The sequence below is a fragment of the Symphalangus syndactylus genome, chromosome 21 (assembly GCF_028878055.3).
Source record: "Symphalangus syndactylus isolate Jambi chromosome 21, NHGRI_mSymSyn1-v2.1_pri, whole genome shotgun sequence".
In the NCBI taxonomy this organism is placed as follows: Eukaryota; Metazoa; Chordata; class Mammalia; order Primates; family Hylobatidae; genus Symphalangus; species Symphalangus syndactylus.
Genome location: NC_072443.2, coordinates 50,754,042 through 50,826,130, shown reverse-complemented (window position 1 = coordinate 50,826,130; position 72,089 = coordinate 50,754,042). Strand labels below are relative to the sequence as shown.

At 45.5% G+C, this 72,089-nt stretch overlaps 1 protein-coding gene, 1 non-coding gene and 1 pseudogene across 2 annotated transcripts in view; all 3 read left to right on the top strand.

Annotated features, from left to right (window-relative positions):
- The window catches only part of PRR20G (proline rich 20G), a 4,335-nt gene extending 968 nt beyond the window's left edge, over positions 1 to 3,367 (top strand). The window contains exon 3 of the mRNA XM_055260002.2: positions 2,511 to 3,367. Coding sequence (XP_055115977.2) covers positions 2,511 to 3,091 — 581 coding nt within the window. The 3' untranslated portion in view covers positions 3,092 to 3,367. The remainder of the gene's footprint in view (positions 1 to 2,510) is intronic.
- Positions 3,368 to 43,871: 40,504 nt separating this feature from the next.
- On the top strand, positions 43,872 to 43,973 carry LOC129471816 (U6 spliceosomal RNA). Its single transcript, XR_008653763.1, has one exon. It is a non-coding gene; the product is annotated as a U6 spliceosomal RNA (small nuclear RNA).
- Positions 43,974 to 61,145: 17,172 nt separating this feature from the next.
- On the top strand, positions 61,146 to 63,686 carry LOC129471213 (proline-rich protein 23E-like; annotated as a pseudogene).
- The last annotated feature ends 8,403 nt before the right edge of the window (positions 63,687 to 72,089 follow it).

Genomic DNA, 72,089 nt, shown 5'->3' with positions numbered 1-72,089 from the left:
CTGGGTAGCCATTGCTTCTAGCATTTCCTCTCATTGTTTAAATAACATGCGTACCCTACTGCTCTTTCTTTTTCCGCTTAGACTTTATTTACCGTCTTCCCGCTAGAGTAGTGGAGTATTTAGCTGTAGTTCACAGATTCCCACCACCACCACCACTCACCCAGCCACACCCATCTCAGGGCACACACCCTCTGCCCCTCCCCAACCGCCCAGGAGCCAGTAGGACACTAGGATTACTTTGCACCCCTTGCATAACTTGAGTTTTCCAGGACTTGATACTTCTCCTGGGTTATTACGTGTTTACTTATCACGAGTCTATCCCTCAATTCTTCCCCAATTGCTTAAATTCAAACTCAATCAAGCGTTCTCTCAGTTTCACTTTCTCATAGCCTGCTTCAACCGGGACTGGCTGCTCTGAGTCAGCTCCCAGCTTCCACTCCAGGATCTCCCTTCCACATCATCTGGGAAATTCCTTTTCCTCTTTTGAATTTTATCCCATTTCCTTTATCTGGTGTCTTTTTCTTTCTCATTTTACTTTTTCTCTTTGGAAGAGTGAGTCCTTACACTATGTCTCGATCTACGTATGATAAACCAGTACTCTCACCTTGTTCTTTTCTGGAGGTATTGGAATTTGATGGGCATTGCCAAATTATTCTTGAAAACATTTCCCTTTATACACTGTCCTAAATCTTTTAATCTTGTCTAGTTTGATAGGCACATTACAATAAAGCATGCCTTGAAGGGAAATTATTTAAGATCTTGCTTGTCTGCAAACATCTTCATTCTAATTCCTAAGGGATACTTTGGTTGGATATTAAATTTTGGGTGGGAAATCCATTTCCCTCGAAATTTTGAAGACATTTTCTATAATCTTCTAGATTTAATTGCTGCTTTTGAGGTGTCTGATTTTTGAGACATGTTGAATCCTGACCCTTTCCATATGGCCTTTCTTCCCTTTCTCTTTCTCCCTCTCTGGAAGATTTTAGGATCTTTCATTGTCACCAGCACTCTGGAACTTTATGGGGATGTGTCTCAGTAACAATACACTTCTAATTTTCTTATATTTTATCTTCCTTCCTTTCCATCATTTTGGATTTTTGCTCTCTTTTCTGGGAGATCTTCTCAACTTTATCCTCCAAAATTTCCATGGAGATTTTCATTTCTGCTCTCATAATTTTAATTTCAAAAAGCTGTGGTTTTTCTGAATATTCCTTTTCAAAATACCCTATAATTGATTCATGGGCATAATTCCTTCTATCTGTCTGGGGATATTAATTATAGATGTTTTTGGAAAGTCTCATCTGTGGCATAAACTGTTTCCTCCAAGTTGGCTTTTCTTGTGTTATTGTTCTGTCTCTTGTGTTAGAACCTTTCCTCTGATGTTTGGTGATCTCTGATTGCTGCTTATAGTTTAAAAATGGGACCCAGAAGAAGCTGTTGCGAGCTCCAAGCTCGTGGATGGGGCTTGTTGATTGGGTTCCACAGAATAGATATGGTTGGGCTATGAAATTGGGCAACCTTAGATGTCAGTTTCTTGGGACTTTTTCTTAGGCTACACAGGTTTCCCAGGGAAGAATCTTCAGATGATCTTCAATGCCTACTCTGTCATTGATAACATTTCTGTAGACGTTTGTCTAGTTTTGGACTTCCTGTTCTGTTCCATTGCTCAATCATGTATCTGTGTGAACGCCTCCCCTCCCTGCCAAACTAGCCTATAGCTACCCCAGGCTTTTTTCCTCCTGGAAGCCATGCAACTACCCCCGGCCCCCCTGTCACCTGGAATCCTCTCCCTCCCTGCTATCTCTACTAATCCTCTCCCGCCTTTGCCTTGCTAAATCCCACCCATCCTTGATATCCCTGGCTTAGGTTAAATTCTCCAATAAGACTTTCTGATCATCTCCTTCCCAATACATGTTAAGATGCTTACTTGCATCTGATAGTAATCTAAACATTTCTCTTGTAGTAACTCAGTTCTTGTAAGGACCCAGGGGTTGGCATGTTATTATACCAATTTATGAAAATGGCCACTGATGCCCAGATAAGTGAAGCTGCCTGGGAATACAACGCCAGCATTCTGGATCCGGAGCCACCTCCCTTATGATACCCTTCACCTCCCAGCTGGTCACTCATTAGCATCATTCATTTTTAGGTGTTCTGTTTGTCTCTCCTACTGAGGTTTAAGCACAGTGAGGGCAGGCAGTGTGTCATTTTTATTCAAACTCATCCTCTGTAGGGAACTGTAGACTCATTTACTTATTAGTAAAATGGCGATCATAATATCTGACTGACAAGGTCATTGCAAGGACTTGAGAGGCTCATGGAAAGTGCTGAGCCCAGGCTAGGCCCTTGGGCAGAGTGCTCCTGAGGGCTCACCCTGCAGGCATCTCCTGACCCTCACTCTGTTTGCCCGGTTTCTCCTGGGCCCTCCCTGAACCCCTCTCCTGGCCTCCCTTCCTGAAGCTTCCTGGGCAGCCCCTACTCCATCTCCTTATACTCTGCTTCTCTTTTAGCTTCAGGTGGGCCTCCTACAGAGCCAGGCTGCTCTGGTGTGGACTGTGAAGACCCTGTAGACCCAGTCCAACCGGCAAAACCCACTGCTTATGTGAAACCCATGAGATGGGAGCCCCCAGCTCACGCAGAGCCAGCTCGTCCTGCAGGAAGAAGCTGGCGCAGGGGAAGAAGCTGGCGGGCAGGTCGAGGCCGCGGCAGTGGGGCTGGGCTTCTCAGGGTCCTGGGCCAGAGAGTGGCGCCAGGCATATACCTCCTGAATTACCATGGAGAGCCAGGCCACCAGGGGGGACCAGAAGCCGGGCATACCCCAGCCTTCTCTTTTACTGAAGCAGCTCGTATGCCTGGAATTGTGCAGGAAGGCCCTGGCCCCTATGCAGCCCAGCCTGAGGTGGGGTTTCAGGAGCCACTTCCTGCTCCTGGGCCTGTGGCTGTGGCCAGGCAGCCCATGTTGGCCCTCTATCCCTGCCTCGGGTTCAGGCCCCTGGGTGGCTCATTTATTTTGCACATCGTGCAGACCTCTAGTGGCACCTCCGTGCACAGGGTGCCAGTGTTCCTTGCCCACTTTGACTTTGCACACTAACCTCTGTCACACATATTGCTGCCAGCCTCCTTTTCTTCCACCTGGTCTTTCCCCCTATCCTCAAACTCTAGCCCCATTTCTGCTCCACTCCTCCCTGCCCATCCCAGTCAGAGCCCTTACTTTGTGTTTTCATAGCCTCCAAGTCCTCCTCCCAGGATCCTGACAGTCGTCCATCTGCTTCCAATGCCCCTCTTGCCTCCGCTTTGTATGTTCTGTCAAAGATACACATGCATGGAGTTCCTCAATGCTTATTCAAATAAACCAGCAGCTCTCTGAGTCCTTTTAATGTGCTTATATTAAAATCCAATTAAAGATACTTGGGATGAAAAACAAGGTTGTTGGAATCCAAAGTTATGTTGATGGTTTGAATCACAGAATAGTTAGGACTGAGGAATAAAAACTACATATTTGGGCAAGAGAGAGATGGACAGTGTGACAGAGCAGTCATCCATGGAGCTCATGGGATCCATTGTCCTGAGGATCCACAGATGATCTAACGTGGAGCTCCCCAGGGATCCATCATCCTGTGGATCAGATGTCATGTAACATGGAATTCTTCCGGGATCCATTGTCCTGAGGATCCACAGGTCACGTAAGGTGGAGTTCTTCTGGGATCCATTGTCCTGAGGATCCACAGGCCATGTAATGTGGATCTGTTACAGGATCCATTGTCCTGAGGATCCACAGGTCATCTAACATGGAGCTCTCCCAGGATCCATCATCCTGAGGATTCTCAGGCCATCTGACATAGAGCTCTCCCAGGATCCATCATCCTGAGGATCCACAGGTCATCAAAAATGGAGCTCTCCTGCAATCCATCATCCTGAGGATCCACAGGTCATCTAACATGAAGCTCCCCCGGGATCCATCATACAGAGGTTACTCAGGTCATTTAACATGGAGCTCCCCCAGGATCCATTGTCCTGAGGATCCACAGGCTTCTAACGTGGAGCTCTCCCAAGATCTGTTGTCCTGAGGATCCACAGGTCACCTAACATGGAGTTCCCCCCAGGATCCATCATCCTGAGGATGAGAAGTCATCTAATGTGGAATTCCCTGGGAACCGTCATCCTGAGTATCCAGAGGTCATCTATCATGGAGCTCCCCTGAGATCCGTTATCTGCGGATCCACACATCATGTGACGTGGAGCTACCTCACGATCTGTCGTCCTGAGGATCAGAGGTCATCTAACATGGAGCTCCCTTGGGATCCATCATCATGAGTATCCAGAGGTCATCTAATGTGGAATTCTGCTGGGATTCGTCATCCTGAGGATCCACATGTCATGTGACGTAGAGCTCCCTCACAATCCATCGTCCTGAGGATCCAGAGGTCATCCAATGTGGAGCTCCCCCAGGATCCATCATCCTGAGGACCCACAGGATCCATCATCCACAGGATCCAGAGGTCATCTAACATGGAGAGCCTGAACATTTGGATGACAGCAAAATACGAGGAAATTATGGCTATATGAATTCTCCCGATGAAAGAAAGATGTGAATCCTGAGCAGGCTACAAGAATAACACCCTTTGGGAGTATGAAGTATGGTAGAGAGAACATTCCAAAAGCTGCCTGAGAGCTGACACCTGCATGGAAAGCAGAATTAGGCTTACAGTAGATTTTGCATGGCTGTATCAATGACTGTGGAAAGCAATGGTGCAACATCCTTAGAGCTTCGAGAGGGAAGTAACTCTGAATCTAGAATTCTATGATCAATCAAATGTTTGGGAGTGGAGGAGGGAAGAAGTGTTAAGTTAAATTAGACCCCAGTGTATGTTGTTCCCCTCTATGTATCCATGTGTTCTCATCATTTAGCTCCCACTTATCAGTGAGAATATGTGGTATTTGGTATTCTGTTCCTGTGTTAGTTTGCCAAGGATAATGGCCTCCAGCTTCATCTGTGTCCCTCCAGAGGACATGATTGTCAGGCCCCTGAGCCCAAGCCAAGCCGTCGCATCCCCTGTGACTTGCACGTATACATCCAGATGGCCTGAAGTAACTGAAGATCCACAAAAGAAGTAAAGATAGCCTTAACTGATTACATTCCACCATTGTGATTTGTTCCTGCCCCACCCTAACTGATCAATGTACTTTGTAATCTCCCCCACCCTTAAGAAGGTACTCTGTAATCTCCCCCACCCTTAAGAAGGTACTTTGTAATCTCTCCCACCCTTAAGAAGGTTCTTTGTAATTCTCCCTACCCTTGAGAATGTACTTTGAGAGATCCACCCCTGCCCCCAAAACATTGCTCCTAACTCCACCGCCTATCCCAAAACCTGTAAGAACTAATGATAATCCACCACCCTTTGCTGACTCTCTTTTCAGACTCAGCCCGCCTGCACCCAGGTGATTAAAAGCTTTATTGCTCACACAAAGCCTGTTTGGTGGTCTCTTTACACGGATGCACATGAAAATGATCTCATTTTTTTGTCATGGCTTCATAGTATTCCATGGTGTCTACCACATTTCCTTCATCCAGTCTATCATTTATGGGCATTTAAGTTGATTCCATGTCCTTGCAATTGTGAATAGTGCTGTAATGAACATATGCATGCATGTATCTTTATAATAGAATGACTTATATCCCTTTGGGTATATACCAGTAATGGGATTGCTGGGTTGAGCCATATTTTATTTTTATAGATACTAAGAAATTGTATTCAAGTTAGGTGGCATCAATGCCAATTCCAACCTGCAGTGATAAGGGCACCTCTTCCTCACACTATCTCCCCAGCAATAAATGTTGGGACTCTATAATTTTTGCCAATCTCTTAGATAAAAGTATATTATCTCATTATCATTCTAATTTGAATTTTCTTGGCTACTAATAAGGTTTAGTATCTTTGTATGCATTTATTGCCACTTTTGTATCTTTTTCTGTTAGTTGCTAATATATCTTTTTTACACAATTTTTTTGTTGGGTTTTATATCTTTTGTGTATCAATTAGTAGGAACTCATGTTAGAAATGCATAAGTGCTGCAGGTGTTTTTCCCATTCCAACCTTCCTCTTTTGGCAGGGCTTGGGCTGTCTTTGGCCTGCCTGTGTGCCAAGCCACAGCTCATAGCAGACCTCTTCCTTTGGCCCCGTTCCCTAGGTTGGTTTTCTGGCTCCTGGCCTGGGCTCTGCTCCTGCCACCTGAGGGCCAGAGGGCCCCATCTGCCACACAGGTGTCCACCTTGCAGTGACAGCAGTGTGGGAAATGATTTTCTAATCATCAATATCACTCTCAGTTGTTTCAGGATTTGATCACAGTTCATGATAAACTTGGCCAATTCACGGGTCACTGCTAGCTCAGTGCTCCCCCACTCCTCTTTCTTTGTGGGGTCACCTACATTCTTGGAGGGACTTGCCAAGATGCAGGCATCAGGAGGCTCTTCTAGTCCTAGGGAGACATCAGCATTCTAGATCCACTGCTGAGAGGTCTTTCTACTTCTATTCATGGCACTCTGGGTCCTCTGATCTTCTTCCAGATGACTCGAGTCTGCCCAGGAGAACTTGGATGACCCCCTGCCCTCAGGTGGGTAGAGACCCCACTGTCTGCCTCAGGGTCCTTTGCCAAGATGCCCCCCAAAACCCATTTACCTCCACTCTTTACTCAAAGATGGCAGGATTCTAGCTCATGACCCATTGTCCTGCTTTTCTTTGCTCTGTCATTTCCCTCCCACTTCTATCCACTTCTGGCCAGAGGGCAAGTCCCAGGCCCCCCTCCTGCACCGATCACTCCCACTTTCTCCCCGACTGTCTCCCTCCCTCCAGCTCACAGGAGCTCATCTTGTCCTGCAGAGTGGGTAGAGTGCAGCCCAGATAGCCAAAGATCCTTTTATGCCTCTTCTCTGTAGCAAAACCTTCTCCCCAGAATGTGCTTTGAGGCTTTGGATTTGGGTAAGCAAAAACTAGGATTTCAAGACTCATTTTTTTTAACTATAGATTTCAATAGTATATTTTGCAAGTTAAAAAAAGCACATATCTCAGCAGCACAGAATCACAAAATCATATAAATCACTTTTGAATTTAAAATCGTGTCATAATCTTGCACCACTTGTAGGATGCTATTAATGGGTCTAGGAAGTTGGGAGAATGACTGGGGTAACAAGTGGAATCACATTTAGTGGCTCATAACCGAAAACAAAGATAACACTGGCTGAAACAAAACCTAAGCTTATTTCTCTCTCACATGGAAGAAGCTTGCTGGTTTGAAGTCCAGGTTTTATATGGCAGCTTTGGGGGCTTTCGTCTTGGTGCTCCATTCTACGGTGTGTCTTCTAGTCTCACAGTCACCTCATGGTCCAAAATGGCTGCTAGAGTTCCAGACATCATGTCCTACCTCCAAGAAGCAGGAAGTAGAGGGAAAAAAACCCCAAAACTGAAAAAAAGCAACCTCTGAGTCATCTTTCTTAGAGCAGCCTTCCTGAAAGTCTAGCAGTAGTACTCTTTCCCTTCTGGCTCAGCAGCCCAAACTGTTACATGGCTGCAAGGGAGGAAAAGAAACAAAATTTTTGAACTCATTGCTGTTCCAAGTAATGTCAGGGTCTGTCTTAAGGAAGAAGTGGAGAATGGATGCGATGTAGCAAATAGCAGTCCCCAACATAACAGAGTAAAATAAATTGCAAAGAAAATAAACATCTGTTAATGCTTTAAAAATATTCCACCACAAACCATTTTTGTCAGGTATCCAAAACTTAGTAATATTTTGAATAGAAGTGGGTTTGTTGAACATTTAATTTAAGTAAAAAATTTTTACAATATTGAGTCTTTTTATCCAAAGCTAAGGTATCCAAAATGCATGTCTCTGTTTACTCACTTGTGGAGAAAGGAGGGGCTGAATATTTTGGGGAGAGGGTTAGCTCCTCAACAACCTTCTCAGTTTTATTGGAATTGGGCACATTGCTATGAGTCTGTTTGGCTTTCTGTTTATTTCTGAGTCAAGTGTGTCCCCAACACAGCTTCCAGGCTGCTACCCCTCCACCATCTTGTTGAGTGGCTCTCAATTCTGCATATCCATGGGAATCAGCTGGGGAGCCTCATGAGAGGTGGATAATGGCCAAACCATTTCAAACCACCTCAGAGGGGTGGATTTCACCATCTTAGGGTGTGGCCTAGGCAACAGGGTATTCAAAACCTCTCTAGGTGACTTGTACGGGTGGGCAACTTTTGCTATTCCCTAGTTCCCTGGGATTGTCCTTTGCAGTCTATCCTGAGATGGCTGCTAGGAGGGCTGAATCAATCCTACAATGTTGGCAAAGGTCCGGACTACCTTGCAAGGCAAAGAAAGCATGCACACATGAAATCCTAGACCATTTGCCTTCACTTTTACAGAAAAGATCCAGCTGCAGAATGGTACCGAAATTAATGCTTCCATCCTGAGCTCACGCTTCTCCTCCCTGAAGAACAAAATTTGGCCACACCCTGAGCTGATGAAATCAGGAATATGTGCAAAAGGAGTATGGGGTGCTTTTTCTTCAGAGTCTGAGGGTCTAAGTAGTCCCAATGATTCAGGATACATTCTAGATGAATGCAGGCTGAAAATGGTTGGTTACCCACCTGGAAGAGAGGACAGAGGAGGGAAAAGGTTTTTTCCTCTTTCTCTACAGTCTGAGGGTCAACGGAGTCCCAGTGATTCAGAATACACTCAAGGAGAGTGCAGGCTGAAGATGGTTGGTTACCCATCTGAAATGAGGGAAAAAGGCATTCCTTTGTTCCTTTCTCTTTCCAATGAATACCCGGGGTATGTGAGGGAGAGAAAAAAAGGTGTCCCGTTTCTTTCTTCTGACCTTATATCCCTGAGTCACAGTGACCTGTGCAGGTGCTGACTGTGGGTGCAAGTGCAATCTTCACACATGAAGGCAGGGGAGGCATAGCCAGCAGGAATATTCGCACTCACTGTGTGGTGCCTAAGCCTCCCACTGTCAGTAACCTTTGAGTTCCCTAGACCTTATCTGTGCCATGGATGTGAGCATGACCTCCAACCATGAAGCAGAAGGGCCCTAATCGGCAGGAATTAGTCATGCTTACATGTGCTGTGCCCTAGACTTCTGCTCTCTTATGCCTTTGAATCCCTCGCATCTAGTTTTCCTTTCTAGGGCCTCAAACCAAAACTTGGGAAAAAGATGCCTCAGGAGGGTGTATGGGTCCATTAAATTAGTCTCAGTTGGCCCTCACCAAACTGCAGCCAGCAACCAGCAAGGCAACTCCTCCATTGCTTCCCTGTCATGAACAGGTGAAGCTATGGGACCAGGTCCTCCTCAAACAAGGGAGAGAAAGGGAGTCCTGGAAACTGGGGACCTGGTCTCATGAGATGCCTCCCAAAATTACAACTTAAATGTAGGGGAGGGGAAGGTGCCTGGGGAAAAAGCCTCTTGTCCTATGCATATGGGTTCCTTCAGCAGGGGAAAGAAAACTCTCAATTGTTATATTCTTCTTGCTTCTAAGAATGGACAGACACCACATTGTTCTCATTTACACTCCTGATGACTAAGCCAAATGCTCATTCCACCCAGCAATATTTCTGTGGCTTACAACAACATTCTTAACATTTAACAGGAGAGGAGACAGGAACCATGACAGCTGGAAAGAAAGAGAGAGAGAGAGAGAGAGAAAGGAAGGCAGGCACAAGAGGTCCTTTTGCTGACAACCTAACAGGTGGTTGGGGAGTCCAGGGGAGTCCAGGGGCTTTCAGATAACACCAAGGTGTAGCCTCAGCCAGATACCTTCAATTGCCCCAGGACCTCCTTCTGGTCCCACGGGACAGCTAGACCTCGGTGAAGGGAAACTGGTTTGGAACAAAGCCAACATTCCCAACATCTGAGGGTAATGAGGGATTGATGGTGTCCTTTCCAGCAAGTCTGCCCTCTGTGTCATAACTTTGCCAGCTGCACTAGTCACTTTTAACTGGCTGACAGATGCTCAGTATTTTTCTTTCATTTTAACTATTGTGGAGTTAAGGACTCTGAAAAAAAGGACAAAAAGCAGATCCACTTTTACTCACCCTTCCACAGATCCCAGATGAGCCCCCAAAATGTTATGGGATCTTTTGTGTGTCACTTTTCTGGCTGGAAACCTCTGTGGCTGATGGCACCTTTGCCTGAGTTCTTGCCCTGCATCCAGGAAGAATGAGGTATGCACAGAAGTGGAGGGTGAGCAAGATGAAAAGGAGCCTTACTGAGTATTAGAACAGCTCAGAGGAGACCCACAGTGAGTAGCTCCTCTCTGTAGGCAGGTTGTCCCATCTAGTATTCAGCTCTCAGCAGAGAGGAGGCCTGGGTGGAGTGGGTGACTCCTCTCTGCTGGCGGGTCACTTCAATGAGTGTTCAGCTCTCAGCAGAGAGGAGACCCTGGAGAGGGTGGCTCCTCTCTGCAACTGGTTGTCCCCATCTCTGCTGCTCTCATCAGAAAGGAAGCCTTGAAGAGTGTGGCTCTTCTCTGCAGCAGGTCATCCCAATGTCTGCTGCTCCCAGCAGAGAAGAGGCCCTGGAGAGGGTAGCTTCTCTCTGCAGCTGGTAGTCCCAACGTCTGCGCAGGTCTCTGAAGCTCTCAGCAGAGAGGGTAGTTCCTCTCTGCAGCTGGTTGTCCAGTTGTCTGCTCAGCTCTGGCTGAACCAAAGGCTTTTATGGGCTTCAGAGGGGAGGAAGTGCATGTGGATTGGTCCATGGGCAGCTATGGGCTGCCTGGAAAAGGCACCACAATTTCCCACTCTGGTTGGGCCTCACCAGGGACTGCCCTCTTCCACTCAGGAATCTGCCTGCCTACTGCTGCCCTTCATGGCACCCATGCTTGGCCCTGACTTTGCTCTGAGATTGGAGCAGGCACTGATAGCAGAGAGAAGCCAGCAGGAGCAGGCATTTCTGAGCCTGCCAGGGCGGGGGGCCTTCCAAGAGTTCAGGGATGCCTGAATCGGCAGCCGCGGTTTGGGCAGATGCAGCTTCACATAGGGAGGTGGTTGTAGGGGGGCGGTGCACAAGCCTTCTGCCTGCTCTGTGGAGCAGGAAGCCCAGATCTATGGCCACAGTTTGGGTGGCTGCAGCTGCACCCAGGAGGGCAGGGCTCCTGCCTGATCCCAGCCCGCAAGAACACAGGGAGGCTCAAATCTGAAGCCACCCAAGTTGTGTGCAGTCCTGCCTGGGAGGGTGGGGCTCCTGCCTGTTCCATGGAGTGGAAGGCCTGGGTCTGCAGCCACAGGTTGGGCAGCTGCAGGAGCACCCAGGGAGCTCCTGCCCCAACTCAGAAGGGGTGGAGCTCCCGCTTGTCCCTGGCTCTTGCTGGCTCCATGGAGCGTGCATCGCCTGTCATGCCTCAGTGCTGCAGTTGGCATGATGGCAGTGGCAGGCTGTCTGGAGCAGACTGCCGCTGCCATCACTTTGGTACCTTGCTTTATTTTGGTCAACATTATATCTTTGATATTAATTTATGCTGAAAAATTCCATTTTATGAATTGAAGAAAGTGTAAGTATCACAGCCTTACCAACAGCAACATTTTTCCTTTTTTAAATTTTAGTCCCAAACAATGTGGCAACAAACACCCTCCCACATGTCTTCCAGGTGCACGTGAATGGGAATCTCTCTAGAGTGGGTACCTAAAAGTTGAGTTTCTAGACAGTAACACAAGTGCATCTTCAACTTTTCTAAGTACCTCCCAACTGCCCTTCCAGGTGGGCCATGCCCACTGGCCCCCAGCCAGCAACAGTTTACACATCCCCTGTCCTTTGTCAATGCTTGGTACAGCTGTACTTCTAACTTTATACATGATTTTGCATTTCCCTGATGAGCAGTGATATTGAGCAACTCATCTAATGATGCTTGTTCATTCTTGTTCTTTCTGGAATTCCCCTCTCATGCTTAGTTCACCACATCACTAACTTTAAAATGGCAATAATAACATCATTTCCCCAGCAGGTGCTATTAATTAAATAAGACCCTGAAGTGAAGTGTTTGGAATGAGTCTGTGCCCCCTTGTTGTGGGTGCTAAGTACTCTATACGTTTGTATTGTGATGCACATATGCATACATTATATCAAGGTTTTACTTGCAGCATTTATGTGTTCTATATCCTTAATTAACTTCTTGTTATTTTTCTTATCTATCAATTTCTGAGAGACAAATACTATAATCTCCCACTATGAGTAGGAATTTGTTCATTTTTCCTTATTTTTTTGTTCCAATTTTTGCTTTTTAGTAACTTAAAGGCCAATTGTTGAGGCAGAGAAGTTCAGTTTTTTATGTCTTTCTGGTAAATTCCTAGTGAAGTTTTCCTGTTATTTTTATATACTCACTATCTTTTTTCCCAACAGTACTTTTTAAAAACTTATATGCTTAAATATTTTTAAAGTTTATAATAGATTTATATTAACATAGCTATAGTTATGTTCAAAATTTATTAGCAATTACTTAATTTATTTTTTTCATCCTTTCATTACTAAAGTTTGGACTAATTTGTTGTGAGTGTGGTTCCTATAATTAGCACACTTAAAAATTTAGCTTTATCTCACCTGAGGGTTTGTCTTTAATTTGAGGGTTTAGTACTCGCATTTACTTCTGTCATCTCCTTTTGGGGCATTTACCATGGTTTTCCTTTGTGCCTCTCCCACTATCTTTCTTACCTTCCACTGGTATGATTGAATTTTTTTCTTTCTCCATTTCACATTTTCTGATTTCAGAGTTCTCCAGTGTATTAGGTTGAGCCATATGAAATTGCCATTATGTTGGTCAAAATTAGTCAGATATCAGCAATTTCATATGGTTCAATCCAATACCTCTATTCTTTTAATGATTACTCTTATTTTTTAACATACATACTTGACTCAAAGAAGTCAACAGTTAGTGAAGCTCTACCTTCTCTCGAATGCTATAAAGACCTTAGAATATGTTTACTCTGGTAATCTTTTCCATTTTACATGGTATCATGATGTAATATTTTAGTTTCATTTCATCATCACCAACATAATCCTTATTAATACCATTGATATTTACTGTCAATACTTATTTCACTATATGTTTGTGCTCTACCAGTTCATTTGCTGTCTTTTCATGCATTACTCTTTTGTTTGGAGCTCAATTTCTCCCTTCCTGAAGTACACTCTAGAGATTTTTAGCAAAGAACTTTTAGTGATAAACTCTTTCAGCCTGTCTGAAAATGTCTTTGTTTCACTGTCGTTCTTGAATAATTATTTGGCTGGATATAAAATTCTAGTTTGGTGTCTATTTTCTTTCAGTACTTTGTAGATATTTTTCTGTTGTTTTAGGCCACAGTTGCTGCTGTTCAGAAACTTCTTGATAGTTCAAGCTTTGTTCTTTGGAGGCAGACTTTTGTCCCTCTCTGGGTTCTTTTATAATTTCTTTTTGTCTTTAGTGTTCTGAAGTTTCTCTGTGAGAAGTTCATATGTAGAAGACAGTCTTCAGTGAGAAACCGAAACCCTGGGCCTCCCCTCCTGTGGACCTGGAGTCTGGCTTTTAACTTTGCCTCTTGATGTGGGGACCATAGGCCAAGAAGCTGACACAGGGTGGGTTCCTGGGACACCCACCCTCAGCACTTAGTATAAACCCAAATAAAACCACAATGCAAGGGTGCTTTAACAACCTAACCACCATAAAATTCCCACAGTAAATACAAAGCTTGCTTAGGATCAGCCAGACATGCACACACACGGACACCCATAAAGAAACTATCCCATCAGGATTGACATTTTGCTGGTTCAGAAAAGATTTGTTTCCTGAAAAGTTTAGTTAATTAAATAATCTGAGAGAAATTATTAAACAAGAATATTCAAAATGATTAAAGGAATGAAAGAAGGCTTATAAATTAGAAATAAAAACTAAATGACACCCCGTAACAGCCAATTTAGAAAAGAACAAAACATGTTACACTGGACTCCTTTACCCACAGGGATGTGTTCGAAGACCTTCACTGGATACCTGAAACTGTGGACAGGACCAAGCCTGTCTACAATGTGATTTTTCCTGTTCATGCATACCTATGATAAACTTTAATTTATAAGTTAAGCACAGTGAGAAATTGGGAACAATAACTCTTAATAAAATAGAACCCAACCTCCTAAGTGCTGCTTAGTACTTCTTTTTGTTCACACTTAATCTTTAATGCTTATTGCTTATGGCATAAACTGTATGCTCCAAGTATTTCAGGGCTCTGGCTTTATTTTGTGGTGGGGTCGGGGAGTGCCAAACTGCTTTATTGGAGGAATGGAATACAAATGTAAGAGGAAAAATATAAATGGATGTTTTTGTGCAGGGTAAAAATCATATAAAGTTCTGGTTACCTAGTGCTGTGCAACAACTGCCCCAAAACTTAGTGTCTCAGAAGCACTGCTCTATTCCACTCATAGTTCTGTAGGGCAGGAACCGAGGGAAGGCTCTGCTGGGCAGTTCATCTCTGCTCACACAGCACCAGCCGGGTGGCTAGGACTGCTGATCCACCACCAAGACAGCTTCTCACTCATGTGCTTTTAAGATTCATTGATTACAGGTGTAGCTATAGGTCATTAATTTTCATTGCTGTATAATATCCAATATCTGAATACACCTCAATTTGCTTGTCTTTTCTCCTGTAGATGGGCTTGGGTTGTTTCCAGTTTCTTTTCCATTACGAACAGTGCTGCCACAATCGTTTTGGTAGATAACTTCTGGTGGACATGTGCACATTTTTTTCTTGGGTATATGTCAAGGAGTAAAACTGCTGGGTTGCAGTGCTTGCAAATGTTGAAATGTATAAGATTACACTGAAGCGATGATCCCAAATTACATTCCTGTTGGCCATGTTTAAGAGATCCTGTTGATACATATTCTCTTAAACACTCATTGTCATCAAACATCTTTGTTTTTGGCAGTAAAATGGAATCCTGGGGTTTGTACCTATGTATATGAATCACTGGTAGCACTTGGGATCTGCAGACATTGTCTGTTCTGTGCAGCAGCTGTTTTAATTTTTGCCCATTGAGTTTTTTCCTTCTTGTTCTTACTGACTTGAGATGTTTTCTGTTTCATCTTGATATGGATTCTTTGTCAGAAATATGTTTTTTAAGTATATTTTCACACCTTGACTTACCTTTTTACTTGATATTAATTGTCTTTCTATTTACAGAAGTTCTTAATCACAATGTTTTCAAATGCATCAGACTTTTTCTTTTATGTTAGCACTTTTTGTACTTTAAGAAATCCTTTCCTATCTTGAGATCAGAAATTCTCACCTATATTTTCTTCTGAAGATTTTTAAATTTTGCTTTTGACATTTGCTTTGACATAGTTCTTAATCTATCTGATGTGGATTTCAGTGTGCAGGTATAATGTGAGGTGGAAACATAATTTAATTTTTTTCATATGGGTAGCCAATTATTCCAGGTGTATTTATTGAAAAGTCACTTCTTTCTCCACTGGTTTGCCATTCAATTTGACAACCTGTGTCATACTTAGGTGCATGGATCTACTTGGAGATGCTCTATTTGTTCCATTGGCCAATTTGTTTACTCCCACGCTAATACTACACAGTATTCTTTACTAAAACTATAATAAATCAAACCTGGCAGAGTGGCCCGCCTTTCTTCTTTAGAATTGTCTTAGATATTCTTGGCCTTTTGTTCTTTGATTTTAATTTTAGTAGCAAATTGTCAAGTTCTATAAAAGATTCTGTTAAGTTTTTATTGGAGTGATGTTAAACCATTACATAAATTTGAGGAGATTATATTATGATATCAAATCTTCCAATTCATAAACATAGGCTATCTCTTCATTTATCTAGGTCTGTAAAAATAAATGGGGCATATTTAAGTGGGACATGATAGATGTGTCAGGGAAATTTTACAAATTCCTTTTCACAGTCCTTTACAACTTTTGTTAGACTTATTTCCAGTTACATTTGTAATTTTTGTTGCTACAAAAATGGTACAACATTTGTCAGTGTCTTGATGCTGTACAGAAACGCAACTGACTTTTGCATATGGATCTTATATTCAGCTACATGTCTAAGCTCTCCTAATATTGCTAGTACTTTGTGTCCAAATTCTTTTTGATTTTCTAAAAAGAAAATCATATAATCTGCAAAAAAAACAAAAGATGACTGCTTCAGTTTTTCCTTTCCAATCCATATGTATTCAATTTTCTTTTCTTGTCTTATTTCACTGTCTAGGATCTCTAATATATTACAGAGCCAAAGTGGCTGCTTTGAGTATGCTTATTTTTTGCCTGATTTTAAAGAGGCTGCCTGATTTTAAAGAGTCCTCTTTGCCAGCAGCCCCTGGTGGGATTTTCCCTGGTGATCTCATTCATGTGCATCCCTCCAATGAGGATGATGACTCCTCAAGCTGCTTTCATCCAGTGGTCCTGGCCCCAAGTCTTATGGACAACTCAAGACTTCCTTTGGACATCACATTGTTCGCCATGTTCAAAGACAAGTGCATTATTGTTCCCATAGTGCTACTGTTCCTGCAGCATTCTCTGTGTCTGTCAACATGTGATAAGTATAATATTTGGGCTTTGACCTCAGTTCCTGACACTGAGCTCCTAAGGTAATACAATAAATTATCATTTTTTTGTGTCCCCAGTTCCTGCCACAGAGCTTCTAGGACCTTGTAGTTTCCGAGGTGATAGGAGTGTCTCTTGTTATTCATAGCAAGCCACTTTCAACCGTATTTGAGTTTATGCTAACAACGTGAATAGCCTCAGGATGGAGAGGGACTGGTTGCCAGGGGAACCAAGGCTGTGATTAGAAGGTTGGAACTTCCAGCGCCACCCCCAGATCTCCAAGGGGAGAAGACTAGAGATTGACTTAATCATGAGTGACCAGTGATCTAATCAATTATGTCTATGTAATGGAACCTCCGCAGAAACCCTAAATGGAGTTCAAAGAGCTTCCAGGTTAGTGAATGCATCCACATGACAGGAGCATGGCGCACCCCAGACTCCAAGGGGACAGAAGCTCCTGTGATTGGGACTCTTCTCAGCCTAGCCCTATGTACCTCTTCCTCTGGATGTTCATTTCTATCCTTCATAGGTAATAGTAATTAAAGTGTTTCAGAGTTCTGTGAGCCATCCTAGACAATTATTGAACCTGAGGAGGGAGTCATGGAAACCTCCAATTTGCAGCCTGGTTGGGTGACTTGCAACGGATATCTGAAATAGGAGCAGTATTATGGGACAGAGCCCTTCACCTGGTGGGTCTGCACTAACTTCCAGTAGTCAGTGTCAGAATGAAATTACATGGTAGGACACTGTATTAGTCTGTACTCACATTTCTATAAAGAACCACCTGAGACTGGTTAATTTATGAAGAAAAGAGGTTTAATTCACCCACAGTTCCACAGCTGTACAGGAAGCATGGTTGGGAAGCCTCAGGAAACTTATAATCATGGTGGAAGGTGAAGGCGAAGCAAGCATGCCTTACCATGGTGGAGCAGGAGAGCTTGAATGAGGAAGGGCTACACACTTTTAAACAACCAGATCCTGTGGGCACTCACTCACTATCACGAGAACAGCAATGGGGAAATCTGCTCCCGTGATCCAATTGCCTCCCACCAGGTACCCCCCACAACATTGGAGATTATAATTCAACATGAGATTTGGGTGGGGACACAGAGCCAAACAATATCAGACACCCAGTTGATGTCTGCAGAAAATTGGAGAATTGCTTGCTGCGAAAAACCCACATATTTATTTGGTGTCAGAAGTATTGTGGGCAGAAAAAGAGTTTTTATTTACAGTTCCTCCCCCACCCACCAAGAAACCTTGCCATTGCCCCCCTTCCCTCTCTTTAGTCACCAACATCTCATATAGTCTACTTCCAAAAGAGATCTTAAAGGTGTTCACTTCTTCCTCCTCCTACTGTGAATTCACCACACCTTCTCTGCATCAGGCGCCAGCACCTTCCTCCTGGGTCAAAGCTACATCCTTCCAACTTGTCTCCTTGCCATCACTTTGCCTCTCCCAATTTCTTCCCCACCTTTTGGTTGAATAATGCTTTCTAAAATACATAGAATAGCAAACCTGTCCCAGCCCAAAAGCCTTTAATTGTTGTTCCTCTTGAAGTGTCTACAAATGAACTTCTCAAGCCCAGCCTGCTAGATTATCCACCCCTTCTTTCTCCATGGCCCCCTCCCTAGGGGATCTCACTGAGGCAGGCACCCTGCAACCTTACAGCTCTGGTCTATTACTTAAGCCCTGACTTGTGTCCATGTAATGTGAACTCACCTGCTCTACCACTCCTTGGAAAAGACTGACAGAAGACACCAGTGAAAGGAGAAGATGCTTAACATGTTGCCTGGCATTTGTAAATATTGGCCACAAGCAGTCCTCACAAGAATCCTCAGTGAGGTTACCTTTTTTTCTTTTTTTTCAGCAGCCCAAACTGAGGCCAGTGGGTTGAAGGGATAACTGGGAAGCAGGAACAGGGAGGGGCAGGTGGTTCCTGCTGTGGAGTGAAATCTTACATGTGGGAAGGTGGGAATGCCATTAGTCTCTGCCACAAGGGGCTGTGGGAGGCGGCTGGGAGACAGCTACAGGCCCTTCACTGACCCCACTCAGGGCCAGGGACCAGCAAGGGAGAGCTTGTTCCCTATCCCAGCACTCTGTTCTCTCCCCTCCCCCACTGGCTTCTCTATCTGCTGACATTGTCCTGGCATGGGCATGGTCTTCATGGTCCTACAGACCTGGGCCTACATCTTGGCCCTGCCCTGGGCTGACCATGTACTCAGCTCATTGCTAAACACAGCAGTGCCCGGCCTCCTTGTCCCCACCGACAGCTACTATGATGGTGCCAACTTTAGGGCAGGAGGGGAGCCCTCTCTTTGTCTTAAGCATCATCCTCTGCTCCAGGGTGGGCCCTGCTCTGGCACTTGGGAAGGCAGTGTTATTTCCCATCCCTATGCAGGGCCCTGCCTGCCTTCTCCCGGCTGCCGCTACCACTTCCTCTCATTCAAACGTCCTCCTGCCCACGGGCAGCCCCTTCCTGCACTCTTAAGCTGCCTGTCCCTGTCTGCTCAGTGAAGTGGGCAGGCTGGATTATTAATAGTAACATTAATAACCCACATTTATTTAACACTTATGGTGTACTTGGCTTTGTGCTGAGCACCTTAAACGCATCATCTCAATTGCTCATTGCCCCACAAGCTGCCGTAGCACTCGTTTTCTTATAAGAGTCTTTAGAATTCATGAGACTCCGGTTTTCACTCTTGAGCACATAGAACTCCAGAGAGAACAGGCTGCTGGCCCAAGGTCACCTGGCAACTTGATAGTGAGAAGCATTCTGTGCAATGGGCACAGCCACTCCTGCTTCCGAGACAAGCTGCCAAGTGCCTCTCACTGTGCCTGGCGCCATACTGAAGCCAGCACTCAGGGAGCTGCATCCCCTGGCTCCATACCCTGCTGTGCCTGCTCCTCCTGCCAGGCCTTGGGCCTGCCCTGGGCCCTCTGAGAAGAGTGTCTGGCTGTGGCATACATAGTTGGGGTCAGCCCAAGGCTACAGCAAGGCCAAGTTCAGGCAATAATCAGAGTGTGGCTTGGTCTGGGGCCAGGGTTGGCCATCAGGGTCTGCCTAGTGCCAGGGGTCAGTATGGTTGGTTAAAAGGTCAATGTGGGCTGAGGCCAAGGGTTAAGACCATGGCTGCCAGAAGCTAATGTATGGCTGGTGTCAAAGTCAAGGTGTAGCCAGGAGTAGGGGTCAGTATGTGCCTGGGTTCAGGAGTCAGTCTGTGGCTGAGTCAAGGGTCAGTGTGGAGCTGGGATCAAGAGTCAATAGGTGGCCAGCTACCATCAGAAAGCTGCACTCCTCCCAGACCCTATTCCTGGCCCATCTGCTCCACCCAGCCTCCCCGGTGGCCCCAACTGTGAAGGAAGGTGCTGAAAGGAGCATAGTGTGAGGCAATAAAGGCCAGCCTGATGGGAAGCTGGATCACAGCAGGACTGTCCGGGAGCCCTAAGGCTGATCCTGGAGCAGGAAAGACTTGGAGCTGGAGGAACAGGGGGCCCTAAGGAGTCCATCCTGCCCCTCCCTCTGTGCCTTGGCCCTGCCGCTCCCTCTGCCACTGGGTTGCAGCTCCAGCCTTACCCCTGTACCCGCCATCCATAGGGCCTCTCCAGGGGACAGTAAGACAAAGTCAGTCTGCTCAGGCTGCACCCAAGGGGGATGTTCTTGGGGTGGATGCCCTTCCTGTGGAGCCATAGCTCCCACCACCCATGCTAAATGCAACATGGCTAGGGCCCCCATGGGGCTCCAAGGAGAACACCCAGTTTCCCCTCCTTCCCTCCTACGCTTATGCCCCTGCTGCTCTCCCCAGCAGGACGCTTCCCTGCCCCAAAGTGGAAACCCTCAAAGCCCAGCTCCCATACCTCCTCCTTTCTGGAGCCTACATGGAAACCCTCTTCTTTCCTCAAAGCCCAGCTCCTATACCTCCTCCTTTCTGGAGCCTACATGGAAACCCTCTTCATTCCTCAAAGCCCAGCTCCCACACCTAACTCCCCTCCAAATTGGCTTCCTGGGCTGCTCACACTGTCTCATCCATGCGGGCTGGAGCCTCTGAGGATACTCGGGACAAGGTTAGGCAGGTCACAGGTCTGCATTAGGGAACAGTGCATCCCTCTTTAGGAGAAAGTTCTTTTTTGCCACATCTCAGAGAAGGACTCCGGGCCACTGCTGTGTGGTCCCGCCTTCCTCACAGTTGTGAGTCACTCTATTTAAAGAAAGAGAGAGGAAAGGGTGGGCTCAGAGCCAATGGGATAGAGGTGCTGCTCTGAGGCACCCAGCTGTAAGGTTCCAAGTCCCAGCAGCCAGACTTCAGCCCCATGAGCTGCCTGGGCGATGCCCACCCTGCCCAGAGCTTGTCTTTGTTGTCATGGTATTCATATTGTTTTTAGAACTGCTTTCTTTTTTTCACCTGTGGCAGTTGATGCTGCTTCTTTCTGAATAACAGTCCTGTAAAATGTCCTTTTTAAATGCCAGAAGAAGTCAGAGTGGGTGCAGTCCAATGGAGCTGACCTGTTTGCTGGGAAGCCCTGGCAGTCTGCTTTCCTGTAGCTGTGGCTTGTCTGCCCCGGGTCTCACAGCCTGCAGGAGAGTTGGGCTCATTAAAAATAATTGCCTGGCCGGAGTGATGAGTTCCCTCGGCAGCACCGGCTCCAGCCAACTCTGGCTTCCTTGGCAGGCGCCCTCCCCTCGTCCAGGGCTGCCCGTGCTGCTGCTGCCACGAAGCAGAAACCCAGCAGCCCCTGGGAACCTTCACTGGAGGTGAGGGGGGACCTGGGGTTGGAGTCCATCGGGTAAAGAGAGGAAGCAAAGGCCGTGCAGCCCCAGGCACTCTGGCTCTGGCACAATTCTGTGGGGTCACACCCATGTTGCTGGTGGAGAAAGCAGGGTTCAGAGAGGTGCAGGGCTTGGAGACACACAGCTATGGAGGGCACATGGCTGTGTCTGGGCGCCTGGGGCACAGCCAGAGGCCAGGGATGGAGGGCTCATGCCAGGTGTCCTGGGTGGGGGGTGGGCAGCTGGACCTCAACAGGTCAGGGTTTCCAGGTCACTGCACCTGGACCAGGTGGGAGACAGGGCCACGCCACATGCTGGCCATTGCAACCTAGAGGTCTGGACAGGGATGCTGAGGCAGGAGCCTAGTGCAGGTGGGCAGCAGAGCCCCCGGGGTTCCCAGAGGCCAAAGGGACATTAGACCCATAGCACCAAGGCCTGACGCCAGGTGACCCATGTCCTGCCTGCCCCTGGCCAGGTAGCACCCGGACACTGTTTAAATGCCTCTGACACCTGGGCCTGAAACTTACTGCTGTCATGGGAACCAAGAACTCCCTTGGTGTTTGGGCAGGCGTGGCCACCTGCTGGATGTGACCCTGGGAATGCCAAACAGGTCTTCCTTCTCCAAACATGCACACAGAATGGTGTCCCTCTAAATCCACGTGTTGGAGCCCTCACCCCCAGTGTGGCTTCTAAGGAAGTAATGAAGGTTAAATGACGCCTTGAGGGTGGGGCCCTGATCTGAGAGGATCAGTGTCCCCATAAGAAGAGACACCAGGGAGCATGCTGTCCCCGCACATGCACAAAGAAGATGCCCTGTGAGCACACAGTGAAAAGGTGGCCATCTGCAAGCCAAGGGGCGAGCCCTTGCCAGACACTGTCCCTGTCAGCACCTTGATCTTGGACTTCCAACCTCCAGAACTGTGACAAATGAACCTGTTGTTTAAGCCCCCCAGCCTGTACACACACGCACACACGCACACACGCACACACACACACACACACACACACACACATGCGAACGCGAACAGGTTCTCTAGGGATGCGAACACACATGAAGTCTTTTCCTGTGTCCCTCAGCTGTGGGGGGGGGGGTCCCCTTTCGGAGAGGGCCCATGAGTTGAGAGGCAGGGGTTGCGAGGTCATATCACACCTAGAGGGGCCTGAGCCTGAATCCCAGAAGGGGATGTCCCTTTCCAAGCTTCGTACAGGGACTTTGGCAACTTACCATTTGGGTCTCAGTTGCCTTATTTATAAACAGGGATAAAACTTACCTCTAAAGGTGCAACTCACATGAGCAATGCTTTCAAAATACTCCACCCTGCACAGAGCATGTGAGGCATGGACACTGTAATTTGTTAATTATATGAGCATCCTAATGATGAGAGGGTAGACTGAGAAGAGATGCGCAGACAGGACAGTGCTGCATGTGAAGGCCACCCAGACTGAGGAGGGGAGAGCAGGGAGGGAAGCATGGATGGCTGGAATTGGGGTGAGCAAGGAAGGGATGGGGCCCTTCCTGTGGATCAGCACACATTTACTTAAAGACTGCGAGGGCTCAGCACCTAGCAGTGGCCTTGGGGAGGGCCACCTCTCAGTGGTTGGGGACAGCTTCAGCTCCCGGCTGTGAGATCTGGGGAAAGATGGGAATAAGGCTGGCCTAGCCTGGCCTCTGTGCATCTTCTGTTTCTCCTGCCTCATATCCGAGCAGCATGAGCCACCATACACAGAACGTACAGGGTAGTGCACAAACGACCTTGGCAGCAGAGGTCAGAGCTGGCGGGGACCCAGGTTCTATCTGGATGTACCTTGGAACCAACCACTTGCGGCGGGGGTGCTCTAAGAGCCACGAGGTCCAAGCTGCACCCCTAGAGAACCTGCCGCGTGTGTAACTGTGTTTACGCCATGCACAGCTGACTGTGAGCCGACAAAGTCCTATTAGGGTTAGCCACTGTCAGTGTGTGTTAACAAAAGGAACAATTCACTGGGAAGACATTAAAATCTTCAACTTGTATGCACAGAATAATAGGAAAACATAACCACTAAACACATGATGGCCTGTTCCACTGCACTAATAATAAAAGGTCAATGGAAAGAGTGTTGGCCTGAGACTTTCACCATCTTGGTGTGCAAAGTGTAAAAAGAGTGGATGCTGCTCTCTGTACATACTCATGTGTTGAGGGGATGAACATCAATTGTTATAACCTGTGGGGAAGCTAAGTCTATCAGATTAAAACTTGCATACTGTGCCTTGGCGATCCCTCTTGTGTATGCAAGATAGTCTGTTAAGTCAGGCAGATCTAACGTGTGGCATGTCTGGACAGTGGGTTCTGGGACCCATGTGGGCTTTTTCCTCTGTGTGGGTCTCCAGGAGTCACCACGACAGGTTAGGCTGGGCTCCCAACACACCTTCAGCTGCCAGCTCTGGAGAGAGCTCCAGCTCTGGAGAGCAGGCTGAGAGGGTGGTGGCATCCTCAGTAGGCACAGCTGATGCTTCACGCTGATGGCTGCCAGGAGGAGAGGGAGCCCTGAAAGTCACAGGGGAAGGAGGCAGGATGGTGTTTCCACGGAGCAGGGCTTGGGCATGTTTCTATTGCTGGGAAGAAGCCAGCAAGAGCAGGAAGGAGCAGGAGGGGTTATTCATTCCTTCCACATCCTAGGCCGAGAGAGGGAGGCAGCAGGAATTGCTTTGTCCAGAAGAGGAGTACTTCCCTATGAGAAATTACGGGGTGAGGACCTGTCCTCCCAGATCTCAGGGAGACGCTGACTGGGCCATCTTGCTTCTCAGGCCCAGCCACCACTCCAAGAATTTCACCAAACCCCTGTTCTGCCTCCCTCTGCCAGAGCTGCCTTCTGTTGCAGGCCAACAAATTCCCTGACTGATCCGGAGCACAAGACCAAAGGCAGGATAGAGGCAGCTGGCCAGGCCTTTCCCAGGATGATGCATCTGCCTGCTACCAGGGACAGCTTTGCTCCCCTGCACCCTGTGCCACTGTGCCTATGGATGAGCCTCCCCCTTTTTTCAATAATCATATTTTTAAATTTCTAAAATCTCTAATTAGTTCTTTAATATATAAGTGCTAATTCTTATTTAGACAGTGATATCCTTCCTTATCTCTGAGGATAACAATTTCCAATTTCATAAAATAATTCCTGCTCTGCTTGCTCTGTTAAAGCTGGCTCTTTGGGTAAAGACTTTCCATTAGTCTGATCCATCATTTTCCTCGATGGCCCTCTCAGCGGCTGCATCTTCACTGCAAATGTCCCAGGCCCTGCCCACCCAGGGGGTGGTTTTCCTCTTTAATCTGACCCAGCTCCTCTCTTATTTTCAAGGAATTCACACATTGTTCCACCGAATGTGGCTGTTCTTGTTTTAGACTGTGTATTTGTTACATTGTTTTCACATTTTTGAAAAACCGCTTTGTGGATTTAGCATGGGAGAGGAGATGGCACCATGTTCCCAGCCCATCACGCAGGATGGGAAGTGGTTCCATGGCTTGTAATGTCACTCATCATGATCTGTCCCGTTTTTGTTCTACTTCTATAGGAAACATAAATGTGGTCTTCTTCAAAGATATCATCTAACTGGTGATCTATGTTCTATAGGAAAACAACTGATTTTGAGTGTATTTCTATTGTGTTCAGCCACTTAACTGAAGAGCTTCAATCAATTGTAATTAGCTTATCACTTAATTATCTGTATAAGAATTAGATTAGACAGCAACTAGACAGACCCAAAATGTGAATGACTTACACAAAAGCCCAAAGGAGTGGCCCAAGGTCAGCACGGCGGGCTTTCCACGATATCCCTACGTCCCCTCAAGCTCATTGCCCTCCCCTCCAGGGTGTGGCCCTCACCTGTGTAGTGCAAGGTGGGCAGCTGCAGCCATCAAGTAAGTTCTGGGCTGCAGGACCGAGGAGAAGGAAGAGGAGGAAAAGGGTGGAGCATGGCTTTAAGGAAGTTTCCGGGAAGCTGCCACATGGCCACACATAGCTGTGAGTGGGGAAATGTCATTTTCCTCCAGGTGGCCACACTAGACACAAGATTTGATCACTATGAAAGAAGGAGGGAAGGGATATCAGCAGACAATTAGCTGTCTCTGCCATGATTCATTGAAAAATAAGAACTGTTTTACCTCCCCACTTTAAAGACCAGTGCCTCCTATATTTGTTCACGAGACAAGAGACGATGGTGTGCATGATGACCTCTTCAAAGCCCAGTGGTCACTGGTCCTCGTCACTCCTCCATGCATGCACCCCACACAGGGAAATGAAACAGAAAGGAGATGTGTTTTGGGAGCTGTCCAAGGAGACTCGCTGCGGGGCTGGATGGGAGAGGTGAGGCGGAAGGACAGAGGCTGACTCTCCCCAGTCTCTCCACGTGCATGACCAACGGGAGACACGGCTTCAGCTAAGGCTGGGAAGACAGGAGGAGCCACAGGCAGTGAGGGAGGGTCTGACTTCAGTGTATACCAGCAGAGCTTGGGATGTTTTTCAGAGAAGATGTTTCCCAGAGATCACTGACAGACTAGGAGCTGGAGCAGGGCTTCTGGCCTCACATGGCCGCTGCGTCTGGGCCTCCCCCTCACCTCCTGTTTCCCATCCCCTCTGGACCCCTGATGATACTGAGTCCCAAGGGTCGGCCCCTCAAGAGGGGCCCCTTCTGTGCCTTCCTCACTGACAATGCACAGGCTTTCCGGACCCCAAGACCATCTCAGAACCTGCACATAGTAGGTGCTCAGGAAAATTTGCCATTGGAGTAAATAAGGACAGAGAAGAGGAATAGAATGTTGAGTCTTGATAGACCCAAAGAGCCATACATTTCTCCCTTGTCCCTACAGGACCCTGAAAACCCCCAAAGCAGGAATAACAGCTAACACTTATTGACTGTTTGGAATCTGAGCTCACTAAGAGCCTCCATCCTGGAGTTACTGGTTCTGTCACCACTGAGATGAGTCTGCATGAACTGCAGTTTTGACTTCAAACCAACATCTGTGGTCAGCTCTCTACTACCTGCCAATACAGCCAACGCTGTTCTGAGAGCAGTCACGAAACTTGAGGTTCAGTCGCACTGAGGGTGTGTACCAGGAGCCCTGTTGAATGGGTCTTCTAGGAGACTCATGGCGTATATTTTAACTCATACTATCATAAATGTGCCCTCTGAATGTGGTGAACATCTACCAAGCCAGTTTCACATAAGGTTGTGGGTAAGCTCATAAACAGTGCAAGATCCTCTTATTTATTTGAGTCTCTCATTTAATCCCAGGATGACTGATGAGATGGGTGACTTACTTAGAACAAAATATTGATGTTCCATGTCCACATGAGAGGTGGACAAGAGGCCCTCGGGGGACAGGACAGGCCTCTCAGTAAGCAAGACAAGGAGAGATGCAGGCAGGTTTCCTGGAGGGAATTTCTAAGCAGATTCTAGATGGCTGGATTAGGCTGGATATAGTAGAAACAAGAAAGGCATTCCAGGGTGAGGGGACAGCATGTGGAAGGCATGGGGTTAAGGGGGTGAGCTCACTCTCTGAGCCCTGTGTATCCTTCCCTTCTACTAGGGGCGGTGAACCAGGACTTTGTACCTCAGGGCACATCTTTTTCAAAACTCTGGGGGGACTCGCGTTGATTGGGTCTTCACTAGAACCTCCATCCTTGAGTGTTAGTGGGAGTTTGGCTGGGAGCTTCATCAACCCCAAACAACAAGCTTTGCAGGGGGTGAGGGAGCAGGCCTGGATTTGGGGTTGGGATTAGGGATTGGGCAGAAGTGAGAGTGCTGGGCTAGAGGGGGTTATCTGACGCTGGACAAGCTCAGGGCCTGGGGGTGGGCTGGGGAGGGAGGTCCCAGGCTGGGTAATACCCAGAGGCTGGCCTCCTAAAGGGAATTCCAGGCCTGGGTCGGAGGGATGCCCCACATGGTATGTCTCCCGCATGGCAAGGAGAGGAGCCACAGCAATTCCTTGTTGCAGCCCCTAAGACAGAAGGCCCTGGAGCTGGTCCCCCACCACCTGCTCAGAGCCTGCTGCCTTGACAGCCGGAGGCTAGGGGCTGGTGGGGCAGGACCAGAGGCCTGAGTCTTTGTGGAAGTCTGGAGCTCTGAGGAGGGCCGGTTCTGTGCACCGGCCTGTGCCCTGCCCAAACGGACTTCTGCAAAGTGACCTGGTTCCAAATGGCATCTCTGCTCCAGGGAACACACCCAGCTTTCTGTGGAGAGAACAGAGGAGAGAAAATGAGAAGGAACAGAGACCTGCTCAGGAGGAACAAAGGCCTGCTCAGCAGGGGGGCGAGCTGTCAAGGGCCAGGAGAATCTTGAGGAAGTTCTAGAACCTTCCACCTCCCACGTGGGCACGTTCTGGGAGCGCCTCTGCTTACATGAGTTGTCTCAGCTTCCCTGAGCTGGGGTTACTCTGCCCAAATGCCAGGTGAGGAAACCGAGGCTTAGACAGGCTCACTCATAGACCAGGATGATCTGCATCAGTGTTTTGTAGGTGGCAGCAGAGAGACTGGACCTGGGGCCCAGGAAAGGGCAAGGAGCAGAGGGGACTGCCCTGCTCAGCAACCCCCAAACCAGGTGGGAGGGGTTGGGGAGGTAGGGGTGTTGGGGGGGGACGCTGTACAGGTGTGCAGCGGGGAGAGGGGCAAGGAGCAGAGCTGGGGCAAAGGGAGGGGTATTGTGGTGGATGGTGAATCCACGTAGGGAAGGAGAGGGCACAGAAAGGCTGGCAGGCCAAGGCCTAACCCCCATTGGTTTTCAGAAGGGTTGGAATCGGGGGCTCATGGGAGTGATCTGGCAAACAGACGCTTAGGGATGTGTCGAGTTGAGGCAAAGGGCAGGGCTGTTAACAAGGGCAAACCCCCTAAGGGCAGGGTGGCCAGGGAGGAGGAAGGGCAGGGCTCTGCAGGAGGATGGAAGGAGAAGATAGCATGAAGAATGAATGCTGGCCGGATCTTCCATGAGCTGTGGACTGTGGAAACCCCGAGGTGGCCAAACCCACTGCCATGTGACAGGAACAAGCTGCCCAACCCACCAGAACAGGGCTGAGCACACAGACTCAGTTAAGGAACCAGAGGACAGAATTACCCTTTGCACATCTGAGGGCCTAGGAAATGTGAACCTGCTTCAGATTCGGAACATAGTGGGATGAATCTTTTTGTAAAACTATTCAGAAACAAACAACTTGAAAAAGAAAAGGACTGTGCATGATGGGAAGGCTTTTTTGCAATGTCGCCAAAGGCAGAACCACTGAAGAAAAATTGATGTGATGACAAAAAAAAAAAAAAGTTTAAACATCTGCATGCCAAAAAAAAAAAAAAAGGCATCAAAAGAAAAACTGGAAACAGAAAAGCAAAAGAAAAACATAGACTATGTAGAGCCAAGCCAGGAGAAGACACTCACAAAGGCCAATGGACACATGGAAAGCTGTTAACTTCAAGAATAATTAGAGAAACTCAAGTCAAAGTTAGAGGGTGATGTTATCTTTGTCTGTCAGATTGGCTGATTCCAGGGTTCAGCAGGTGGGGCTCCAGGCCCTGGGGAAAGCACATGCCCATGGGTGGCTAGCGGGACTAAATTGGAAGGGAGAGCCACTTGGAAACTACTCTCAAATTCAAGATGTCTATTCCCCTTGGCCCTGCTATTCTGCTTCCTTTTCCAAGATGAATTAACTGAAAAAGGATATTTACTGGGGTCGGGGGCTTTTGAATTAACTCCAGGGGGAGGGGCTTTGTAGTGCGAGCTGGTTTGTGGAGCTGTATGGGGGAGGAGAGAGCCATGCCCCTGAGGTGCACACATCCCCCGGCCCCATCAGATCCACGCCCAGGGGAGGGGCTCAGAGGCCCTTGTCTTGCCAGGGTGTGACTGTGAGGAGAGAGCCCCAGGGGACAGGGCAGGGAGGATGCCCTGTTGTAAAGAAGGAGGTAGCAAATGGAATTTTCAGTCCCATCAGGAAAGAGTTAGTGGTGGGGAGAGGGTCTAAAGAGCAGGACTGGATTTAGATTAGGCAGAAGAGCTGCTATGAATCCTGGATCCAGGGGAGGTGATTGGACAGCCTTCCCCGGGAGAAGTCCAGCCCTTCTCACCAGGAATCAAGGAAGAAGGAAGGAGGCTGACCCACTAGAGGAAGCCAAGCTGATGTGGAGGGGGCCCCAGCAGGTGGGCCTGAGGCCCTGTGCCCCAGTAGAAGGACCGTTCCAGCCACAGGTCCCTAGTTTCCTTCCATGGCCCACCAGGAGAACTCAGCCCAGTCCTGGGGCTCTCAGAAGCCAGCCAGCCATGGGGACCCAGCAGCTGCCTCTCTTAAGGTAGCCACTTCTGTCACCTGGTGGGTGGGACAGCAGCTGCTCCCCTCTGGAAGGATTTCAGTGTCTCCATTTCTTTTTCTTTTTTTTTTTTTTTGTGAGATGGAGTCTTGCTCTGTTGCCAGGTTGGCGTGCAGTGGCGTGATCTCGGCTCACTGCAACCTCCACCTCCCAGGTTCAAGCGATTCTCCTGCCTCAGCCTCCCGAGTAGCTGGGATTACAACTGCATGCCACTACGCCCAGCTAATTTTTGTATTTTTAGTAGAGGTGGGGTTTCACCATGTTGGCCAGGATGGTTTCGATCTCCTGACCTCGTGATCCACCCACCTCAGCCTCCCAAAATGCTGGAATTACAGGCGTGAGCCACCGCACCCGGCCCAGTGTCTCCATTTCTAACATGAAGTTGGGCCAGGCCATGATTCAATTAAGCCGTAGTTGTGTCCTCCCCAGTTCGTGGCTAATTGTAAACTGTACCGAGGGAAAGGCTGTGTGTGAACCCTGGTGTTGCCTGGATATGACGGAGGTTCCTGGCCTGCTCAGGAGACGCCTGAGGGGCAGGGCAACAAACAGACCTTCCAGCTGGGCCTGTGGTGCTGGTGAGACTCAGCCAGCCTGCTGCAAACTGCAGCTGCACCCACTTCTAGTGGGGGCCTTTGGAGTGTAACCTCATCTCCATGCAGCTCATCTGAAGCCTGGATGACAGAGCCCCATGTGCTGGGGAAGCATGGGCTCTTCTGGGTCGTGGAAGGGACATGTTTCCATTTCACTTCATATACTTCTGTCTACTTCATCCATAAGCATGCACTGCTTTTATAATTAAAACCTTGAATAAAGATTTTTTTTTAAGAAAAGACAAAAACAAAAACCAGGGCATGGCATAAGAAGCAAACTATTGTTACTAATATTAATAATGATTATGATAATACTATTAATAATAATTAATATAATCATTGCTAGCACTGTCATTCCCCACAATGTCATGGTATGATTATTGTCAGACGAGCTTTGCCATCCTCTGAGCTGGGTCAGCGAGGCTTTGGATTCCCAGGAGCCCAGCTTGCCTTGAATCTGCAGCTGGGCTGTATGTCTACCACGCAGAGGAGCCGAGGGAAAAGGACGGCTGTCATTGTCCTGGACACAGAGCCTGCAGGGAAGGAAGTGAGTGGAGGGCAGCTGTGACTGAGTGACTGAAGAAGCAGAAAGAATAGGAGAAGCAGGGGGTCGATGTTCCTTTGACAATTCCCCCCTTGGAAGATGCCAAGGGGGTTGTACGAGCCCTAGCCTAGGAAGGTCCACGTGGGGGCAGGTCCTGGTGTCTGGGATCCAGCCTGTCCTCACCCCTTTTCAGCAGTGCCTCCAGCCCCCGCCCCCACATACCAGGAGCTGCTCTGGAGCTCACGCAGTGGTGTGTGTGTTCCAGCTGGGTAATAACGTGTTCTCTCTTCTGTGCTCAGAGAACAAAGCAGATCTGTGTGAGGGCTGCTGAGGGGGCCCGGCTTGTGCCTCCTGCTTCCAGGTGACTGGCGCAGATGGAGTGGGGAGGGCTGAGTTCACCAAAGAGGTGGGGTGGGAGCTGGGTCATGGAAGTGGGTCAGGGAAGGGCAGGGAACAGCCTGTGCAGAGACCCTGCGGACAAAAGGAGGCTGAGCCCTTGAACCTGAGGCTGGACTGTGCTGGGCAGGGTTGGTGGGCACCAGCAGGGTTGAGAAGGGATGGGCTGGGGGAAGGAGCAGGACTTGGGGCTGGGTTCTGAAAGGGGCCCTGAGAGCCCTGGGAAGCCATTGACGGTATTTCAGCCCAAGGAGTGACCAATTTTCCATTTCTACAACATCTCCAGGGCTGAGGAGAGTGGGCCAGGGCAGGGATGATAGGACAGTGGAAAGGCCAGATGAGAGAGAATTTAATCATCGGGAGTTGGGGTTGGCCTGGACAAGTCGGGAGACAGGGGCACCGGCAAGACGGACCGAATGTACGGAACATGGAGGGGCACCCGGTCCCGCTGCAGAGGCTGTTGCTCAGACTCGTGAGACCAGGTCATGGGGAACTTGTGAGATTTCCATTGAGAATTCACCTGCCTGGCGAGAGACTAGAGAGACACCAGAAGCAGGCTGGGAAGCCCTGATATCATACACTTAATCCTCCCCCAATTCACAAATGCATTTAATACAATTCCACTTAGAAACTCAATTGTTTGTTTTGAGATCTGAGCAAAATGGTTTTAAAGTTTACATAAACTAAAAACACATGCCCGCAGAATGCACAAAAAGGACATTCCTTTGTACATAATAGAACGATGTCCTTTGGGGAGAGGGCAGGAGTGTAACTGAGCATCCCAGCCTCAAATGTATTTAAAATTTTTCCCCTTTCTTGCTTTTGGCCTTGCAACACTTTGAAATGCCTCCCTTTCCACCAGGCACTTTCATGAACACTGTTCACTTATCTAATTATGTGCTTGCTTAGAAATTCCAGGGGCCAATTTGGAAACAAACCAGGCAGAGTGGACCAGGTGCAGAAGCTTCCTGCTTAGTGGGGTTAGGAACAGTGAACCCACCACCATGGTGCTGAGGTCACCAGGATGATGCAAACTGGACCCCCAAATGGGCAATTACTCAAGATAACCATAGGAACAGACGTGCAGCCCTGCACCCTCCTGCATATCTCCACACCTTTTCCTTCTTAAACCCCTCACTCTGACCAGAAGGCAGAGATGGTTCTTTTGAGGCTTGAGCCCAGCCATTCTTCCATCTGCTAGCATTTGACCAGTAAAAGCTGCTTTCCTTCCACCACACTTCTCATGCTTTGGCTTCTGGGTGGTGAACAGCTGGACTTGAGCCATTTATAAACTCAGTGCCCCGTGTAAGGAGCTGTGTGTTTTGAGTGGCTCAGCCTGTACATCTGGCTTCCAACTAGTGGAGCAATTGGCTGCAGCAGTGCCAGGGCTCACCCACTTATATTACCAGGAAGGGCAGGGGTTACTTGCAAATGCCAGCTGCTCGTGGCCAGCTGACCCTGCCACTGGGACTTTAGGGAATTCCCAGCACCTGCTGAAACCACCTTTATCTCAAGGATCTTCCCTTCCCTCCTCTTCTTGGCATCAGCTGCTGTCCCTCTGTCTCAAGGAAAGCAGCATCTGGGAAGTCGACAGACTTCAAGGACTGGATAAGTCAACTAGAGTGCACCTGGAAATCCTCTGTCTCTGCCCTCTGGGCTCTCCAGCTGTCTGCAGTAGTATTGGTCATCTGTGTTGCCATCTTGGCCTCTGTGCCATCTAGACCTAACACAGGTTACTCTGTGGTGCCTTTTGGACCTCTGTGAAGTCTGGACCCAATGCAGGTCATCTGTGGTGCCATCTGGGTTTGAGACAAGATTTCAGGACTTTTCTCCAGCCTCTCTTCTTCAGGGAGCAGTTTGGAGTCCCCTGTCTGCATCTGCATCTGTGTTTGTGTCTCTGTTTATTGTTATCCCTCTCTTTGAGGGTGCTTTGGCATGGTCTCCATCCTGACTTAGCCAAGACTAAGTCAGAAAGTAGCAAGATGGGCTGCTGCTCTCCTCCCTAGGGTAGAAACAGTTTCCAACATCCCAGCCCTGGATTTTGTCATCCTCTTTGGGACTCTAGTGTATTTCCTGTATCTGTGTCAAGCTTTGTAGGGGGAGGAAGCATATAAACTCTTTTCTATACTATCTGGGACTTGAGCTGGTTACACATTATGGCCAGTTTCTGTGCACATTTTGCACTGATAGGCAAATGACAGTAAAGAAAATCTAGAGCTCAAATGTTTAACATGGAACTATAAGGGTAAGCAGAGTCTTCTAAAGCTCTCTATCTACTTCTGTCTGCCTGCTTTGAGGTTTAGGGCAAATGAGGTTTAGCCATATGACCAGGTGCCCGTTTCATCAGAAAGATAATTTGGACCCAGCTATCTTTTATCAAGTGGTAAGTATGTATTGTTATCTTATGGCTAGAGTTCCCAGGTAACAGCTATTGGATTCTTGTTTGTGCATGTATGTATAGGTGTTTGGATATATTTGTGTATAGGTACATGTATTATGTTATATGTTGTATCTAGCATTCTACCAAATTGGTTTAGAAGTAAATGACTACTCATAAATTAACTCCAAATGCTTTTCAAGTTCATGTGAATCTTTAGTAAATACAACTGGTTTCAAAATCGCTGATAAAAATAGAAATGGCTTCAGAATTGTCAGCGTAAATTTTCATGTGAGTTTATTGACCAAATGGTTTTATATTTGTCTCTGTCTATATATTAAGGTGTCATAGTTTGACATAAAGGTTATAAGACTATAAACCCATGCAGAAACAGAATGATCTTTGTTTTTGTGATTTTTTTGACAAATAAGACTAATTCAGATTCTTGGTTCAATGCGAACAGTGAATCTTTCGAGTTATCAGCAAAATGTGTTTAACTTTAAGGTTCTTAAGTGTTATTCAGACTTTTCAAATGGCTAACAACAAAATAACTTGGCTAGTTTTGTCTAATATCTCAGTTTTCAGAAGTAACCTAGATAAACTGTTAAAAATGCAAAAAGTTGAGTATTTGTAAATGAGATAAATGCTTGCAAGTAGACTTTTGTATACTCGAATTAAATAATAGATGGCTCATTGAAGGTTTGGGTCATTTCCAATAAAGAAAAAATTATAGTATGGGAAAACATGTTCCAAAAATTATGGAATGGTTTGTTTACTCTGTAAAATGCTAACATCTGACAAACAGTTCAGGATTTCTTGCTTCCTAGGTTTTCACTAAAATGCAAGTTTACAAAGAATGAAAATTCTAATTAATATATAATTCCATAAGCTGTGTTCTTATTGAAAAGATAATAATTTTATGTAATTTGGAGGTTATTTAAAAGTTATTTATAAAAGAAGGTAGAAAAAATGGTAAGTAGGAGAGAGATGTGAAGAAAGTTGTGGATATGAAGATGTATTTTTGGTAAGAAAAGTTATAATGGAAAGAAAATGATTTTGTATAAAAAAGAAACTTGTTTTCCTTATGGTAAATTTTTGCCCTAAAGAAAAATGACTTATTGTTTAGGAAAGAGAGAAGTATAGGACATGTCAGAAAGTCCAAACATGTCATAAATTGTCATTGTAAGTCATGATAAGGTTCATGAAGGGGAATTTATAAAAGGAATTTTATATGTAATTAAGTTAGCTATAATTAACGGGGATTATTTATAGTAGTTTTTCTAAAGAATGATTCCCTATGTTAAAACAAAGTTTTCTAAAGTTATTGATTTGCTCTTAATGAAATTACAATAATTCTATATTGCATTTTAATTCTATAATCTGTTTCTTTTGAAAATTTCTCAGATTCATATCTCAGAAGTTCAACTTTTGTTGTGCCTTGCTGCTTTCTTCTTTTTCTCCCTTTGAAAAGTCCTGAGATGATAACTCTCCTTCAACTTTTTCCATCTGCTCCTATAATTTTTCCCCTACTGTTCTGTTGTGGCCTGATGCAGAAATGTTTTATCCTACAGGTCTATAAAAACAATATTTTCCCCCAGTAAAACTTGATTCTGTAATCTTTTCTTTCTTTCTTTTTTTTTTTTTTTTTTTTTTTTTTTTGAGATGGAGTCTCACTCTGTCTCCCAGGCTGGAGTGCAATGGCACAATCTTGGCTCACTGCAACCTCCGCCTCCTGGATTCAAACAATTCTCCTGCCTCAGCCTCCCAAGTAGCTGGGACTATAGGCGACTGTCACCATGCCTGACTAATTTTTGTATTTTTAGTAAAGACGGGGTTTCACCATGTTGGCCAGGCTGATCTCCAACTCCTAACCTCAGGTGATCCACCCATCTTGGCCTCCCAAAGTGCTGGGTTTACAAGTATGAGCCACTGTGCCCAACCTGGCTTTTTTTGATATGTCTAAATTTTCCATGTAATCAGGAAATTTCTTATGCAGTTACTAAGAGTCATATATTCCCCTGCTATATTCATAACTTTGAACACACTCTTCTTGTGTCTGATTTAATTCAAGCACCCTTTTCATCAAGTATGACTTCCAGGGCACTAAATGGACCTCCCATAAGTAGAAGCAGTCACACTGCAGAAGGTTTTTCTTTGCGTTTTTGGTAACTGGCTTAAGAAACGTGATTTTACCTTTTATTGAGATAATTCCTATGCTGTCTTTATTAGGTTTTTGATTGCTTAAAAAACTGAAATTTAAAAGGGTTAATGCTTTTACATCCGTTTAACCTTTTGTATTGCCTTTAAAGTCTTTTAATTATCACTTTGATTACATGAATAACTATTATTTTACAATGACTATTATTCTGTTTTGATCAAATGTTTTCAGCCTTTTAGCATCTTTGACAAATGTCCTCAAAATCAAATCCTAAGTTGTCTCTTTCTTCCTGCTGGGGTTTATCAAAGCTAAAAATTAATCACCACAGTGTTGAAAAATCATTTTAGAGCTTCCAGTCAGGTCATGTTCTCCAGTATTACCACCCCCAACACCTTGAAAAACTCCTTATCAGGTGCTATTAACTAATCCTTATGCTGTTAAGTTATAGGGCTTTGACTTCTGGGTGCACATATCTCATCTAAAGAAGGCACTGACTCCTGCCAGTATCAGACACCAAAGTCAAGTTAAACTGAGCCTCATCTTTAGACCTAGGCAAAGGCAACAATCAAAGTAAACTACTTTCATGAGACATGTATTTGAAAACATTAAGATTCATTAAATTACTTTGTCTCTATGTGGAATAATATAATTTATTGTATGTCTTGATATTAAATAATTTAAACATTTAGTTACCCATGAGCTTCCCTTCCTGTCATTCTCGAAGTAGGCAGGGCTTATGACTATTTAATTTTAAACATTGCTAATTATTTATGTTTTGTTTTACCTCTGGAGTTTGAAACTAGGCCCAGAGACTATCATATGAGATTGTAAGAACAAGTTTTGGGGGAAAAAATTAGTTCAGACCCTCCAAATAAAGGATGAGCACACAGATGCTCAAACAATTGAACAAAATTCTTTTGCTTTGGATAGTTAATTGCTACAAGCCAAGATTACAGTATCTCAATGCATAGAATTTTTATATAAGTCAATTTTGTAACCTTGCCTTTTAGATTTTGGGTTTTGGCTCTTATGTTACTTATGAGGGGTTTTAAGGTTAATGAGTGCTTGCCCACCTCCATTCTCCTCTGGCCTGTAATGTTTAATTGGCTGTTAAGTCTTTTGGCTCTAAGTCCATTGGCCATAAGGATCCCACCAGGAGACATGGTAGACCTGGGGCAGGTAGCATACCACCCTGGCATTAATATAGGACAAAATAAAAGTTGGGTTATCCATGCTGCCTCTGGCATACCTTGACAAAAAAGGAGGAATAGAATAAAAACATCCTAAGCCCTCCAATAGGATGAATGGACTCCCCTCTTGGCCAAAGGAGATCTCAAATATACCCAAAAAACTAGTACAGGCCATAGAAAGCAGGAGTCAGACACACCTCACTCTACCTTCCCAACCACACATACACTCATTTTGGAATTTAGGCACATTACTAGCATTAACATTAAAACAGAGAGCATAAGACTGGCAGAATAGACTCTTTATGGCAATAAGATACCAAATTATAAACAAGACCTAAGACCAGCCAGGCAAGTGTTAAGTCTCCAACCCAAAGTAGAGTCATATGTTGCATGCATATTTATTCAATATACATGGGTCAGGACCACCTTCATATATATTTATAGCTTCTCCTATAACCTCTTAAGTATGCATGTTTAGTCAACCTATCATCATATACCTACATGAGCCTCAGGTACAGTTGACGATGGGGACCAAAATAATTGATTTCTCAGTTGATACTGGGGCTACTTATTCAGTCCTTAACATCCTCCAAAGCAAAGTAGTAAAATGATTGTAACCATGACTGGGGCTACAGGAAGATTGGAGGCAAAAGGTTGTATTTTGCTTTACAACCTTTGGGATGTTGTCTGGGGGACTGGGAATTAAGAGTTTTCTCTCTATGCTGGAATGTCTTTGGGATTAAATGTGCTTTGTGTGGTAAATGCTCAAGTGACTTCTCCAGAGAAGCAACAGTTGTGCTTGCAGGTCTCACTAGATCAGGCACTGTGGCTGCAAATTCTGCTCACTCACCCCCAAGGAAGAAAAGGAGGAACTCTTCTCTCAGGAAATCTACAAAAAATTTGCTCTTTCCAGGTCCTCATACCCCATGGGTGAGCCCCTTCATCTTTTCTACCTAGGAAATAAGATGCTGCTAAAATCCTGGGAAAACCAAGGGCCAGACCAATAGCCAGCCAAAGAGTGGACAGGACCTCATGATGGCATAGGATGGTTGACAGTGGTGCAAATCAAGTAATGCATTTTTTTGATGCATGCTCTATGCATCAAAAAACACAACAGCAACACATTCCATGATATGAGATGGTTATCTCTTCAACAATGTGACAAAACTCTTCAACTGACTGATAATATGTGGCTAGGATGGCAAAATCAGAGTAGTCTTTGTAGCAGAGCCTATCCTTCCCCCTGGGTTTGGCTGTGGGCCTGAAGCCCTCATGGTTGGCCTTACTTATAACTGGACTGGCAGATTCACCTGCAGGCACCCTTACCCACCAGGATGTATCCTATCCCATCTGGACTCTCCCTGCCAATTGGGAAAGCATAGCTAGACACTGCCATAAAAAATGGTCATTCCCAGTGGTTCTACCCACTAGCCATCTTTTCCTCCCAGGCAGCAGCCATATATATAGCATTACAAATAGAGGCCCTGGCTAAACATATGACCACTGCCTTTAATAACACCCATCATGCCATCACCCTTCTCACAAAAGAAAGCTCACAGATTAGACAAGTGGCCCTATAGAACTGTGTGGCCTTAGGCATCCTGAATGCAGCCCAAGGCAGCACTTGTGCACTGATAAGACTGATTGTTGTATATATATACTAGATTTTTCTCATTACAACCCAAGCTATGCATGCATTGGACACCCATATTTCTACTATCAATGTTCTCTCCCAGGACCCCGTAACAGCATGGTTTAGTCAACTTCCTAATGCATTACAGACTTTTATATACAGTACAATTTGTATTCCGTTCATTGTCCTCTTTGTCTGTTGTGGACTTTATTACTATTATGTACTTTGCATGGGGATGCAGGACAGACTTTCTCAGAAGCTTCTAGATCCTCACAGCATAATGCTCCAGCAAGTTCCTGCTGTGAGTCTGGGGACTGGAGACTATTTCCAAGGCCAGGTTAATGAATTCCATTCTGGTAACCCTACTACAGCCCTTTGCAGCAGGAAGTGGACAGATTGACTGTGTCACCCACTTTCCATAGAAATGAAATGGAATTTGACAGTGGGGAATTGTAACTGAGTATCTCAGTCTCAAATGCATTTTCAAATTTTTTTCTTTCTTTCTTGCCTTGGGCCTTGAAACATACTTTGAAACTCTTTGTTTCTCCCTTTTCCACCAGGCACTTCTGTGAACAGTGTTCACTTACCTAATTATGTGCTTGCTTAGAAATTCCAGGGGTCAATTTTGAAACAAACCAGGCAGCGAGACCCCAGTGTAGAATCCTCCCAGTCAAGGGGAGTTAGGAATAGTGAGCCCACCATCACCAGGCCAAAGTCAGGATGATGCAAACTGGATCTCCTGATGGGTGACTACTCAAGATAACCATGGAAATGAGACATGCAGATCCCCTTTTCACCCCTCTCACATGTTTCTCACACCTTTTCCTTCTTAAGCCCCTCTCTCAGCCTAGGAGAATGAGATGGCTCCTTTAAGGCTTAAGCCCAGCCATTCTCACATCTGCCAACATTTGACCAATAAAATCTTCTTTACTTCTACCACACCTCACTTTCCATGCTTTGACTTCTGAGTGATGAGCAGCTGGACTTTAGCCGGTTACAGGAGGGTAAAAAGAGTCATTAAAGTGAGAGGCTCCATGTGAGTGGTGTGCCTGGGATGGAGAAGTATGGTGAACTCAGATCTCATTCAGAAAAGAGGGCCAACCACTTATGGGATCACTCACAATTATGAACGCATCCATTGCCCCAGTAAAAGAGAAAGACAGTGATAAACAAAGAGAAATTGCCTGCTTTTCTCAGCCCCACTCCCTGCCTCTGTGCAGCAGTTCATTTCCTCAACACTAGAGTTCCATACACCAGGGATGGCAGACACAAATGTCCTGGGGCCAGGCAAGAAAAGGTGACTCTTAATACATCCAGCACATCTGTAGGATGCAGCGGGAGGTGTCCTTCCAAGATCCTGTTCTGACAGTTAGCCAGTTTTCCAGCAACGTCCTATTTTTTTTTTTTTTTTTTTTTTTTTTTTGCTGAATGCACACAGACTTTTTCTTATGGGAGTTCCAAACATGGGTCCTCTGGTCCCCACCCACTGGGGTATTAGCTGACTCCTGAACTGAACTCATTGTATTCTGATTACAGTGGCTTTCCAGAAAGGTGTGACATCTAGTCAGAAAAGTGCTTCTCACGTTTTTGCTGAAACCTGGAGTCTTGTTAAAAGGCAGATTCTGATAGACAGGTCTGGGTGGGCTTTGTTATCCTGAGCCCTTAAGAGGCTCCTCAGTGATGTAGTTGCTGCTAGTCCTGGTTTGAGGACCACGCTGAATAATGAGCTCTAGAGCTCATTTGCTTCTACTTTTTTCACTCTGTGCTGTTTTTAAGATCTTTCCATGTTGCATGGCTTCTGATGGGTAAATAATCTATTCCACGGTGTGCACTCCCCAGTTTTCTGATCCAGTCATTCTGAGATGGACCCTGGCTGCTTTTAGCTCCTCACACAGCTGTGCTGAGGGCAGCATCTGCATGGTGACCCCCACCAGCTGCAGGAGAGCTTGTCTAGGGTGTGAGCATACACTTAATTTGTAGAGGCCCCCCCCGACTTGGTTGACAGTGGCAGCAACATAGCCTCTCAGCACCCATGCCAAAAAGCAGTGCCAATACTTGGCATACCCAGTGTTTTGTTAATCTAATAGGCTAAAGTGACCCACTTCTGTGTAATTTCCATTTTCCAACAAATCATGTATTCTCTTCATGTTTGGGAGCACTTGGAGTTTCTTTCTGTTTTTGCCTATTTTCATCCTTTGTCTGCTTTTGTAATACAGTTGTAATCTTTCACTTGGCAATTTACAGGGATATATCTGTATCTGTGCATATTACACTAGATAGCAGTCCTTTTTCCATTTCAGACATCGAATATATCTTGCTCCAGTCCATTACTTGCCTGTTAAGTGTGTCTCAGGTGTCCTTTGTTGAGCAGAAATCCTTGATGTAAACAAATTCATCCCTTTGGCCTGGTGATTTTTACTTTCTGGGTTTTAAGAAGTCCTTATTCACCTTTCTGCCATAATTCTCCCACATCATGTTTTATTCACTTATGGTTTTTTTTTTACTTTTAAGGTTTTTAATGTTTCTACAAGCTACCTCTGTATGTAGTGAATGTAAAGAAAAATAAAACTGTACATCTACTACCACCATCTACAAAGTGGATAGCATTTTATTTATAGATAGCACTTTATTTATATTATTAATTTGGGGACACTTGACTTCTTTATCCTATTAAGTTATGTGCATTGAAGAACACTAAATGTCTCTGTTTTTCAGGTCTTTAAAAAAAGTCTCACTTAAAATTTTCCCCTAGAATTTTATGTATTCTTTTCTAAGGCAGTTCCTAGACATTATGCATTTTATTGTTGTCATTAATATTTAATTTATCTAATATCTAATTTATTATATTTATAATACCTAATTTATTATATTTATTATATTTTCTAACTGATATGGAGAAATGCTATTGAGTTTTATTAAGTTTTGTATCCACCAGACTTCCAGAATTCTTAACAGGTGTCAAGGTTTGTATTTCAATGATTTTGTTTTTTATAGACTTAAATATATAAATAATGTCATAAATGTACATAAATGACATATAGTAAAATGTCTCTAAATAAAATGACATATTTATTTACACAGACATAAAGACAGTTCTATGTCTTCTCTTTATAATCCTCACCCCTCTTCCATCTGCCTTTTTCTTTCTAGCATTCGCCAGCCCTCCGGCATTGTGATGAACACTAGCAATGACAGCCACATCCCTGCCTTGGGGCCCATCTTTAAGAGGATGTGTCTAAAGTTTCTGCATTATTATAGTGTTTTGACATATAACCTTTATAAAAGATAAGGAAGTTCTTTCTATTCCTAGATTGTTATGAAGTCATTATTATTATTGTTGTTGTCATTGTAATTATTATCACTGCAAATAGGAGGTGAATTTTATCAATAATTTTTCTGTATCTATTGAGATAATCATATAAATTTTCTTTTTTAATAAATCATAAATAATGTTTACATATTTTCTAATGTTGAGCCATCCTTGCGTTCTTGAGATAAACCCTACCTGGTTATAATGTATATTTTAATACATTTACATTGTGTTAGCTAATATTTTACTTAAGCTTTTGCATTTACATTTGTAAGTAATATGAGCTTCTTTCCTTTTTAAATTTAGTTTAGGGATCAAGGTTACACCAGCTTCCTGACATGAGATGAGCAATCTTTACTTTTTTTGACATTGAATTAATCGCCCCTTGAGAGTTGGTTACAAATCTCCCACAAAACTGTCTAGACAGGGGGCTCATTGGAAGGGGAATTATTAGATTTCAATTTATTTAACATTCATTGGCCTATTCAAATTTCCTATTTCTTTTTGTGCCAATTTTTGCATTTTCTATTTTCCTAGAACTTCATCCACATCATCTAGGCTTTTCAATTTATCTACAAGTAGTTATCATGCTCTTTTACTACTATCCAAAGTAAATCCCTCTTTCATCCCTTGAGTATATGCTTTTCCACTCTCTCAATTCCTCTTCTGTTTCACTCTGCTTGGGTGTTGCTGGTCTCACTGTTCTCACTTTCACTGATTTCTGCCCTTTACCTTATTGCTTTTGGTTTGCCTTGTTGCCCATTTTCTAATGTCTTTATGTGAATGCTTAGTGCATTTTTTCTATGTTTTTGGTTCCTGGTAATTTTGTTTAAAATCATAAATTTCCCATTAAATGCTGATTGACTGTAACATTTTTATACTGTTGATTTATTGAAGTTTTAACATTTTTCATATTTCTTTTTTAAACCAAAGGTTATTTAGTAATGTGGAATTCAATTTCTGGCCACATGGGATTTAAGGAAGAATTCCTTCACTATTAAGTTCTAATTGTATTACATAATTATTTTCAAATAAAGCCTCTACGATGGTGACTCAGTGAAACAAGTTGAGGTTTCCTTTGTAGCATAGTGAATGGTCACAAATCTTTGTCAGTATTTCATGTGTGTTCAAAAAATGTGTATTCTCTGTATTTGGCAGTGAGGGGTGGGAGTATATGTTTCTACATATTTCAAATAGCTAAAACTTATTGATTAAATTATTCAGCTGTTTTAGCCCAATCCTGTCATAATCAGGGGTGAGCTAAAGGATATTGTAATTTGATATCTTTTTCTTACCATAATGTGTGGCTGGGTCAGGTAAAAATTAGCCAGGGTTCTTCAGAGAAATGGGACAAATTGTGTGTGTGTGTGTAGAAAGACATGTATGATAAGGAATTAGCTCATGTGATTATGGAAGCTGACAAGTCCCAAGATCTGCAGGATGAGTTGATGAATTAAAGACCCAGGAGAACCAGTGGTGTAGTTCCAGTCTAAACGCAGACAGGCTCAAGACTGAGGAAGAGCTGATGTTTCAGTATGAGTACAATGGCAGGAAAAAGCCAATGCCCCAGTTCAAAGGCAGTCAGACAGGAAGAATTCTCTCATATTTGGCCTGCCTTTTTGCTCTAATCAGGACTCCAATTGATGGGATGAGGGCAATCCACTTTACTTAGTCTACAGATTTAAATGTTAATCTAATCTAAAAACACCCTCACGGAAACACCCAGAATAATGTTTGACCACATATCTGGGCACCCTGTGGCCCAGTCAAGTTGGCACATAAAATTAACCATTGCAGTGTGTAAAGCATATGTGGGAAAATAGTTTGAGGCAGGTGGAAGAACACTTTGCCTGTCATAATGGGAGAGAGGGCCCTGAATGTACTGAATGTGAAACCATAAGTGAGTGTACTTGTCAATGGAACATTGAAGGACTGTGGCATAATAAAAAATAAATATCTGGTCTTTGTCTTGGCACAGAGCTCCTAAAATGCTTGGAATCTCCTGAGTGATAAGAATGTCTTTTGCATGCTTGCTCTGGCAGCACAGATACTGAAATTGGAATGATACAAGAAGATTAGCATGGCTTCTGTGCAAAGATGACATGCAAATTTGTGAAGCATTTCATTAATAAAAAGAATGTCTTTTGTAAGCTAAAGAGATGATTGGTGGCTGGGAGCCCCCACATAGCTTCAGGATCAGGGCTGATCACCAGAAAGACCAAGCCATGATTAGAGGATTGGGAATTTCAGACCCACCCCCCAACCTCCTGGGTGAGGAAAGAGGCCAGAAATTTGACAGCAATCATTGATGATCAATTATTTCATCAATCATGCCCATGTAACAAGGCTTCCCTCCGTAAAACCCTCTAAACAACAGGGTTGGGAGAGCTTCCAGGTTGGTGAACACATGGAGGTGCTGGGAGGTGTGTGCCCAGCAAGGGTGTAGAAGCCCCATACCCCTTCTGAGACTTTGCCATATGCTTTTCTTCCATCCAACTGTTCCTGAGTTGCACTCTTTATCATAAGCCAGGAATGGTGAGTGCAGAATTTTCCTGAGTTCTGTGAGTGTTTCTAGTGGATTCTTGAACCTGAGGGGAGAGGGCTGTGGGAACCCCCAAATTTGTAGTTGCCTGGGCAGAAGAGGGTACCCCATTTGTGGCTGGCATCTGCAGAAAGCACAGTCATGTGGGACTGGGCCCTTCAATTGGTGGAGTCCAAGGCTAACTCTGTGTAGTTAGCATCAGAATTGAATTGTTGAATTCCCAGTGAGTGTAGGAGAATTGGAGAGTTGGTGTCAGGGGGAAGAAGAACCTTTTCAAAGACTTACAGGGACTTGTATTTTCTCTGTGAAATAAGAGGTGAGGTCACCTAACAAGACAGAATCTGGTTCAATAGAACAAAAAAGATGTAAATCATAAAAGTAAGAAGCACAGCCCTATTTTAGGGAGACAGTGTGGTGTGGACGCCCGGGAGACAGGGGAAGCCGGGAAGGTGAAGGTGGCTGATGCCACCCTCACCATGTTAGTAACTGGTGACCTTGGGAGGTCACTTATTCACCCTCTGCCTCTGTGTTCTCATCTGTAAGATGGGGGAGAATTGTAGGCTTGAAGTTCTTGTGAGGAATACATAAAGGATCCCACCATGTCCTTAGCTCCCACTAATCAATTATTTACTTATTTTAAAATATTTATTTATTTATATATTTTAAATAACAAAAATTATATTGAGATGATGTCTTGATATATGTATACTCATTAATTATTAACTGCTGTTATAATTATTTGCAGTGACACTATTTTCTACCTAAAAGCCCAAGAGAAGAGGTTGAAAAACTTCTAAAATACTTTTAAGAACTGTTACTAAGTTGGTAGGGAAAAATCCAAAGCTTTTCTAAATATCAGCGTTAATCAGAAAGAAAATACAATGAATAAGCCTCCAACTGCAAAAACAAAAAATGCCCGATAAAATATAACAAAAATGAACCTGAACATTCATATGGAAGAGTAAAAGTTCATAGAAGTGTATAAGTTAGGGGAAGACATTCTCTACAAAACATGTAGCGTTATTAGGAAACCACAGTAATTAAAGACAGTTTGGTATCAAACTAGGAATTTTTTAAAAAGCCAATGAAATAGAGAACACTGGTATGCCACAGAGATGCCATAATAAATTGCTGGTGAAACAGTAGACTTTTACATAAATGGTTCTGGAAAATTGGTTATTTAGATGGAAATTTAAAAATTCATTCCCCTATATCATACCACGCACAAGAATAAATTCCAAATGGAATAAGCGCCTAAATTTGAAACATGTTTAACACTGGAGGAAACAAATGAGAAAATATCTTTATGACATTGGTGTAGGGAAGAACTTCTTGAACAAGGCATAAAGGATAAGATTAACTAGTTTTACCACATTAAAATGGAAGCTTTTAGGCGATAAGAGACACCAGTGACAAAGCAAACATTCTCCAGAAGGAGGAAGACACATGCAATGTCCAAAACCAACGGAGAATTAGCCCCCAGCTGATAGAAGAACTCCTACAACTCAGCAGGAAAAAAACAAAAATTTGCAAAGAAAAATAAGCAGAGACTAGAAACAGGCAATTCAGAGAAGAAATCTAAATGGCAAATAAACACATGAAAACATAATGAAGCCTATTAAAACACAGAAAATGCATATTAAAACAATCATAAGATGTTATTCCATACACATCACCTCCGCAAAATGTATAAAGTGTGACAATAAGCAAGTGTTGGCGGAATATGGAGCAGTGGGAACTCTGGTGCCCTGCTGGTGGAGTTTAAACTGGCACAGCCACTTTGGAGAACAATTTGGTATTTTCTAGTAAACCTGAAGATACACATACCTCATGACCTAGAAATTCCACTTCTAAGTATCCAGCCTAGAGAACCTCTGAAGTACGTGTAGGAGGAGAAATATGCAAGGACGTTTGCTATTTGCAATGGTTAAAAATAATAGTAACAACATGGGAACAACCTAAATGTCCATCAGCAGGAAACTGAATCACAAATTGTGGCATTTTCATGCAGCAGTGAACATGAGTGAAATATATTTGCATTGATGTATCTCAAAAATCTAATGCTGGTAGAAAAAAGTTAACAAACAAGATTTACAGTGTGATAATGTGAAGTTTTAATGAATGTAAAACAATTCTACACATTGCTTACAGACACATGCATGTTTAATAAAAGTATACAATTGGATGGCAGTTAGCAAAAGAGGTGAGTTGTGGGGAGAGAGATTGGAGAAGAGCAAAAAGAGCTTAAGTGTAATATCTTTTTAAAAAAATCTCAAATAAATTGTGTCACAATACTAAATTTGCTAAATTTGTCAAATTGTAGTGGTAAGTATTCATTATCTTGTTCTCATCACTTTTCAGTGTTTGGAGATATTTCCTAAAAAGAATGAAAATAGATGAACTAAGTCATAAACCCTGAACTCTAGAAAAAGAATAGCAGCAGCAAAAAATGGTGAAAAAGGAAGGATAAAATTGATAAACTTAAAAGCAAAAAATGCTTTTGTATTTTTAAATTTCATTAATGTTTATCAGGAAAACCCAAAGCTTATTCTTTTGAAAAGACTCACAAAATTGGCAATTGGCCAATCTACATAAATGAGAGAGAGCGACAGAAAAAGAAGGGAGGGGCACACAAATTCAAATCAGGAAAAATGGAATTCAACTTTAGGTAACAAGGAAATTTTTTAGAATTGTAAGAACATGTCATGTACAATTATTATTATTATGTTGTTAATGCTTAATGAAATAGCCAACTTTCTAGGAAAATATAAATAATCAAAATCAGCCCCCAGAAAAAGTAGACAATTTGAAGAACTCAATGAGCTTAAAATACACTAAAAGTGGAACCAAAGATCTATCTGTAAAATAACACCATGATGAGATGGGTTTGTGGGTGCATTCTACCAAGCCATCTCATGCCACTGTTTCAGAACGTGGAAAAAATACAGGACACCACGCAAAGCAGGCTGTGACCAGTTCTGCTGGGTAACTCCCTCACTCTCACTCCTGGTCCCTCCATGCCTTTTTAACTCCACCAAGAGAGGCTTGGAAAAATGAAACACTTTGCCCATCTTCTTTGTAGGTAGAGGTTCCCACATGACAATTCTGGCCAATGAAACACAAGCAGAAATGTTCTGGGAGGTTCAGGGAAAGCTTCTACCTTCCTGGCCAAAGGCAGAGGGGTATCCGGTGTCTCCCCCTCCCCAGCCCCTTGCCATAGACACAATGCCTGGCGCTAAGTTGGTCATCTTGCAACCATGGATGTAAGAGGGTGGTCCAGGCCTGAGCGGATGCCTGGAAGAATGCCAGCAGCCCCTGCCTCTACACTTCTTGTCTCAGACGCCGGTGAAAGGTTTTGTTATTTGTTTTTGTTCGTTATGGCTGAATCATTTCTAAAATAAGCACAAACCTGTTAGAAAACCCAATCAAGGACACCGAAAGAAAGTACAACTGATCTTACATATAAACAGATGAACATAATCCCAAATAAAACATTAGCAAGTCAAGTTCAGCAGTGCTTTAAAGAAAATGCCAAGTAGAGTTTAGCCCAGGACTGTAAGGATAATTTCACATGAGAAAAGTCATAATGTCATTCTCTTCATTAACAGACGAGAGAAAAGCCACATATTCATCTCAATCAATGCTGGAAAAAACATTTGGTGAGTTCCAAAACTCATTCACAGTAAGGATTCTTGGTGAACCATGTATAGATGTTATCTTCTTCCATTCAGTAGAACTTCTACCTGAAATCTGCCTCAAACATCAAACTCTGGGAACATGAACACAATGCCCACTGGAGGGAGGAGGTGGGCAAGGGTATGTGCTCTCGCTGGCACTACTCAGTATTGGCTTGAGTGGATGCAAGTTAACAAGAAAAAAGAATAAGCACAGGCTTTGGAAAGGGAGAGAAAAAATTGTCATTATTTGTAGGCAATATAGTCACATATCTAGAAAATCTAACAGATTCTACAAGAAGGCAACTCTTCTGTGGCCTCTTTTTCACAGTGCAGATTAGAGCTATCATTTGTACAAACCCCAAAGTGTTGTTAATTAAGTTTATACATGCAAAGAACTTAGAATGGTGCTCTGCACATGGTAAGCACTAATAAGGTATAAGATCAACATCCAAAAATCAATAACATTTCTATTGGCTAGTAATAACTAATTAGAATTTTTTTTTAGAAATTGAAAGCCCATTAGCTATAGCAACCAAACTTATACATACCTAGAAATCAACCTAACCAAAGATGTGATTTCTTAGACAGTAGATGACAAAATCCCATTAAGGCAGTGGTCCCCAACCTTTTTGGCACCAAAGGCCAGTTTTGCGGAAGACAAATTTTCCACGGATGAGGGGAGGGGAGATGGTTTCAGAATGAAACTGTTCCACCTCAGATCGTCAGACATTGGATTCTCATAACGAGCATGAAACCTAGATCCCTCCCATGCACAGTTCACAATAGGGCTCAAACTCCTATGAGAATCTAATGCCAAGAATCTAATGATCTGACAAGAGGTGGAGCTCAGGGGGTAATGCTCACTGCCCTGCCACTCACCTCCTGTTGTGCGGCCCAGTTCCTAACAGGCTGTGGACCACTACTAGCTTGTGGCCCAGGGGTTGGGGACCCCTGCATTAAGGGACTGCTATAATCTGAATGTTTATGCTACCCCTCCCAAATTCATATGCTTAACCTAAGCACCAATGTGATGGCTTAGGAAGTGGGGCCTTTGAGAGGTAACGAGGCCATGAGGATGGAGTCATCATGAATGTGTTTTGTACTCTTATAAAAGTGACTTCAGAGAGCTGCCTGGCTCCTTTTACCACCATGTGAGGACAGCAAGAAGGCACCTTCTATGAAGCAGAAAGCCTTCGCCTGACACCATAACTGCTGACTCCTTGATCCTGGACTTCCCAGCTTCCAGAACTGTGAGAAATAAATTTCTGCTGTTTATAGTCACCCTGTCTAAGGTATTTTGTTATAGCAGCCCAAATGGACTAAGATGGGGTCAACACAGAAGACTTGAACAAATGCAGGGCTGAAGCGTGTCATGCCTGAGGGGTGTCATGAAATATGCCATCGCCCTCCAGAGTAAGTCAGGGGTTCAGTGCAATGCCAATCCATGTCGCATAAGGGTTCTTCCTAGAATGCACCCAGCTGGTTCTCAGCTGTATGCGGGGAGAGTGAAAATCCATGGATAACATAAAACAGGCCTTCAGAACTGTACAAGGAACTTGCTTTTCCTCCTGTGGGTGTGTCTTGGTCATTAAGTGGAATTGCTGGTGCATGCAGGCCCCCTGTCAGACCCTGATCCCCAGTGTCCAATGGTCCTCCCAAAGGATGTACCAATTAATGGCACCAACAGATGATGACTACTCCTTCCCTAACACAGTGAATTTTCTCTATTTTTAATATTTGACAATTTAGTTGAAAAATAATGTCTCACTCTTTTAAAAATTATTAGGTGCTTACCTACTCCCTCAGGGCAGCTGGCAGGATCAGCGTGCCTGCTTTTCTGTTAGAGTGCTGGGCCTGGTAGCTTTAAGGTATGTAGTCACATAAGTACAGAACCATTAGGTATAGAGCCAGGAAGGAAACTGCTGAATCTATGCATGGGTCTACTTTGCTACTAATGCTAAACCTGCTTCCAAGTGTTGTGCCTATCTGCACTCCTACCATGTAGGGCCTTCTTGTTGCTCTACACCAGTGTCAACTCTTGGTATTATCAGACTTTCATTTCAGCCATGTAGCAGCATTTCACTGTGGTTTCAATGTGCATTTCTGCAGTTACAATGAGGCAGGGCACCTTTTCATAAGTTTATCAGTATTTGCATGCATACCCTCTTTGTGAGGTGTCTGTTCAAATCTGCTTTCCCCCTGGGCTCTTTGTCTTTTTTTTTTTTTGAGATGGAGTCTCGCTCTGTCACCCAGGCTGGAATGCAGTGGCGCAATCTCAGCTCACTGCAACCTCCACTCCCCCAGGTTTAAGCAATTCACTGTCTCAGCTTCCTGAGTAGCTGGGATTATAGGTGCGTGCCACCACACCCGGCTAATTGTTTGTACTTTTAGTAGAGATGGGGTTTCACCATCTTGGCCAGGCTGGTCTTGAACTCCTGACCTCATGATCCACCCGCCTCAGCCTCCCAAAGTGCTGGGATTACAGGCGTGAGCCACAACACCCGACTGTCTTTTTTGTATTATTATTGATATGAAGGCCTTGGAATACATTCTGGATTGCAGTACCTTGTCAGTCTGTGCACTACACTCTGTGGCTTGCCTGTCACCCTCTCCTTATTACTTTACACCTGCTTGCTGACCTCACCTACACCTTTATTGGGCTTTATTGAGGGATGTCTCCAGCTCATTTCATCCCTGGAGGAAGCTCTGTTCCTTCCCTTCCATTAGAATGTCTGCATTTTCCACTACTGGCCTATGGACCTCTCTCCTCCAGCTCAGAGCCCTGCTTGCTGCTCCATACCCTCAGCCTAAACCCCAAGCCACAGCCCTCCCCTTACACACAACACTGAACATGCAAACACAAGTGCACACATGCAGACCTTCTAGGAGGTGTGGCTGCTGCTGGAGTTTGAGAGAAGATTGGTTGGTAGATGGAGAATGCCAGGGTTTACCTGGGGCCAAGCAGCTCTGTGGGTGCCCCCCTGAGAAGAAAGTGAAGTCACAGAAACATACGAGGCCTGCTTCCCCAAACCCTGCCCTGCCCACACTCTGCCTGCCTGCCAGGCTGCTCTCCTCCCTCTCCTCGTGGCCACACTTGGGATGCCCTCCTTAGTCCCTCCCAAACTGGCTTTTTTTTTTTCATCAGCTTGTGATGTAATTTACATGCAGTGAAATTCATCTATTTTAGGTGTAAAGTTTGACTTTTGACAAATAAACTTTGCCACATAACCAGCACCATGACTGAGGAGTAGAATGTTTCCATCACTGCCACAGGCCCCTCCCTCCCCCGGCAACGGCTGTCTGTGCCCTGTCACTAGAGCCAAGCTGGCAGCAGCGTTTCGGTGCTTTCCATGGTCCTGAAATGTAGATGGGCTAATGGTGTCCACTTCCGCAGGTGGCAGAAATTCAAATGAGATTTATAGAAATGAAATTTTGTGAAAAGAGGTGGAAGAGCTATCTTCAACTTTGAAATCTACATTTATCATGCCCTGCCCTGAAACAGGGTACACTTTGCAGAGCCCTGAGGGGCCTGGGCGAGAAAGTCTTCCTTCAGGGGGCTCAGGCTACAGCCCAGCACAAGCCTGGGAAGGGCTTCTGAGGGAGTGAGGCACTCCTTCACCCTCACAGGAGTAAAGGAAGCCAGGTTCCAGTCAGGAGATGCAAGTCCAGAAGCAGAGGGCCAGGGCTCGGATTCCAGGTCTGGGCGAGTGCTCCGAAACACTGCAGAAAGGATTTCCATTGTGCAGGCTGGGGTCCCACATCCTCTTCCTCGAATGCCCAGGCTTCCCTTTCCCCTGTAGGGAGGGCAGGGCCGGCACCTACATTCACACAGGATGAGCACGATTGCAGGCCTGAGAGCCTCAGGAGATCCAGCACTTGAGAGAGAAAACTGCTTCCTAAGTACTTCCAAAACTGAGTTTTAATATGCAGCAAGACAGAAACTGTAGAGATGGGGAAAAAACAACTGGTCTCTGGAGTGAGCTGAGTTCCATGCCTCTCATCATGGGGTGATTCATGGAACCTCCACCCTAATCAAGATGTAGAACTGCTCCCTCTTCACAGACAGCCCCTGCACTCACTCTTTACGATGACAACCACCGTTAACTCCAGACCATCCCTCATCACGCCAGCACCAGCGTCCTGGTTCAGGCATCGTGCCATTGCTTTGAAGGATGCAACCACTAGCGGAAGCTGAGAAGGGCACACAGCCTCTCTACAATCTTTCTGACTTCCTGTGAATCTATAATTATGTTAAAACTAAAAAGACAAAAAAAAAAGGACAGTAGTGAGTTAAGTGTACAGTACTGAACAGAGAGATCTTCATCATAAACTGCATCATTGGGGAAATGCAGGATGAGGTTGAGGAGGGAGTTTCTGCCACACAGGGAGGTCAGCAGGAGGATGGTATGGAGGCTGATGAGGTCCCAGAAGGGGGACCAGAGTCCCCTCAGTTCCTCCACCTTCACCAGTCCTGGGAGCAGCAAGGTGTTGCAAACACCGGGCAGGTTGAGAAAGCACCTGGAAGCCTGCATGCCTCTTAGAAAAGCCCTGTGTTCCATCTGGTGCCAGAACCCATGCCCTGCTCAGAGAGGCATCTGAAAATCTGGGTGTTGGGCCTGAGGGTGGGTCACAGAGTCCCATACACCTTTGGGAAAACAGCCAGAACCCCGAGTCCAGAGCAGGTGCGAAAAGACTGCATAGATAAGTGGGCCAGAAGCAGCCAGCATCAGGCCGAGATGCCCTCTTCACCACAGCCACAGCAGTGACTAGGGACACGAGCAGTAGACACAAGCTCCCCAAAGCCAAGAGACTGGAGGCCCGCCCCAGATCTGCAGATGCCAGGCTGCAGTGGCTACAGCCAGCTGATGCACTCACCCTCAGGAGAAGCTGCAGGCATCCCAGGGCAACTTACACCTCTCCTGGCCAAGGGGAGAGAAGCAGGGAGGGGCAACCCATGAGGTTGATAGAATGGTCATCCAAGAGGAGACAGTTAAAAAGCAACTCTGTCTCATTAAAAGTGTCAATATTAAGTGCTTTCTGCTGAAAACAAAGTTGCCCTAGTGTTGGGAGGAAAGCTGGGACAGACGTGGGATAGATCTGGGGTCTCTGCCCACAGGACCAGCCTCCACATCCACTGAATGCCCCTGCTGGTGATGCTGGGGCTCAGCTGGCTGCCCAGACCCTGCAGGCAATGGGCCACTTGACAGCTGTCAAGATTTCACAGGCACTTCAAACACAACCAAAGCCAGTGTCCAGGTGGTTCCCTCGCACCTGTTCTGCTCCAAGGTTCCTGACTTCCCATTCATGATCTGTGCAAGCCAGAAGTTGGGGGCCATCCTTGACATTTTATCTGTTTTCCCCTTACACTCACTCAAAAAGCCTGGCCACTCCTCACAAAACACATCATGGAACAATCCATTTCCCTTGAACTCGCTGATCCTACTCTGATCTACCTCCTGCTAGGATTTTAAGCTTTCTAACTGGAATCTGCATAACCACAGTAAGTTCTCCCTCCTGAAAAAATGCACAATCATTCCTTGATAGAATCTGAGCATCCATAGCTAAGTTTCCCATATTGTCTCCAAACTGTCTTACATAATTCATTTGAATCTAGTTCTGAACAAGGTTCACACATAATATGTAGTTGTTATGTCTCTTGTCCAGAAAAGTCTCTCCTCACTTTGTTTTTAATGCAATGACATAGTGCAGAAACCAGTTCAGTGTCTCACATGCTGCCTCATCTCCTTGCTTCCTTGTGGTGTCCTCTAGCTTGTTCTTCTATCCCCTGGATTTCCTGCAAGTGAAAGTTAGCTCTAGGACCACACTGTCCAATACTGTAGCCACTATCCAAAAAGAGCTATTTAAATTAATTAAAATAAAATGAAACGTAAAATTCAGTTTTAATTTTAATAAAATCCAGTTGTACTAGCCTCCATTAAAGTGCTCAGTAGTCACACATGGCTTGGGCTGCCTTACCACACAATATGGATACACATGTTTCAGAATCATGGGAGTTCTATTGTACACTGCTGCTGCAGAGTTTGGATTAGATTCAAATTTGACTTTCTTGGCAAGAGTCTTCCATTGGTGTTATTGTGTGCTTCATATCACACCTACCAGGGGGTGTGCAGTGTCCAGCCATCCCACTAAGATTGGGATGGTGGGCTCAATGATAACAGCCTGACTCCTCCATCATAAATCTCTGTTTACCTTTTAGCTAACAGCTTCAATCATTGATGATCATTGTCTGAATCAATCACTTCATCAGAATTTGGAAAAATTCTTTCACTTCTTCCATATTTATTATGGACCACAGTCTTCCTATAAGAAAAATTTTAGAGAGAGATTTTTAAATTCAAAGCTAATTGCTACTTATCTGCTTACATCCTTCAATAGCTTCCCCAAAATTGTAGGACAGGGCCCATACTTCCTTTTTTTTTTTTTTTTTTTTTTTTTTGAGATGGAGTCTCACTCTGTCACCCAGGCTGCAGTGCAGTGGCGTGATCTCGGCTCACTGCAACCTCTGCCTCCCTGGTTCAAGTGATTCTCATGTGTCAGCCTCCTGAGTAGCTGGGATTACAGGCGTGCACCAACACACCTGGCTAATTTTTGTATTTTTAGTAGAGATGGGTTTGTGCCATGTTAGTCAGGCTGGTCTCAAACTCCTGACCTCAGGTGATCCTCCCACCTCATCCTCCCAAAGAGCTGGGATTACAGGCATAAGCCATCACACCCAGTGGGCCCATACTTCTAAGGCCCAGTATAACCTGGCTCTTGGGTCTGCCCAGCTCTGTAGCCTGTAATACACGGCCTTGTCCTCTCTGCTCCAGCCCCCGGGGTCCTTCCAGTCTCCGAGTCATATGGTGCTCCTCCTGGCTCTGTAAAACCTGCTATCTCTGCTTAGAATGTACTTTCCAGTTCCCTTCCTCTCAACCTGGTTAACTCCTACCCTGTCTTCAATGCTAAAGTCAGAGGCCCCCTCTTTGAAAAAGCCTTCTATGCTGCACAGACCAATATGCTTCCCTGTAATGCTTCCTTTGAGCACCCTCTTTCTCCCCCATAGCCCTCAGCATAACACACAATTAAATATTCTTTGTGTATTATACTTAATGTCTGTTCTTCCCTCACTAGGCTCAGGTCCCTCTAGGCACTGACCATGCCTATCTGGTTCACCATGGTGTCCCCAGCACCAACAGCCTGGCATATAGGGATCCTCTATTCCCTGTTGAGGGAATTTGGTAAGTTAGGTGGAGATTGGTAAGTGGGAGCAGGGAAAGCTGTGAAAGGAACTTGTGCTTATGAAAATAGCCAGGGCAGCATCCTACACATAAGCCCCGAGTCCTCCTGAGAGGGACTTCCCAGGGCAAATGTCCACACTGCTCAGAGCCTGAATAGGACTCTCACTGGGTCACAGAACATGCAAACCATGCCCTCAGTACAGTAGACTGAGGGGGTCATGGTCACTGTCCTCCAAGGCCACTTTACCTGGAAGGGCTGTGGGTCACAGCTGTCCTGGGGAGGGAACTGGAGAGCTGTGAACTCAGACTAGTACAGCAGAAAGAAGTATAAATATTTATATGAGTGCACTATGTATAGTTCAATGCTAACAGATTTGCAAATCTTGGAGAAATGGAATATTGTAAATAAATTAACCAAAATTGATTCAAGAAGTGAAGGCCTTTGAGAAGACCACAAACATGAGCAAAGCTAAGTCATATCTAAAAAAGCTCTGGGCCCAAATGGTTTTATGGGTTTTTTCCAATGTTCAAATAATGAGTATGTACTAGCTACACCATATAAACCAATGCCATGTTAATTTCCAGGCATGGCTGGAGCCCTCAAAGTGTGGTTGCTTCTCAAAAAAGCAACCTTGGCATCACCAGGGAACTTGCTAGAAATGCAAGCTCTCAGCCTCACCACAGACCTAGAGAATCAGATGTTTGGGGGCTGGGCCCAGCGCTCTGTGCTGTAACAAGCCCTCTGAGCTAAATAATGTAAAGTCTGAGAACTCCTGAGGCTAACAGAACATCTCTACTTTAGTGGTTTGGATTTTTCATCTCTCCTTACCCAGATATGGCTAATTCTAATTCTGCCTCACACAGCTGTGTGTCCAGATCTTTGCATTTTTATATTGGGCACCTTATTATTAATCAAAGAATTTTCAGTCCATTTATCTGCAATTTCTCAACTTCATGTTTTAAAAAATAGGATCCTTACCAAATGATTTTTTTAAATTATCAACTAAAAGATCCTCATTATCAAAACCAGAAAATGCATATAAGTATAAACAAAAAATTATGATAGCACACGATTCTATCTCCCAAAGATAATCTATGTCATTATTTTGGTATGCACACTTCCAGACCTTTTTCTTATGCATAGATAACATTTCTTTCCATCGCCAAAAAAGCAATGAGCTTGTATAAACTGCATGGTAACTCGCCTTTTTCATTTCATAATATATCATGGATGATTTTCCTTGTTAATCAATAAACTTTTATTACATTTTTCTCAAAGTCCTTACTGTGTAATTTTCTAAACTAGCCTCCTATTGTTAGGATATTTCACATTGATTAAATGAGTTCATACTGGGAAAGTACTGAGGACAGTGCCTGGCATCTGGTAATTGCTATATAAATAATTGGCTTCAAAATGTGTTAGTAAAAAAGCAACAAAAATATAGAAGAAAATGGCAAATCCACACTCTTCACAGGAGATTTTTTAACATACACTTTTGGAAAACTCCAAATCAAGTACATAAAAAATAGGGAAAGCTATGAGGACTGGAATAGCACAATCAGAAAGCTGAAGGTAGATAGGTAGAGATGGACCCAGGAGAGCGTGTCCATCCTTTTGTAAGTGTCAGGTGCATGCAGCACCACAGCAGTGAGAACCTCCACACCCTTCACCCAGATGCCCACTGTCATGCTGCATTCTCTACCAGGGTCCTCTCCTGACCAGGACTCATGGCTAACCCAAGAAACCCTTCACAGCCTGCTGTCTGCCCTCCCCACATCCTGGCCCTCAGGCTGCAGCAAAGGTCTGCTGCTCTGAAACTCAAACCTGCCCTTTTAACTAAACCTCCACCAATGGCTGCGGTTACTTGGGCCCCCAGGTCCCTGGATGATGGGACCACCTGACTCAGCTCAGTATACCCCTGGCCCCAGCTGCAGCCACAGTGGCCTGCAGGCTCCTGGGAGGGGTCTGCTCCCTCCTCGGGAGCCTTGGTAGCTGGGCTGCCATCTGCCCTTGAGGTCCCTACCCCCCTCCACTTGGCAGGGCTGACTCCCACTCCCTTCAGACTCTCCTCCTGGAGTCATTGTCCCCTGACTTCAGACAAGTAGGTCAATTACACGCTCTGCCCCTCTCCTGGCCAGCAGGCAACACAGTGCAGTGAGTACCTTTGTTGCTGGGATTAAACAGATGGCTGGATTGACCCCGTCAGCTTCTCGCCTAAGACAGAGGTGGATCATTGACAGGGAACTTGATACCCTCGTCTTCCTGAGCCACACCAGCGGCCTTGCCCCACCCCCTCACATGACAGTGTTTGGCTCCACACCCTCACATAAGGGCACCAAGTGTGGGGCCTCAGAACCGCTTCCTGCTCTGGAGCTGCGAGGAGGAGGAGGAGGAGGCTGGTGCATCAGGGCTGGGGCACAGCGCCCGGCTGACCTTGGACCCCGGCGCTGCCGTGACACTGAAGACTGCAGGCTGCCCTCAGGAGCACTTCAGCACTAGAGGGCCTGCTGGGAGAGTGGGGTGTGCGTGTTCGAGATCTCAGGAGAGCGAGCAGCTTTTGTCGGTGGGGGTTAGTCTTCTTCCGTTTTTCTCAGACGGGACATCCTGCCTCCCGGACCAAAACTGACCTTGTTCATCTGCCTCCTTCAGCATCTGAGGTTCCCTAATTAGACCTTCCTGTCCCAGCACCCGCATGCTCCCTTACCTCCTGTTGGCTCTCTATCTTACAAACAAGCCCAGTCCTCGTCACACACACACACACACACACACACACACACACACACCTCTTCCCCACCCTTCCCAGCTGCCAGCCTACCTACCTACCCCTTGTCTCCCCCAGAGCAATGTTTCAGGAGACCATAATTCAGGCTTCCACAGTGAGACTCCCCTACCAGGGAAGGAGACTGGAAGACGAGGGTCAGCTGGTTTGCAGTCTGGTCCTCCACCCATCCCGATCCTGCCTGCTGACACCAGCTCCCAAGTATTTGCCCCTCCTTCACCTAGGAGTGCCTTCCGGGGGTTCCCTTCCACCCACAGCTTCCTGTTCCAGATCCACCATACACAACTGAGGGAGAGAAACAACTTGCAGGGTTGAGAGTGAGTTGCCCTTTTTAAGTTTTCATCATTTCCTGCCAAATTGACCTCTGAAGAGATTACGTGAATTTTTGCTCCCACCAGGAAGAGTTCAGCCAGTTTTCCCATTCAGTACTATCAACCTTAATGAAAACTGAGAGTCCTTTCTTTTTGTTTGGTTCTCACTGGTGTCAATTTCATACATACAATGTAGAATCAAGTAGTATCTCAGAATTGATATGAAAAGGAGCTTCCTCCCACCATCCTCCCAACTCTTTTCAGCTAATTATTTGCGTATCTACTTCCATATCTGCAGATAACATGCTAGCACACAGCTTTTAGTCCTAGGCATTATAGAATTTGGTTCATTGTAGAGTTTAGCTCCTTTACACCACCTCAATATGCTCGGACACACCAGGGATTCCACCAATTCCATCCTCCTGAAGCACTCTCCCTAGGAACCTTCTGACCTGCTCCATCCCAGACCAGCCTGGCTCACAGCTGTCACCGGGGCCCCTCACCTCCCTCCTGCATTGAGTCCCTTGTCTTCCTTTTTCTGGGTTTACCCCCTCATTTTGATGCTGTATATCCTATAGTAGTTTTCCCAGAAAGGAAGGGTACATAAGAGATAAACTTGTGATCCTGCCTATTTTAAAATATATTGATTCTAGCCTCACCCTTAATTTATAATTTTCCTGGGTTCAGAATTCTAAGTTGGAAAATAACTTCCCTTTAGAATTTTGAAGGCACTATTCCATTTTCTTTCAGCTTCTAGGACAGATGTTGAAGTTCAAAATCATTCCAATTCTGATACCTTTTTATTTGTTTTATTTGAGGAATGTAAGATTTTCTTTGTACCTAGTATTCTCATATTTCACAATAGTATTCATTGTGTGGGTCTATTTTCATATATCTACTACACCCTGGGTGGGCTCCATTCACTTTAGAAACATCCTCCAGGTCTGGGAACTTTTCTTGAATCATGTCTTTGATTAACTCCCCTCCATTTTCAGTTTTATTTCTGTAACCCCTGTTATTCAGATGTTAGACATCTAGTGACCCTTTACTTATTTTTCTTCCACTTTTCACTTTTGTAATTTTGTTCTACTTTCTGGGGTATTTCCTCAGCTTCATTTTCCAACCCTTGTGTGTTTCATTTTAGCTATTCTATTGTTCAAAGTGCCTTTTCCCATGGTATTCTGTTTTTATTTTAAGGATATAGTCTTATCTTTCTGAGGCTATTAATTATCTTTGAGAGTTTTTCCTCTCTACATGTTCTTTGTCCTCCAAGTTTTCTTTTTTAGTTTTATTTTGTTCCCTGTCTTTGAGATAGCAGAACTATCTGATCTGATAATGGCTCTATATTTGGTCCAGTTTTGTGCCGGTCTCTAACTTGCATGCTGCAGGCTTTCCGCAGAAGTCCAGAAATGCACAGTTTTTGGCTCATATGCATAAGTGAGGCACTGAAGGGCTGGTTGAGAGTCCTGAACCTGTGAGTGTGGCTGCAAGATTTGGCTGGGTCTTGTGTTCGGGGAAATGCCAAAGTTACTACCTTTAGATCTTTCCACTGACTGATTAACTGAGACAGTGTCTCACTCTGTCACCCAGGCTGGAGTGCAGTGGTGTGATCATAACTCACTGCAGCCTCGCCCTCCTGAGCTCAAGCAATTCTCCTGCTTCAGCCTCCCTAGTAGCTGAACTACAGGTGTGTGCCACCATGCCCAGCTAATTTTTGTATTTTTTGTAGAGACAGCATGTCACCATGTTGCCCAGTCTGGTCTCAAACTCCTGGGCTCAAGCGATCCTGCCCACCTTGGCCTCCCAAAGTGCTGGGATTACTTTTAAATCTTAGTTCAAATTTTCCTAAGAAGGCTCTTTTATTTTCCTGCCTGAAGGGAATTGGGCTGGCATGCTGGGAGCTGAGAGGAAGAGAGCAGGGGTCTCAGCAGAACGTAAAGATCTTCTCCCACCCCTGCCTCAGTTTTCAGTCCAGAGAAAATTTGAGTCTCTTCTGCTGGAAGAAGGAAGGGGAGGGCACGTGGCCATGTTTGGGGGAGGTGTGTCTCCCAGCTGGCAACTTGTCACATAGTCCTTGAAAGTCTAATTGGTCTTCTGCTTTTAGTCTCATCTTCATCCCACATCACGTCCTCTCCAATCCCACTGCCTGATCCAGGAATTCTACATCTCCTGAGTGGCTCTGCGGTGGAGAGCGGGTGGCTTCTCGACGTCCCTGCTGCTGGCTGAGGCTTCCGTTCCTCAGCGTCCTCCTTCTGCTCAGTCAGTTCCTGCACCGCCATCTGCTTTCTTGCCACCCAAATCTCCTTCCTGTTTTCTCTCACATTATAGCTGTTCTTGTGGGCTAATGGCTTGTTAAATTTCCCTTACTGTTATGGTGGGACTGGGGAGGGGCCCTCATGAGTACATACGTGTCGCCTGCCATCTTTACCTAGAAGTTCAGCCCAGTCTTTTCATTTGAATAAGTTTGGACAGCTTTTCTTGTGTTTATTGACGTCTCATCTCCCCACCCAGCTTATGTGGCTTTTTTATTGCCATCATTTGGTCATTTCTCAGTGGAGTTGCTCATCATCTTGCTACTCAATACCAATAGCTTTTTGTCTTTTTTCCTCGTAACTGAACATAATTTCTAACTGCCTCCATTTTGTTTGTTGGGGAAATTTTTCTCAGGAAATCTGATTGTATTCAGAGGTTCCCCATCCTCTGTGCAGTGAGGGTTTCCACCTCGAACAGAAGGCTGCATCTGTGTGAAAGTGGGTATGAGGCTCACCAATGGGAAGCATTATGTGAGTTCATCTGCTATGGTGGGGCTGCACCTCCTGCTCTCTCTCTCCAGTCTCTGTGGCTTCTGGCATCCAGGGAAGCATCCAAACACCTGCATTTACACCTGGATCCTGTCCATACGCTAAGCTCATGCCAGTCACTGCACATTAGGGCCCCCTCAGCTACTTGGGAGGGCAACTGACTGCTCCTTCCCCTGGGGTGAGGGGATGGCCACCTGCACCCCTCCCACATCTGTCTTCACAGTCACTGCTTGGGCAGCAAGGGCACAGAAATGAGCCCAGCTCCTCTCTCCCCTCAAGCCTGTCCTTCTGGCCTACCCCTCAGAACGTGTCCTGGAAGGAAGGGGACAGGCCGGAGCACTCCATTTCTTTATTCCCTCAGACATTTTCTTCCTTTAGCCTTAGACTCTGTCTGCTCTTAGGAAGCGGGCATTTTGGAAAGTGTATCAGTCATCTACTGCAAAATCACACTGCATAACAACAAAACACCCTCAGAGCATACACCTATCAGCCCACACACCTGCGGCTTCTGACCAGGGCCAGTTATAAGTGTGGTCTGGCTCTCAGCTGGGGTCAGGCAGGTGTCAGCAGGCAGCTGCAGGCCATTTTGGGCCAGTGCTCCTCAGCGGTAGCAAGATTAGAATCACCCGGAGAAGTTGCCCAGCACGTCAAGGCTCAGCAGACTGAGCCCACCTGTCCTGGGCTCGCTCACATCTGCAGGTCGAGTGCTGTGGGCTGCCCCTGGAGACCTGGGGTGCCTCAGCTCTGTGCATATGTTTCTCCTACTCTGGCAAGCTGACGTGGCATGTTCTCATGGCAGTCGCAGAGGCACTCATTACTAACACCCCCTTCACCCAGAGCCTGAGTGGGTCACGTGACACGGGGGCAGCTTACATCGAGGGGAAGGATCCGGGCCTCTAATGCAATCAGCTGCCTTAGGAGGTGTTGAGGGACACAGCCACAGATATGGCCGGTTTCACCCAGACTGTCTTCCCCCAAACCCATGCCTTCCTAGTGCCCTGGTACATTCATGTATCCGTCTCACCTGGCACTATTCTGAGCTGTTTCTTCTCTTCACCTCCAGCACCTGGTCAGGAAGGATGCTCTAAATGTTCCCAAAGCCTACCTGCTCCCCTCCCTCCCACTGCTTCCCTAGGTTCTAAGTACCATCTTCTCTCCCCTGACTCCTGTCCAGCCCCTGACTTTGCTGGTCTTTACCCCCACCCCACTGCAGCTAGAGTGCACTTCCGAAACAGACCTGCCCACTCACTGACGTTCTAAGGCAGGTCTCGTGGGGGCCACCCTGCCCGGGAAGTAGGTCGAGTCTCCCTCCATGGGGGTTCCTTCTCACACTCCAAGAGGAGCCCCTTGCCACCAGTTTTCCTTGTTTGTGGCTCCAGCAAGGAGATACAGCTATTTTGGGATTTTGCTTCCTTTTCTTCCTAACACCACCCCAGCCCCCCACACAGCTTAGCCATCAGTCCTCTGGGGTGCTTGCACACCACATTGGGGTGGGGACTGGGGACTCATGGAGATGGGAAGGAATGACTCTTAATTTGACCCAAGACATTGTCTCAAAAAAAGACTGCATGCCCCCCAGCCCTCTCTACCACCATGAGCTACAGAGGGTGCTGTCTTGACCCTCCTGGACACTCTGGGGTTGCCTCACCCCTTCCTGAACCTCTTTTTTTTTCTCTTCTAACCACTCTCTGCTCCACGGTCAGGGAGCCAAGAGAGCAAGCCCAACATGTGTCACCAGGCTTGGGGAGAGCAGATCCCTTCAACAATGGGGACACCCACATCCTGGGAACTAGCCATGCCCTGGGAGGAAATCCACATACTCACAGTTGCCTTGGCCTCCAGGGTGGATGTGGGCTCTGCCAGGGGCCTCTGTGCCCGTGTGGGAAACAAATTTCTAACTGACCCGGCCAGCTGGCCGGGCTTGCAGACAGCTGTGTCGTCCACCCCTGCATGGGTTCCCCCGACAAGCTTACCCAGCCCTGTGGGCTTACCCATGGGTGCTCTATGGCGGGTATCTCTGGATGGGGTATCCCACTCCAGCTGCTTTGGTGCCTTCGGTGTGGCTGTATCGAAGGGGCCTCCGGCTTTGACCCCCTCATGGGAAGTCAGTACCTGGCTGTCTTGGCCCCCAGCCTATTTCCTCCCCCACCAACTACCCCCCACACCCCAACTGCAAGATTCCCACTCATCTACTTCTCAGCTCCTCCCATTCTGGGCAAGGCTACCTCCAGCCACTGTCCCCATGTGGGATGCCAGACTCCAGCCAGGGCTGCAGTTGGCGGGGGAGCATCCAGAGAAGCTCCCTACTTGAAGAAGTGCAAAGCCCCTCCCTCAGAATGGACCTCCAGGTTCAGTATTTGGGTGCCTTTGCCCGCTGCAGCTCAGAGCTCTGCCCCCTGCCCCTTCCCCATTGAGGATTCTCAGCTGGACCCTGGCTGCCCCTGCTCCTCCTCCTGGTCACCCTGCAGGGCCCGCCACTCCCTCTTTGAGTGCTAATCAGCCCTCCAGACCCACCCAACAATCAGAAACATGTCTGGTGGAGCCCAGCCAGTTGTGGACTTTGAGTTTTTAGAAGCGTCTCAGATATAAGTTCACTATCCTCAATACAGAGCAGATGCTCATGAGGCCATGCAGGGCTGCTCTATTTGGTATTTTTCTAACTTTTTTTTTTCTTTTTGCCCTCTAACCCTGATACCAGCACCTTTTGTCCTCCCCAGCCCTTGTTCTGGGCCAGCACTCTAATAGATTTGCTATTAAGTCCCCAAATATGCATGCATGCAACCTTGTGAAATGAGCTTTGCATGCATGTGTTTTTAAATTACATAAATGACGTGCTATAAAAACTGTTTCTTTGCTCTTTATCGGCAGGCACGATATTTCAGATCGATGCACTGTGCTGTATGTATATTCTGTTTGTGGTTCCAGCTTCTCTCAAGGACATCATCACCCCCGCCTGCTGATGTTGGCTGTCTTCGATTCCCTGCTATAAATACCCTACGGAGAGCCCTGGGGAAAATCCCTGACACCACCTCTTAGGGCTTGTGTGAACATTTTTCTGAGTCATGGGAAGATGGTGCTTGATTTTATTTGGGACAGCCATCAGGTCCCTCTCCAGAACAGGTTCTTCCACCTCCCACGTCAGCAGTGCCTGAGCTGCCCCCACACAGCATGGCCTCTTGCTGGAAGCCCACTCTGACTGCCTGCGTGTGGATAGGCACAAAGTGGCAAGCTATTATTCTGGTTTGACTTCCTGTCAGCCCTTTGGCCTCCTCTGTCTATAAATTATATAGAATATCTTTCAGTCATTTTCAGGATTGTAAATTCTGGATATCCATTTTCATTCTTAGGCCATGCAAATGTCTCCTCCGTGTCTGTCAACAAATATGACCTTTGGCGAGGGTTCTCCAAGTGCCACCAAACCCAGCATCAGCATCACCTGGGAACTTGTGTGAAATGCACATTCTCCAGCCCCACTCTAGATTCTGATTCACAAATTCCAGATGTTGGGCCAACAACCTGTTTTAAGTCCACCAGACGATTCTGATGCACGCTCAAGTTTGAGGACCACTGGTTGCTGCTATTTCTCAATTTTAAAAAATTATATGTATACATATAAGTTTTATCTTTGTATTTTAATTCTATATTATTATATATGATATATAATACAGGTTACTATTAATATATTTATTTAAAAAATATATATGACCTTGTAGTAAGTCCTCCTTTTTTCCCCCTTGTTCTCCTTCCTTCCTTCCTTCTTGCTTTGCTTTAGAAGACCCAAACACAACCATGAAAGTCCTTGGTCTCTTGCAGGTTGCACAGATCCCCTCTATTTTTAAATATCCTTACAGTTTTCCCTGGATGTCGCCTGGGAGCCCATCCTTATAGATAATGTTACATAGGGACCTGAACTTATTTTTTTCCAGGTCACTGCCAGGTCCAGTGCTATTAAACAAAGCATCTTCCCTATTGATTCGAGGGTTCATCTGTGTATGTTCCAGGCGTTTGTGTGCCCAGGGGTCTGTTTCTGAGCTCTCCAGGCTGTGCCCCGGTCTGTCCCTTCATTCACTCTCTACTTCTGTTTGTTACATTTCAATGCATGTTGGTATCTGCTAGGCCAACTCCTCATGGCCACTCTAACCCCTTTTTGCTTTACTTTTTCAGACTTGACAGTGATTTATAGTTCTTTTCTTCTATATAAATTTTGAAGTGAATTTGTCTAATTCCTTCAAAGGAATCCAACTAGATTGATTAGGATAAAAATGTATAGATTAAGTTAGAACAAATTGACATCCACCTTATTAGCTTGCTCTATTCATGAGTATGTTATATTCATTCCTTTATGATCTTCATGGTGTTTGTTTTCCTTTAAAGCATTTATTTCTAGACATGTATATGTTTTCCTTTTTAATTAAAAAAATGTTCAATTGCAATCTTGTAAGTTCTCAGTTTATTCTGTCGGGTCTTATGAGATAATTATCATACATGAAATAATTCATTCAATAAATGCAGATAGAGCATCCGAGGTGTGCCAGGCATTGTCACAGGTGCTAGAGATAGAGTAGTCCAGAAAAGTAAGTCCTTACCAACGAAGCCTTCCATCTATCTGAGAAGAGGCGGCAAACAAATAAATAGCGGCTGGCGGTAAGTCCTGTGAAAGAAAGAGTAAGGAGGATGCAGAGTGATGGTGGGTGGGCTCGGGGAAATCCTCACCAAAAAAGTGACTTGAGCAGAAGCCAGGAGGAAGGGGTGGAGCGGAGGAGAGGGAGGAGTACCTTTGCCTTATTCCAGCAACAGCAGGGAGGCCAGTGTGGTTAGAACGCAAGCAGGGAGGGGTGGAAACAATGTCAGTCGCGGGAGTTGTCTGAGGGTTTGCACAGAAGAGTGAGGAGATCAACCTCAGGCTGATGCTGTGAGACCAGACTGAAGGTGGAGGAGGCAGCACGGAAATGGAGACCAGTCAGAAGGCTGAGAGTCTGGGCAAGGTGAGGATGGCTCGTCCCTGTGGTGGCTGTGAGGGAGGTAGGTACAGTGTGGCTCAATTCTGGATACACTCTGACGGTAGAAATGAAACATGCTGCTGTGTTAGGTGTAGGGCTTGCCAGAAAGAGGAGTGAAATAACTCAAGAGCATTTGGTCTGAGCACCTTGAAGCACGGAGCTCCACTTATGGAGATAAGAGTGGCTCATGGGGAAGCAGAAGGACCTGGAGCTCCGTTTGGGGCACGTTGATTCTGTGATGCCTTCTCCAGCAAAACAGGGTTGTTGTGTAGGCAGCTGGATGTGAGTCTGGAGTAGGGAGGGCTGGGCTGGGTTGGCGTGCACATCTGAGAGTTGTCAGCACAGATGGTTTTCAGGTGTCAGAGGTAGATGAGATTTCCTAGGGAGTATGTGCAAGGCAGGGAGGAAGAGCGACAAAGACTGAGGCTTGGGATTCTCCAACATTTGAAAGTTGAGCAGATAGGGAGAAACAAGCATGGTGAGTGGGATAGGAAACAGGAGAGTGAACGAATTGCAAAAACAACATTCCTAGCTGTGCCAACTGCTGCCAGCAGAGTGATTCAGGCCAGGGCTGGCTTCAGGTTGGAGATGGCAGAGGTCATTAGTGACTTTAATGAGAATATTTTTGGTGGATGATGAGAACTTGAGTTCAAAAAAGCATGAGTCATATTAGATGTTAACATTGGAGTAAGCTGAGTGAGGGAAAACAAATTCTCTGCACAATTTTTACAATTCTTCTGTAAATCTAAAGGTAGCTCAAAATCAAACTTCTAAAAAATAAGTCACATGAAAAAATAGTAACGATAATTAGCAGAATGGGAGCAGAAGAAGCAGAGATGAGATCACAGAAATTTTTTCATAAGGGTTCTCTGTAAAGGGCAGGAGAAACATGGAGTGGATGCTGGAGGGACAGGAGCGGCCGAGAGGCGGTGAAGTTGGGGCACACAACAGCATGTTTTCATGCCCACGTGGAGGCTCCGTGGAAAGAAGAAGCGCTGACAAAGCACAGGAAGGGAACATGGCAGGCATGAAGTCTGCTGGTCCGTAGGAGGAGGTGAAGTCATTGCATAGATGAGCAGCAGGGGAAATGGACCCAGAAAACACAGGAGGTTTAACTGCTTAAGTTTCATAGTCACGAGTTTAGGATGAGACCCATCAGTATGGTGGTGGGTCTTTGTCTAGCTGTGTTTACCTCCATGGATGCAAGTACAGAGTAGATGGAGGCTTGGGTTTGGCTGGGGCTAGTTATTGCCAAGTGGGCCAGAAAGAGAAAGAGAGACATGAGGCATGAGGATGATTAAACAGTGTGATGGAACACGGTGTGTCAGGAGGGTGAGGAAGCCCTCCCAGGGCCAGGGATGGTGGAGGGAAGGCAGGTTCAGTAAAGTGGAGTTTTGAATGACTCAGAGGATCATTGGAGTGGAAGATACTAGAGAAAGTGAGGTGGGAAGGTAGGGGTAACTGGTTGGAAATGCTAAATTCATTTAAAAATGGATGTAGTTATTGGTAATGACAAGATGCAGGTTTGGCCATGGGAGTGGGTGGTTGAGATAGTTTGGCGGTGAGATGGTGAAAGTTCCTGGAAAATTATCCATGTGGATATGGAAACTGCAAAGAAGCAGGGCAGGAGAAGTGGTGAAGAAAGCTGCCTGGCCAGCTGCAAGATCATAGGAATTGACGACCATGGCAAGAGGGAGTAGCAGCAGCATAGTCAGAGAATGTCGTTGGAGCAGTGGTGTGGAGGTGGTGGTGAGGACCAAGAAGCACCCATGGGACACAGAGAGAAAGCCGCCGTCACTAAGAGGTTGGCAGGGCACAGCATCTCTCTGTTTCAGTAGGGAGTTCATACTCTTCCCTGGGGATGCCCCAAAACATTCTGGGGCTTTTCTGATTGACATGGTGTTGGAAGAGTGCTGCTGCTTTTTAATGGGCAGGGACTGCAGATGCTAAATGACTTATGTGTGTCAGCTGTCCCTCCCTGGGGAAGTGCCCTCAGCTTGTGTGTCTTTCAGAGGCCCTGTTGATACTCACAGAGGTGAGAACAATTTGTAGTTACTGAAGACTGACGGGTACCTCATTTTACATATAAACACAAAGTGTGTTTGCTGGTTTTAAGTTGCACCAAATGCTCCTGAATGTGACCTCTGTTCTTTCCTTTACTGTATTTTTTGTGTGGAAATGGCTGTGATCTTGTTTCTCACATCCAGGCTTAATCATAATAGTAAGGGAGACAGCTGATGACATGTTTTCTAGGGTGTCATGCCCACATATTTCCATGGGGAAATACACATTTTTCTCCTATATATGACAAGAGTGGATTGGCCTTTTTAAAAAATGCGTATGTAAGTTACAATCTGACTTTTTAAAAATTGGAAATTATTATAGATTCACAGGAAGTTGCAAATATAGTGCAAAGAGATCCCATGTTCCTCTCACTCATTTTCCCCAGTGGTGACATCTTGCCTTGCTAGAGTACAATATTGAGTCAGCAACTGAAATTGGTACAGTGTGTGTGTATACTTCTATGCCCTTGTATCAAATGTGTAGCTTTGTATTATCGCTGCCAGAAGACACATCTTATCATTACAAGGATTCCTCCCATACAACCCCTTTCTGGTCACACCTCCCCTTTCTCCCTGTACCACCACCCCTAACTCCTGGCAACTGCTAACTGTGTTCCATCTCTATAACTTTGTCATTTCACCAATGTTCTATAAATGGGGTCATATAGTGGGTGAGACCATTTATATTTAATGTAATTATTCATATGTTAGGACTTAAATCTATTTTTTTTGTCTTCTATTTGTTCCCTCTGATTTTCATTTCTGTTTTCTTTTGCCTGCCTTCCTATGGATACTTGAACATTTTCTAGAATTCCATTTTGATTGATCTACAGTGTTTTTTAGTGTTCTCTCTCTGTATGGATGTTTCAGGGGCTGCTCTAGATCTCACATTCCATATAGATAAGTTATCAGTCTCCTGGTGTGAATATTTTACCAGTTTGAGGCACATGTAGAAATCTTACCCTCCCCTGTTTACAATACAGTTGTCTTAAATATTTCCTGTACACTCCTGGATAACCACATCAGACAATGTTATACTTTCCGCTTCAACTGTCAAACACAATTGAGGAAACTCAAGAGGAGTAGCAAAGTTTATTGCAGTTACCCTATTTTAGCTGCTTCCTTCCTGAGGTTCCAAGATTCCATCTTTCATCATTTCCTTTCTGTTGAGCCATTCCATTCCTTTCCGTTAACCATTCTTTGAGGGTGGATCTGCTGGCAACAAATCCTGTTCGTTTCCTTTATCTGAGAATGTCTTGATTTCTCCTTCATTTGAGTTGACAGTTCTTTTCTTTCAGCACTTGAAAGATATTGTGCCATCTCCCTCCAGCCTCCATTGTTGCTGATGAGAATTCCACACCACTCAAATTGTGTTTCTCTTACCGGTGTCGTTTCTCTCTCATTGCTGTCAAGGTTTTTTCTTTATCTTTGGTGTTCAGAACTTTGACTGTCATGTGTCTTGGTGTGGATATCTTTAGGCTTATCCTGTTTGGTGGGCTCTGCTGCTTCAATCCGTAGGTTATGTTTTTTGTTAAATGTGAGAAATTTCCGGCCATTATTTCTTTGACCTCTTTTTCAACCACCCCCCACCTTTCTCCTCTCCTTGGACTCCCATAACTGAAATGTTAGATCTTTTGTTACAGACCCACAGGTCCCTAGGCTCTGTTCAATTTTCCCCTTATTCAGACTGGGTAATTTCTATTGTTCTGTCTTTAAGTTCATTAATTCTTGTTTTCTCCATTTGGCTGTTGAGCTCATCCACTGAGTTTTAAATTTTCAGTTATTATATTTTTCAGTTCTAAACTTTCTGTTTGGTTCTCCATTATATTTTCTATTTCTTTGCTGAAATTCGATTTTCATTTGTTTCAAATATGCTCTTTTCTTTCTGACACAGGATCTCACTCTGTTACTCAGGCTGGAGTGCAGCGGCACAATCTAGGTTCACTGCAGCCTCAACTTCCCAGGCTCAAGTGATCCTCCAACCTAGCTTCCCGAGTAGCTGGGACTCCAGGCATGTGCCACCATGCCCAGCTAATTTTTGTATTTTTTATAGAGAGAGGGTTTCACCATGTTGCCTGGGCTGGTCTCAAACTCCTGGCTCAAGCTGATCCACCTGCTCAGCCTCCCAAAGTGCTGTGATTACAGGTGTGAGCCACTGTGCCCAGCCTCAAGAATGTTCTTAATTGTTCAGTGAAACATCTTTCATGTGGTTGATCTACAGGGTTAGATAATTCCAACATTCATGTAATCTCAGTGTTGGCATCTGTTGACTGTATCTTGTCATGTAAATTGAGATTTTTCTAATTCTTGGCATAATGAGTGATTTTTGTTTGTATCCTGACATTTGTGGCATTATGCTGTGAGTCTTTGGTCTTCTTTAACTGTTTTGGCTGGCTTCCTCTGACACCAGGCCAGTGGAGGAAAAGGAGGATCACCTAGTTCCAGCCAAGTGGGGCTGGAAGTCCATGCTGTCCACTTGGCCTTCCTTGGCCTCGTGGGGAGGTGGGGTGGGAGTCCAGTCTCCCCACTAGGCCTCCACTGACACCAACTGTTGGGAAGAGGAGGGTACCTCATTACCCCTCCCTGTGCAGCCTCCACTGACACTGCGGGGATGAGGACCTTGTTGCAGCCAGGCAGGAATACAAGTCCCAAGTCCCCACGTAGGCTTCTCCCATACCCCGGTGGGGGTGGGGAGGGTGGGGTAAGGAAAGGGGGAGGGGTGCCTCCTTACAGCAGGCAAGGGCCAAGGCCAAGGCTGCGTCCCCATCCACCTTTGCTAATGGAGTCAGGCTTTGGTTTTTCTATGGGGTTTGGCTGTGGAAGGGTACTTAATTGTCCTCATGTTTTCTGATTTGCCGGGCTGCCTCTTTCCTGGGGCTTTGGCTAGAGATAGGAGGCTTGAGTTCTCTTCTGTCTATTCCTACTGGCACCTCTGGGTTGCTGGCTTTCCCGGCACCCATTCCAGGTTATAGGAGGGAAAAGAAAACTCGGGAAATTTACAGCCAGGTCCTTCCCAGCCCCTGCCTTCTCCCCTCCATGGTTCCAACTCTTCTCATGTTTGTTTTATGAATAACATCCAAGGCTTCTGGCTGTACTTAGCAGGATGAATAGGGAGAAGTGCTCTACTCCAAGTTTGTCTGGAACTGGAAGTATCTGCATGTGTGAATTTTATTCAGAATAATTAAGACGGATGAAAGTGCTATTTAATATTTGGTATAAAAAAGTAGTGTCAGACACATTAGGCTTTGGCCATTCATTCTCAAGCAAGAAGGCGAAGGCAGCCTTGGAGATGAGATCTGCTGAGAGGTACTTTGTTGAGGACAGACTCTGCGACCTGCAGCACTGCAGGAGGATGAGGATGCTGTAGGGGGCTGGGACAGCCTAGGCTGTGCAAGGCCTGGCAGGTGGGTGCCCTAGGATCCTCCAGATTCCGCAGTTCCTTAACAGGAATGTTGGACAGGTTCTGGGGGATCTTTTGTATGGACTGTGAAGTTCGGCCATGTGTTGGGATGCGGGGGAAGGAAAGAGCTGTGCTTTCTGTTACACACATGGGGGTGTCGAGGTGGCCCAAGGGGAGCCCCTTGGCAGTTCCTCAGTGGGAACTTACAGTACTGACTTAGAACATTGGTCAGGATCTCCAGGACTAGGTGAGACCTATTTGACCATAATGTATCAAATAAACTCTTGCATTTGGTGAGCTAAAATGGTACTTCATGTTTTCACATCTGTGTTCTTGTCCACTTCTGACAACCAGAGGTGGATGGACAGGAAGAAAGAGATGCAGGCGTACTCAGCACACCATGGCGGCATGGGGTGTGGCCTGCTGTCACCCTGGA